The sequence below is a fragment of the Scyliorhinus canicula genome, chromosome 16 (assembly GCF_902713615.1).
Source record: "Scyliorhinus canicula chromosome 16, sScyCan1.1, whole genome shotgun sequence".
NCBI classification, from domain to species: domain Eukaryota; kingdom Metazoa; phylum Chordata; class Chondrichthyes; order Carcharhiniformes; family Scyliorhinidae; genus Scyliorhinus; species Scyliorhinus canicula.
In genome coordinates this window covers 108,841,597-108,902,544 of record NC_052161.1, presented here as the reverse complement: position 1 = coordinate 108,902,544, position 60,948 = coordinate 108,841,597, and the positions used below count along the sequence as shown (strand labels likewise).

General features: G+C 47.2%; 1 protein-coding gene across 2 annotated transcripts; it reads right to left on the bottom strand.

The window, feature by feature from the left end:
- Positions 1 to 2,905: 2,905 nt before the first annotated feature.
- LOC119979595 (CTD nuclear envelope phosphatase 1-like) lies at positions 2,906 to 43,046 on the bottom strand. 2 transcript variants are annotated; one of them, XM_038822055.1, is made up of 9 exons: positions 42,721 to 43,046; positions 26,245 to 26,311; positions 21,117 to 21,235; positions 15,628 to 15,699; positions 14,452 to 14,568; positions 12,443 to 12,554; positions 9,872 to 9,956; positions 9,151 to 9,207; positions 2,906 to 3,608 (listed from the first exon to the last, which is right to left on the bottom strand). In XM_038822055.1, the coding sequence occupies exons 1-9, from the start codon at positions 42,820 to 42,822 to the stop codon at positions 3,569 to 3,571; spliced, it is 771 nt and encodes a 256-aa protein (XP_038677983.1). In that variant the 5' UTR covers positions 42,823 to 43,046; the 3' UTR covers positions 2,906 to 3,568. The 2 variants fall into 2 exon arrangements, with proteins under 2 accessions (XP_038677983.1, XP_038677984.1); XM_038822056.1 differs by lacking the exon at positions 2,906 to 3,608 and having other exon boundaries at positions 3,763 to 9,207; positions 42,721 to 43,038.
- Between the last annotated feature and the right edge of the window lie 17,902 nt (positions 43,047 to 60,948).

Genomic DNA, 60,948 nt, shown 5'->3' with positions numbered 1-60,948 from the left:
CCAGGTAGATTCATGACACTTCCTTTGCCCAGGGGCATTCAGGGAAGAGTGGTGCTGTTGTGCAGGTTAACTCGGCACAATCCAGGAACATACCTAGATCACAGAGATATACAGCAGAGGTGGCCATTTGGCCCATAATGCCTATTCTGGCTCCTTAAGAGAACAGTCATGCTTACCCCTGCTCTCTCAGTCCTGTTTTGTGTCCAAAATCCTTTAAGTTCTTGAAATTGACAACTCATTGTGAATTAGTTCCCCTACACACGTTTTAAAAAAGAATCATTGATGGGAAGTGGACTGGGAGGATTAATATGGAAAGACAGTACACTATAAATGGTATGATTTTGAAAGCATTCAATGAGCAGGGAGACCTTAGTTTGCATATACACAATACCTTAAAAGGTGGAATAGGAAGTTGACCAGATGCATAAGAAAGATATTGGGTTATTGGTTCATAAATACAAGCATAGCATGTAAAAGCACAGATATAATGTTAGAACTTAATAAATCTCGGTGGACAATTCTGGGCACTGCATTTTAAAGGAATAAAGGCATTGAAAAAAAGATAGAGATGGTTTACCAGGACTGGGGCTACAAAGGATTGTTCTCCTTGGAGGGGTGACCATTAGAGGTTTTGATGAAGTAGATAGAAACAAGAATCATTTACTCCATTAGGAGGGCCAATGACTAGAAGGTCATAGATTTAAAATCACTTGGAAAATATCTAGAGGGAGATGAGGAGAAACCTTTCTCGACTCAGAATTTGGAATAAATCTGTGAACTCTGTCTGGTTCAAGCTTCAAAGTCCATACAATTGCAGATTATATTACAAAGATGAAGAATAATGTATAGCTTCACAACTTGGCTGCGCATTAATTGGTTTAAATTAATTCATGGGATGTGGCTTGTCGTGGCTGGGTCAGCATTTATTGCTCTGAACGTAGGCCATTTCAGAGGGAATTTAAGAGTGAACCACATTGCTGTGCATCTGGAGTCACATGTAGACCACTAAGGATGGAAGATCTGTTTAGTGAACCAGATGGTTCTAAAAAAAAAAATTTCATGGTCATCATTAAACTTATTAATTCCCAGACTTTTATTGAATTCAAAATTTTGGGATTTGAACCCATGTCCCCAGAGCATTATCCAGGGTCTCAGGATTACTAGCCCAGTGACAATACCACTATACCACCACCTCCCCTCAATAATTACTCAAACCACACTGCAGTACAATCAAAGACAGGAAAAAGTTGTCATTTTTTTTTCCAAGTTTATTCTTCTCCAGAAGGTCCAAATATGTTTGGGTTTTGACATTTATAAATAAATTTCAAAATACATCATTTTAAAAAATACACACTGCCTCACCCTTTCATCAAGTTATAACAAGGGCATTAATATCCTGCCAATGACCTTTGATAACTACCAGCATGATTAGGTCATTTTTAAACATACAAAAATATTTCACTCTGATCTCTGCATGTAAAGTGATACAAAATCTTCTCCAACTTCAAGTCTATCGTAATATAAACAGTGTGTGAACTACAGGAGAACTTTCCCCTCCTTCAGACCACAATGGAGGCTTTTGCAAGTGTGGATTTATCCAATAGGATTGAACACATTAGTACTGATATCATACAGGAAAGAAAAGTGCACGTTAGCTGATACACCCATTACTGTTAAATCACCAGTGACAGACTTGCACCTTGTTGCTCTGGTCTATCAGCAAGATTGTCAAATTTGAACAAGTTGATCTGTGAGATGCTGTCCAGTCGAATTATAACTGGACTGAATTCCCAACTCATTTCACCCTGTATGGTTTTCAATCTGCTGGGGCGTGCCAATTCTGCTACACACAGATTAAACCTCCCCAGAAACAAAACCATTGCAGTATCATTTACAACTTGCACTTTTGTAGCAGCATTCAACATAAAACATACTGGAAAATCTTCGGGGAGACTGGATATGAAACAGAGTGGAGGGGAAAAGAGGTAGGCTGCCAGGAAGCCAGAGAGGTGTCAACGCAGAGAGCATCAGGTAGAACATTGCAAAGTAGGGCAGAGCCAGCTGAAGCATCCGTTGGTGAGGGTGGAAAGGACGGAGAGGGTGATGCAAAGGGGGCCTGCCTCTCAGAAGAAAATGTAGCATTATCGAGTTGAAGTGGCAGGAAGCAATACAGCCATTTTGAAATTACACCGAGAGAACGGGGAAGCAACGAAGATGTGAAGGAGGGTTTGGAGTTAGAGTATGAGGGTGGTAGAACTTTGAACAAGTTGTGACGGGCCAAACTGGTACATGAACTACTGATTCCTTCCAGCTTTTTCAAAGGAAACAGGTTCATTGTGACTCACTAGAGAGAGACACACAAAAAGGAAACAATAGGAAATCTGTAGTAAAAGGAGCAAAAAGCTTTGGACCTTCACAGCAGCTCAAACAGCTGTCAATCTCAATCAGCACTGTGAACGAGACCCTTCAGCTGAACCCAGCATTTTTGATTAAGGGTCCCACCTAAAGACTCAACCCACTTTCATTTTCAAAGACCAACCTACTACCCACTTCCAGTATTCTCAGCTTTTGCTTCCTTGACATGGTGGATCAACCAGCAAATCGAATCTGGAGGCAATAAGCGAGTGTGACAGCATGGAGTACAGCTATTCACAGCCACGTGGCAAACAAACACTCAATGAGGAGGTTCTTACTAAAAAACAGGATCTTCCTGACACCCTGGTTTGCGGCACGGTAGCACAGCAGTTAGCACTGTTGCTTCACAGCGCCAGAATCCCAGGCTTGATTCCCGGCTATGGTCACTGTCTGTGCGGAGCCTGCACGTTCTCCCAGTGTCTGCGTGGCTTTCCTCCGGGTGCTCCGGTTTCCTCCCACAAGTCCTGAAAGACGTGCTTGTTAGGTGAATTGGATATTCTGTATTCTCACTCAGTGTACCCGAACAGGCACCGGAGTGTGGTGACTAGGGGCCATTCACAGTAACCTCATTGCAGTGTTAATGTCATAAGTAGGCTTACAATAATAAAGATCATAATGCTAGTAATTCTATCACTTTTCCGCATTTCTTTTGTTGCTTCTTCTCCATTGGCCAACAGGGTACAAACTTCAGCTACACTAATGCAGAGGAAGAGAGCGCAGGGTTCCTTGGGTTGAGACAATAGAATAAAAGATAGAATCCCTACAGTGCAGGAGGCGGCCAGTCGGCCCATCGAGTCTGCACCAACCCTCCAAAAGGGCACCTTACCTAGAACATAGAAAACAGAAGTAGGAGGAGGGCATTTGGCCCTTTGAGCCTGCTCTGCCATTCATCATGCTCATGGCTGATCATCAAGTTCAATACCCTGATCCCGCCTTCCCCCCAACGACTTCATATGAAGGCAGGAGAAAACAACTAGTGCACCAACATGCAAGTTAGGAAGAACCTCTTTACTCAAAAGGGCAAATATTTGGGCTTGCTCTCCAGTCAGGGATAATCAAGTACACGCATCAGCTGGACACTTACGATGGGAGGACGACGAGGAGGATACAAGAAGGATGTGTCAATGGGTTTGTTCTTTGTTTTTCTTATAGATTAAAAAGTATATATGTCACTGAAATATGTCCAAGTCAGCCTGTGAAAATAGAAACAGTTTAATCACATTTACAACATTATCCCCAAAGCATCTATTAAAAAAAAACTATAAACCCAATAAAAACATAAATTGACTGTCAATAAAAACTGCAGTTTTTAAAACTCAAATTATGTTACTAAATTGGATTTTTTTAAAAAACAGATGTACTCCTTCCACGAATCTACCCATTCCCCCCCCAAAAAACAATGAACCAGCAATTTTAATGATAGCCTATTTTGGATTGACTAGCCGGCACCAAGAGCCAAGTGTTTGAGCAGCATTAGGGCCAAGCTGCAATCCTATTCTCACACAACATCCACACATGTGCAATTTCCAGGAATGCTTGCTGGATAACAATCAGGATCCAGATTTTGATTTATCTCCCTGCTCACTACCAGCGTTGTTGAGGCGAATCTCCGTAGTCCTGGCAGAGATCGGCTAACCAGAAGCAGACTAAGGATTGAAACAGTCGTCTCGCTAGTCTGCATAAACGCTACTATGAGCGATGCAACATCTACTAAATCACACAAAAGAATATCATCAGGAAGAACAAGAACCGCGGTCACACGCAAATGAGTTTCAACTTGCAACTAAAATTGTTCACGCAACATTATCAGTGGTTCGCACTAAAGTAGGCCCACTCTACAAAGCAACAGACTGACTAGCTACAGTAATCCAATTACAAAAGGACCAAGAATTAAGTGATGCCTCCCATATTGGTGAATTACAGGGATGGCAGTCAAAACTTTGATTTGGGCAAATTCTTCCAACGATCACCAGATTAGGAGATGGCAATCCCACAAAGTTCCTCTTGGCTGTCTTCTGACATAGCTTTGGACTACTAGTCCACACTATTATTTAGCGGTTAAGCAGTGCTCAGTAAGTAAACCCAAACAGCTGTCGGCTAAACTGTGCAAAAAAACATTCTTTGATGCTTGAATATACAGTTTTGCGTTACTTCTATACTCTTCTAAATGATAAATGCTCAAATACAGGGGACAAGAATTTTCAGCCACCCCAAGTAATTTATATGTCTGTATTGCTCAAGCTGTGCAGTGAAGAAGAACCAACACCCCCCAGCACTAGTTAAGAGTTAACACCCACCAGCACTAGTTAAGAGTTAACACCCACCAGCATTAGAAACTGCTGAGCTTAAAAAGACCACATGGACTGGTTCACATTATTCATTAATGGCTGAGTAACGCAACAAAGCTTTCATCAGTCAGCTGTCAAAAATAGCAATTAGTGCCATTCGGTTTTTCCAGAATCCAGCACAAAAATTATCAGTATATCCAATTAAAAAAACAAACTTAACAACTGGGCTCTGGTAAGTGGTCTTTCAGCGCTAACTCTCATAAAATGTTCAAGCAGGTGACTTCCAAATGCAGGCTCCTCTTTTTAAAAAAAAATATATAGCACCCTGATAAAACAATTAGCTTTGCCTTTCTTGTAAATATAAGACACAGGGCTCTCTGTTAACTCATGGGCAGAAACACAGTATCGCAGGCCCATCCCCAGGAGCCCTTAGAGGCAGGTTCAGTGGATTTTAAATGACCAGGCCTCGTTAATGTTATTATTACTGATCAAAGCAGCTACAAAGTAACCTGGCCATTAAAAGTGTGAGGTTGCTGCCAGAGTCAATTTTAACTGCACCCCTCACCCCTTCATCCGAAGTGTGGTTTTTCCCTAGGCTTTGGAGGGTTTCAGGTTCAAAATTGAGGCTCCAAAGTGTAGACAATAATATAGCGAAAGAATAAGTAAAGTCACCATAGTTCCCAGATGACTATAGGCTGCTTTCCCCTTTGAAGGGGAAACTGACTGGTGGTGATTTAACCTGAGGATCACTAAACCTCAGGCGAGGGGAGAGGTTGAGAAGGCAGGGTCTTCATGAATAACCTCAGCCGGTATGGAAATTGAACCTGCGCTGCTGGCCTGGCTCTGCATCGTGAACCAGCTATCCTGCCAACCGAGCTAAAGTTCACAATGTACTTTTATGTACAAGCGCGGCAGAAAATCTACTCCCTTTACACAGATTTCCCTAAAAATAGTTTCAATCTACATGTAAATATCCTAATTAATATACCAAACCTCTATTCAAAGACTTCATATACAAAAAAAAATTGAGTAATAAATGTTATTGATAATGCCTTTCTTGGGTAGGCGGAGATGTGCAAAGGTACAAATTTCCCCCCCATTCTCAGACCGAGAAAAGAAACCAGGTCAGTTATGAAGGAATCAGGATGTCATTTTTAAATGGCGACCCGACTCCCGGGTGCCCCCAACACGCCTCCTCTCATCTGCTGGGGGGCGGGGGGGAGGACCTCGGGGCCCCTGCACCCCATCACATACGGGCAAGGCACACCCTGGGCCTGATCCTTAGCGTAAACAAAATGCCAGCTTGGCACCCTGTCAGTGCTCCTACCAGCCGGTCTGGGCCACCTGGCAGTGGCAGACTGGCACCCAGGTGGCATTGCCAGGTTGCCAGCCTGGCCGGTGGCCTCCAATCACCTGGGAGACCCCCTCCACCCCGCCACCGTTCCCCCTAGTCCCCATTTGTGGGGACCAGTACTGAATGGTGCCCAGCAAGGTCTCCTAGGCGAGGCCGGTAGATGCAGGTTGGCATTTGATGCGATAAAGGCAGAGGTAAGAAACCTTAGATCAAGAACAACCTCAGTATTCAAAGGAACTCGGCTTCATTTTTGGGCCTCCGTGAAGAATGCCCCGCCGGGGCAACACTTAGTCCCATTTCCTGCACTGGCGAGTGGAGAACCCATGTGGCATTGCCAGGGTGCCCAGCTGGCAAAAACTACCACAGCAGAACATACTGAATTGCTTGGCACAGAGACAACCTTTTTGGCTGCTGCCATCAAAATGGAGTGCATAATCAGCACAGAAATTTTAAATTCCACGGGTGGGATTCTCCCAAACCCGCGCTGGTCTGGAGAATCCCCGCAACCGCGCCACGCCGCCGGCACACGATTCTGCTCGGAGCGGAGATTCGCCACCATTGGCACCGGTCGCTCTACCCAAGCCGGATGGGCCGGGCGGCCTCTCTAACATGGCAGAGTCCCACCGGCACCGTCCACACCTGGTCGCACCTCCAATGGGGCCTAGCCTGCGATCAGGGCCTGCAATCAGAGCGGGCCGACCTCGCTCCCCGGGCCTATTTTCTTACATGCCGGCCCCTGACCTCCCGCGCCATGTTGCGTCGGGGCCGGCATGTTGAGGGAGGCCACCGCGCATGCGCGGGTTGGCGCGGTGCACAGTTCATGCTGGAATGAGAGGTTGGAGTGGCGTGAACCGCTCCAGCGCCGTGCTGACCCCCTGTAGGAGCCAGAATCGGTATTCCCAGTGGCGAATGGGAGAATCCCGCCCCATGCATCTGTAAAATATGCCAATTTATAAATGGCCAGATTGCAAAGCCAATGCTACCCATTTTAGTCTCCAGCTGCTCATGTCCACTAATTGACTCATCCTCACAACATATATCCATTCCCATTTTTCCTGGTGTTAAATATAGTAACATGTTCGGACCCAACAGTGTGAAGTTCTCCAAAATCCTGGCACAGTTTAAGTCAAATATATGGAAGCAAATACTTGCATTTACATTCCGTTCTCTCACATCTATCCAAATATCCCAAACTGCTTCCCATCCAACAAATTTATTGGAAGCACAGTTACTGTTAGGTAGGAGAATGTGGGAGCCATTTTGCACATTATAAAGTCCCACAAACAGCAATGAGGTGAATTGCTAGTTTGACCTGTTTTAGCACTACTCGTTGGGGTAGGATGTGAACCAGGACACCAAGAGAATGTGCTGTTCCACTAATAGCATCACTGGCTCAAGCCCTAGGGCCGAACATGATCCTACAGTCTTGCTGGTTGAGAGAGGGCGCACTGCCAGCCATACCATTACATTTATGCAGCAAAACGGCGCAAAATGGGATTGCAGCAGTGCAATGCCAGTTACATGAATGTTAACAGAGCAATTCTCTCAGGAAATGTTTATTTAAATTAATAGACACCCACCCCCGGTCGTATTTTATGGCTGGGATTTTCCGGCCCTGCTGTGGAGAATGAGGCAGGCCAGCCAAAAGTCTATTGACTGTCGGCGGGACTGGAAGATCAGATGATAGGCAGGGCTAGAAAACTCTGGTCTATGTGTGAGCAGAGGCACGGGGGCGGGGGGGATTTCCCAGCACTCCTGCAGCGTGTTGCTCGGCGGCGGCGGTGACTCATCATTGGCTGCCAGTGGCATCGTCTGGTCCCTCCAGTGTTTTATGACGTCTTGCATAGCTTGCCCCTCCCGCCACGGGGTTGTGGGAGGGGAGGGGGGATTACCTTCAGCAGACCAGAAGATCCTGCTGGCGGGTAGGACGGGTAATTCTTGCGCATGGACCTTTCAGCTGTGGATAATTAACACATCCCTGCTTTCACTTGTTAACTCTATCTTTCACCCTATCTTATATAACACACAATTTTCAGCAGCAGAGTAAAGAGCAGAAATGATGCTCATTTTGCCCCACCTTAGACCAGAGGGGCCTGTCTAATTCTGGTACTGCCATAAACCTTCTCATCTGCAAGGTCCAATACCGTGGCACATAGATCATTTTACCTTTACCTATCGAGTCCACAAGACATGTCGAGAAAGAGAAGAGAAAGCAGGTTGAAGAGAGTTATGGTCAAATAAAATGCAAGATAATAGTGGAAATCCTGGTGGAGATGAACAGGATTTCAACTGAAATAACCAGTCACTGATGAGGAAAATCAGATTTTAGGCAAGGCTGATGGTTACAATGATAGTTAAACTGCACCGCTTCAGGCCATAAATGAAGTCATGATACAGATCACCCATTATTGTACTAGAAATCAGATTTTATTCTTCATTTGATATGCAATTATTAATACTGTTTGATAAAAGCTGAATTGACAGAACTATTCACACCTGGGAGGCGCTTTATAAAAAATTTAGGCCCAAACAAAGCCTTGTTCTGGATTTGTGGTTTAGCACCATTGACAGGCTCAGACTTGGGATCGCTTCTCCTGGTCAAACAGCTGGGTGAAAACTTGGCATTGTTTGGAAGGACGGAGCAGATAAAAAAAGCTTGCCTCCCTTTCAATGGGAAGCAGCCTGGTCACCTGGTGACCGTTAGACCGATAAGTTAATTCTCATGAAACTGTCTTTTGTTTTTTTACATAATTCAAACATTAAAAAGGCAGAAAGAACACTTCAAAAAGAAAACCTCCAACTCAGACAACTGAGCGAAGTTCAGCTCCAAAAATACCACTTTATAAACAAAAAGATATATTAAAATGCATTGGACGATGCACAATTTCAGCACTGATTTGAACGTGTGTAACATTCACATATCTATCTGTCCACGCAGAAGTAAACAGGTCTTGACTATCCACTGAGCTTATGTAACTTCATGCATACTCAGAATCCCTCCCTGGAGTGCAGGTTTCACAATGTTCAAAGCGCAGGAGGGGATAGCATGAGCTGGCAACAAGGGTACACCAGAAAAACCTAATGTAATGTCACCATAGTCGATGTTGGTGAAGATTCCGACTGAGGACGGACCGAACATCCGACGTAAATCTGAAGGGAGCAGACAAAAAAAAAATCAATTTAGAGCACAACTGACATTTTCCCACCCCCCCCCCCCCCCTTCACACCCCTGCCCAACTCCCCCCACCCATTATTTTCTCCTCTCCATCAGATGAGGCAAACTCCTGCTGGGACGCCGGTTCCACAGATGTCAGCAGTCCTTGCCACTTCTCTCTTATTAAATGAGAAAGCCCGAGCAATGGGTTCCTCCGCGAGGTCATTTGACCACAGTGGGAGGAGGCAACAGCATGGGTTACTGGTTAGTATTCGGCAGCAAGAATTCTTAAAAGGCATGCAGATAGAGGTGGATGGAGTCCAGCGCAAACGCTGACATGGAATTAAAAAGCAAAATACCGCCAGTGCTGGAAATCTGAAATAAACAGCAACATTTCTCGAAAATACTCAGCAGGTTAGGGATCATCTGTGGAGAGAACAATAGAGTTAATGTGAACTGTTATCAGATAATGTATACGCTCACTAAACCATTTGAGCGAGATACACATTCTGTAATTGGGCAGGGCAAGAATTCTTCGGACCTGTTCTTGACGAGCCTTATGAATATATCCCTAATTGTTAAAGTTAAAATCTACCATGTTTCGCCAGCACGAGAAATTCACAAAGCATGCCATATGTAGTAATTCATAAGTCAACTTACCTTAATGCATCAAGCATAGGTAACAGGTTTAATAAAGCTGTATCTCCAGGATCACTGAACCAAGACTTTATCGGAATCGCATTATCTGTGTGGGGAGGGGAAAGCAAACACACAAGATTAACACAACTTTCCAAGGAAACTACACAAGAAAAAGAACATCCGATTTCCCCTCCATCCCTCCTGGCAGATTATTCCATATAACCAGCTGCTATCGGATCTAAATATGCTTCTCCCTTTTATATTTATGATCTCCAGTCCTACAAACTCAAGTTATTTTAAAATAAGCAGCCATCATTAAGTCGTACATTGAGCTGTTAATCATGAAAGAGATATAATTCGATCCATACATTTCTGCTGTGTGTTCTCTGTTCAATATGGCTCATCACAAGGGAGCAAAACCGAATTGGTACAAACAGGGCTGAGGTAAATTAGAGGTTAACCGTGATTAGTGAGGCAGGATTACTGTAAGTAAGTGGCTTGTATGGTTTTGGCCATATCTAAAAAAAAAATGCAGCATGAAAGGTTTGAGTTAACCAGTTTAATTGTGGACTGGTCGTAAAGATGATTCATATTCCAAGATTTACTTCCGCTGAGCAACTTAATATGTTACACACTTCAATAATAAGCACAAATTTCCTCGACTTCCTTCTCTATAGGCTACAGAGATTGAGATGGTTAAAATCTGGCCCTGCAGCTTGCACCTTGAAATGATTCCATTTGAGGGTTGGAAAAGAACACCCTGCCAGAAAAAATAGTTTACATTGGATAAAACAAAAACTGAAGCTGGTGTGCAGTAAAGATTCAATTAATGAGGCAGTCAAATTACAACTATGTCATGACAGACACCAGTGGCCAGTTTGCTTCATAAATAATTAACATTAGGACTGTTGATGTAAACTCACAATCTCCATCCTCTTGATTCTTCCAATAACGGAAACTGTTTTTCCTCTATTTAACCCATCAAAATCCTTTCAACAGCCCCATTATGTCCTTTTAATATACCCATTATATCGTCCCTCAATCTCCTATACTCAAGAGATTACAAGTCCAAACAGCAAATAGGGTGGCATGGTGTCGCAGATTTCAAACATTAACTCGGCTTCTCTCTCTACAGATGCTGCTAGACCTACTGAGCTTTTCCAGCATTTGTTATTTCAATTTCCGATTTCCAGCATCAGAGGTATCTTGCTTTTAATTTAGATTTATGCAACCAGTTCTTCAGGTATCATTCTGGTGTTGAACCAGGAAATAATCACAGAATGTAGGCACTTTGGTAGAGAGTCAAACATGCTTCAGTACAAGCAGAATGCACAGACTTTAAGCAGTATATATTGTTTTGGAGGAGGGGGGGGGGGGGGGGGGGGGGGGGGGGGGGGGAATGACCAATTTTATATAATGAATGTATTCTCCGTACTCTCAGTATTGCAGGAAAAGCACATTAAAACATATATTAAATATTCAGCAAGACTTCTCCAGCGTTACATGTCCTCTTTCAACTGAAGCTTCTGGTATACAGATTCTAATTTACTGCTGGACGATTTTCAAAGTTTAGACATAATACAAAAAAAAAAAATCACTTGACAACAATGCACCGTAGCAAACTTGGGAGTGTACATTTCCCATTGAAATGCATCATTGCATTGAACTGAAATGCTGCTAGCGGAAAGGATGCAAGGTTTCTCAAAGGGGTACAGAGGAGATTGACCAGCACGGTTCCAAGGATGAGGGATCCGAGCGACAAGGACAGGGAGGGAAAGCTGGGATGTTCTCCTCGGAACAAAGGAGATTGGGGGGGGGGGGGGGGGGGGGGGGGGGTGGTGATGTAATAAGCGGACGAGGAAGGCAGAATAAAGATGTTCTCATTAACTGATCATACAAGGTATAGACACCGATTTAAGGTTTTAGGGAAGAGATAGAGAGGGTGGATGCAAGGAAACACTGCATTTAATGCAGCAAATGATAATAATCTGGAACTTTAGCACAGGAGGATGGTGGAGCGGAGTCAATCAGCATTTCAAAGGAAATTGGACGGCATTTGAGGGAAATAAACGTGCAGGGATATGGGGATATAGAGATCGAATAGAACTGACTAGGTTGCTCTACAGAAATCTGGCATAGATTCAATGGGTCAATTGGCCTCCTTCTGTGCCATGATGGTCACAAAAGGAAAAAAGCAACGATGAGCAGGAGTGAGAAAACAAATCATCTATCATTGAGTTTATTCAAATTGAAGTAAAGAGATTTTTTGATCTCAGGGAGTTAAGGGATTATGGGGAGTGAGTGGGAAAGTAAGTTGAGACAGGAACCCTCAACAACATTCAAAAAAATGTTTAATGAGAAGCGCCATGGCATAGAAGTGCTGGAAAATGGGATTAGAATAGATGGGTGCTTGATGGTCAGCACGGATACGATGGACTGACGTGTCTCTTGCTGTATTGTAAAACTATGACTCTTATGAGGATGTCAGCCATGATCATATTTTTAAAGTTGAGACAGGCGGTCAGCCATGAATGTGAATCATGCATGAAGAGCCATATGGTCTATTCCTGCTACTATTTTGTATGTTCTTACCTGGGTGCCCCCTGTATGCACTGGGCGAATTATCTAATATTACAATACTGGAGAGGTCATTGTGAATGGCTGCAAGATCTTTTACATAGCTGCCCAATTCAAGAGTACAGTGCTGAGGAAAAAAAAAATAACAGTAAACCACAAAACTGCATTCAGTGTAAATTAGTAGAATAAGAATTCACACCATGAAGACGGACTATTCTTTTTCACCCCCCGCTTTTCCACCTATTCCCTCTGCGCCATTCATGAAAACATTGAGGGCCTTGCTGAGGAATCACTGGCACCAGTTTGAACCCCACCCAAGTGAGCACCATTCAGACCAGCATGTTGAAAGGCAGCTGACTATTCTACCAATGAGGCATCACAAAACGTTGAACCTTGTGTTCGAGTTACCAATGTCTAATATAAAAACGTGAGCAATACGTTTTCTTATTTTTAAAATAAATTTAAAGTATCTTACGTAGATTACATAGAACATACAGTGCATTTGGCCCATCAAGTCTTCATCGACGCACTTAAGCCCTTACTTCCACCGTATCCCCCTAATCCAATAACCCCTCCTAACCTTTTTGGGCACTAAGGGCAATTTAGGATGGCCAATCCACCTAACCTGCATGTCTTTGGACTGTGGGAGGAAACCAGAGCACCCGGAGGAAACCCACAGACACGGGGAGAATGTGCAGACTCTGCACAGACAGTGATCCAGCCTGGTGCTGTGAAGCCACAGTGCTAACCACTATCTAATTCATTTTTTCCAATTAAGGAGCAATTTGGCGTGGCCAATCCACCTACCCGTCACATTTTTGGGTTGTGGGGTGAAACCCACGCAAACATGGGGAGAATGCGCAAACTCCACACAGATAGTGACCCGGGCCGGGATCAAACCTGGAACCTCGAAGCCTTGAGGCAGCAGTGCTAACCACTGCATCACCGTGCTGCCCCCAACAGGTTTTCTTACAACAGAAAGCTGATTTACTTTAAAAAAAATTATCACAGGTTGTGGCAGTCGCTGACTAAACCAGCACTAATTGTCCATCCCTAATTGCCCTCCAGAAGGTGTTGGTAAGCAGTATACTTGAACCACTGCAGACTAATGGGTGTAGGTACACCCACCGTGATGTCAGGAAGTGAGTTCCAGAAATTTGACCCAGGGACAGTGAAGGAATGGCGATATTGTTCCAAGTCAGGATAGTGTGTGGCTCGGAGAGGAACATGATCGTGGTGTTGTTCCCATGCATCTGTTGTCCTTTTGTCTTTCAAGGCTGGACAGGTCCTGGGTTTGGAAGGTGTTGGCGAAGAATGAAGGAGTCTTGGTGACCTGCTGCAGTGCACCTTTGGTACACACTGCTGCCATTGTGCATTAGTGGATTGGGGGTTGAATGTTTGAAGAAGTGGTGTAGAGATGCCAATCAAATGGGCTGCTTTGTCCTGGATGGTGTCAAGCTCTTGGAGTGTTGTTAGAGCTGTACTCATCCAGGCTAGTGGAGAATATTCTATCACGCTTCTGACTTGAGCCTTGTAGATGGTGGACAGGCGTTCGGGAGTAACGTGGCAAGTTACCCACTACAAATTTCTCAGCCTCTGACCTGCTCTTGTAGCCACAGTATCAAAACATTTATACACGTATGTATTACTGTTGTAATTTTAGCACAGCATAATCAAAATCGCAACATTTACTTCAATATATTTTATCTCTCAATGGATGTATCAACATAAAAGCTACAATAAATTAAAATTATGCAGAAAAACAATAGATAGGTGAACCGCAGTTTGTGCAAAAGCAGAATATCCAGGGCTTGTGTAAAGAAAGAGGAAGCAAACACACACAAGAGGAAAGCAACAGCACAAACAGGAGGAGTGGGCGAATGAGAGAGCGAGAGAAAACACACAAGAGCAGAGAGAACAAGAGCAGAAAGAAGAGAAATTATATCAAACTTCACTCACGAGACATTGTTTCAGACATCTCATTACACTCTTGCGCTGGTTATGGAGCATCTGCTGTTCCGTACCTGTCTGTAGTATCGTCGATTTAATACTCTCTTGTTGTTGTCTAGTTTGTCAGCTACAGCTGCACCATAGATCTCCATACTAGCGGTGAAAATCACTAACTCGTACCACTGGCTGGCCTGGCAAAAGTACATAGCCACAGCTTCTTATTAATGCACAATTTATTTAAAGTTTAACTAAAAACCCTCATTTATTTGTTTAATGGTAGAAGAGAAAACACATTTTGGTGTAGATTTACGGCCCTCAACGTACATTGGCATTGCTCCCACTGCAGCAAGCAGCCAGCTATTCCCCCCAAAAAATCTCCAGAAACCCGCCATGTCGAACAGCTAACATGCAAAGATGCAGAAGTGGAACTGCAGGGACTATGGGAAAAGCATTGTGATGCACAGGAAAGTAGCCGTGCATTGCACACCAGGGGCACGTGTCTCCCAAAAGGTACTGTGTGCCGTGTTTGGCAGGGGGATATCACACACGCACGCACAACCCCCCCCCCCCCCCCTCCCAACCTTATAGACTTCCAGGACCTCACCCGTCAACCCCCCCCAAGAGGCCCCTACTTATCTTCCCTGCACCCTCCCACCACCACCACCGCCACCACAAAGGCCCTAAATTCAATCCAGAGTTTGGGCTGAGTTGATTTCATTCAGGGAAACAGTGGGGTTACTGCAACCATTAAGGTTGGAACAGGAGACATACTCAAATCATTCAGAGCTCCTGCTCACAATTGCTATCCGAGGATCCCCTACAGAAACAGTGCAGCATGAAGACTCGGGTAGGATCAAGCCCGACTTTGATGTCCCTGCTGGCGCCCTTGATGAATGGCCACATGGGTGAAGCACCAGAAGCACTGCACCTGAAGCTTCAAGTCACTTTGCAGGTCCCTTGGAACTAAAGCCCTGTATGCGCCTGTATCGTGGACCAGTGCCCCAGTATTGCTCAACATGTCATAATGCCAACAGAATCATTTCCCAGCATGCCAGTTGCGTGGAGGAGAGAAAAAAAATTGGAGGGTATGGTGTGGGGAAAAAAAAAGGAACACCATTCATCCCTCTTCCCTTTGTCAGAAACAGCAATTTGTCGTCTGTGCATGTTATGGACATTAGTGCATTTTTGCTCTAAAGTGGGTTAGTACTGGACTTTAAAATTCATTGCATATGTATTTCTAGCTGACTTACCACTTCTAGAAAGAAGTCCACATGAGGCCTTTTATGTACAAAAAATCTGATTGGATGTCTGTCGACAAGTACCTGAAAAGAGAGAATGTGCTTCCTTAAATAATACTCCAATCATAAACATGCAGCACCTAACCATCACTCACCATTAAAGAGCTCCCTGCCCAAGTTTAAAACTAAAAAACAATTCAGCTCTATCTTGCAGCGCTTAAGTTAACTCAGTTCATCACGAAGCTCATTAAATAATAAGTACACACCACCTCACACTTTGTCAAAGAAGCTTCGCCTCACCCCAATTGTTCCCACCACTTAGGGCAGCCCTGTTAATCAGCAGTACGCCAACTATTGTGCAGAAGCGGAAGAATTTATATATAATCTGACCTTATACTTAATCTCTCGGGACATCTAGAGTGCTTCCTAATCAATTGATTACTTCTGTAATGCGTCCCCACTATTATCCAGCTTTGTGGAGCAGCCCATACGTGGTTGAACCTTTACCGATTAAACCATGCTGAAATCATCACTAGCACTGGCCTCTTTGCCCATTCCCACATCACCTCAGGAATTCATCACCAAGATACATTCCTGATTCCCTCCTCTTCTTCCTCATACATGGTTACTCTTGGCAACATCAACCAAAACAGGCTGTTATTCATATGAGCAGCAATGAAATCTACCTCAACTTGATGCCATTGTTTACTGTTTCTATGTCAGCAGGCCGCATGACAGCATGCCATTGTGGACTAGTGGTAAATATTAAGACCAAAGTCTTGTCTTTCATCCCCACTAAACATTCCCCAACCCTTGTCACCAACTTCCATCCTCCTTAATCTGCAGCTCATCCAAAGTGCTGCTGCCCTATCCTACCAATCCCATGTCAAGTCACACTCAGTCTCCTTGATCCAAAGAGACATGTTCCCCAACATATCAAATTTTGAATTCTCATGGTTGCATTTAAATCCCAACATTTTGGGTGCAACCTCATCATTACATGCATTACAGCCCCTCGAAAACTGTTCCCGAGTTTCTAGACTCTGGTACACTTTCAGCCACCATTAGACTTTCAGTAACCTGCACTCTGGAATTCCCTCCTTGAACCTTTCTGCGTCTCCAACTCCCCAAGATTCTGCGTAAAACCCACCTCTGACTCAGCCTCTGATCACCCCCCCCCCCCCCCCCCCCCAATGATCTCTCCACTGGCTCATTTCCTGCACACTCTTGAAGCTCCACAGAAGGCTTTTCTACATTAAAGATGGCCAGGTAAATATGAATTGCTGCTCCAAAGTTCAGCCAGTTATCAGTTGGAGAAACTTTGAGGTTCAAAATGTTTTCCTTCGGCAATGCAAATTTTAAAGCACAAAATCTAAATTCTACCACTTGGGCATTGTTCACGTTGGGTGAAAAGAAATCACGTGTCCACCATAACCCATCATTCAAATCCAAGGGATAACTAACTCCCTCCGGAACTACTTCATTTGAGCCCATTGCTCTTTACTTTCCACAGGGATGAAGAGAAACATACATTGTTGGTGTTTTAACACTTAAATCCATCCAAATGCCTTGTTGAGCATCTACTTTCTGTCCTCCATTAAATAATTGATCTCCTGAGTGGCCCACAGGGGTTGACAAGCAAAAATCATTACATGTGCTTTATAACTTGACTGTTTTCTTGTTGGGTTGAGAGTTGATTTATCTGCATTAATTGCCTTCTTTTTAAAAATAAAATTAGAGTACCCAATTCTTTTATTTCCAATTAAGGGACAATTTAGCATGGTCAATTCATCTACCCTGCACAGCTTTTTGGGTTGTGGGGGTGCGACCCACGCAGACACGGGGAGAATGTGCAAACTCCACACAGACACGGGGAGAATGTGCAAACTCCACACAGTGACCTGGGGCCAGGATTGAATCCGGGACCTCGGCGCCATGAGACAGCAGTGCTAACCAATACGCCACCCCATTAAATGGCCTCTTGACGTTTTCGTTTGTTTGCGCAGTTTGAAATTAAAATGGCAGACAGCAATAACTTGAGGTCTAGAGGTGGCCACTTGCTGCTGGTACTCGCCTCCAAGAGTCTGTTGAAAATCCATATTGCGAGATGGATTGTGGTCAAGGTGGTGGGGCAACGTGGAAACTGTACTATCCCATTATAAAGCTGGGTTTGCAAATAGGTTTGTAATAAAGAGCCTAAAGGCTTTCATAGCAACTTTCCTAAGAACACTTGCCATTCTCAGCTGCGTAAAGGGTTGTTAGCTATAGATAAAATACATTTTCTACTTGTTTAATGAAGATATCAAATTGTTTAGACCACAGTTTTTTTTAAAAAAACTCAAAAAAAAAACAATCTCTGGGTTGGAGTCGATTTATCAAACCATGATTATTAATGCCGGTTTTCATATTTAAATCTATTACATTTCTATATCACTTTAGTTATGAAGAGAGGTTTGTGACCTCAATCATAGAAGGAGGCCATTTAGTCTGTCATACCGGTCAGCTCTCCGTAGGAGCAATTTACCTGGTGCCATTCCCCCGCCTTCTCCCCATAGAACTAAACATTCTTCCCTTTTCAGATAATAATCCAACTCTCTCAATTGAATCTGCTTTCACCCTCTCAGGCAACGCGTTCCAGATGCTAACCAGTGCCCGTGCAGAAAAGCAGTTCTCCCTCATCTCCACTGCTTCTTCTTACAATTACCTCAAATGTGTGCCCTGAGGTCCTTGGATCTTCCACCAATGGGAACAGTTTCCCCCCCATCTACTGACCTCTCATGATTTTGAACAGCTCTATCACCTCTCCTCTCAACCTTCCTTTTCTCCGCAGAAAACACTCCCAACTTCTCCAATTGATCTACGTAACTAAAGTTTCTCACTCTGGAGAGATAATTTTCGTTAATCTTTTCTGCACTCTCTCGAATGCCTTTGCACCTTTCCGGAGGTGTGGTGCCCAGGACTTGGCAAAATACTCCAGTTGAGGCTGAAATTGTGATCTATACATGTTTAAAATAACTCCCTTGCTTTTGCACTCCCCAGAGTACTGTATGCTTTGCTAACCTTGCTCTCAATCTGCCCCACCATCTTCAATGATTTATTCACATGTACACCCAGACTCACGCATTCATGCATCCTCTTTAGAAGTGAGCTGTTTATTTTATAGGATCTCTATGTGTTCTTCCTATCAAAGAGGATCACTTCACACTTCTGTGTTAAATGTAATCCCCCATTTGTCCACCCATTCCACCAATCTGTCCATGTCTTTTTGAAATTCTACACTATCCTCCTTACAGTTCACAATGTTTCGAAGTTTCATGCCATGCACAAATTTTGAAATTGCATCTTGTACACCAAGGACTAGGTTACTAACATATATCAAAGTGCAAGGCACCGGACATCCCTGGGATCTCCAAAACAAAATCTTCCTCCAGTCTGATAAACAACCATAACGACAACTCTGTTTCTTGTCAATCAGTATATTCCAGATCCATGTTGCTACTGTTTTTTAATTCATGAGCTCACAAATCTGTTGTGTGGCACTGTATCAAATGCCTTCTAGCAGTCCATGTACACTACATCAACAGCATTACCCTCAGCAACCCTCTGTTACCTCATCAGAAAACTCTAGCAATTTAGTTAAACGCAATTTGTTCTTAACAGATCCACCCTGGCTTTCCCTACTTAACCTGCATTTCACCAAGTGGCTATTAATTCAGCCCCAAATTATCGGGCGGGGTTCTCCAATCCCGCGGCAAAGTGTCCACGCCGTCAAAAACACAAGTCGCGTTTTACAATGGCGTGAACAGGCCGCTTCCACAACTCCAGAGGGCCAGCACGGCGCAGGAGCAGTTCGTGCCGCTCCAGCTGCAGATCCCGGCGCGAACTGTGCGCCGCGGGATCTGCACATGCACAGTGGTACCGGCGCCAATGTGCGCATTCGCAGTGGCCTCCTTCAACGCGCCGGTCCCGACGCAACATGGCGCAGGACTACAGGGGCCGTCGCGTAGGAAAGGAGGCCCCCATCCACAGAGGCCGGCACGCTGGCCAGGCCACATCGGAGGCCCCCCCCAGGATCGGACCCCCCCCCCCCCTCCCAACCCCCCACAGGCCGGCACCCGGCCCTTACACACCGAGGTCCCGCCGGCCCAGAGAAGGTTAGAACGGCGCCGCTAGGACTTGGCTCTTTTCTTACAGCCGGACAATCGGTGAGCTGGCCGTGTAGAGGGGTCTGCGACTGGCGCCGCGCCAATGGCGCCGAATCGCGTGCAGGCATCGGGGCGGCGTGGCGCGATTCGTCGGCGATTCTCCGACCCGCCACATTTCCAGCTTCACCACCACAGACCTTAAACAGGCTGGCCTTGTAGTTGCCGGAGTAACCTTCCTTTTACGCACTTTTTTTGAATCGTCCTTTGGCACCATCCCAGAGACCTGAAAGGCTAATTCTATTTCTCGCTCCAGCATTTCCTGTTTGTATTTCAGAATTCCAGCACCAGCAGTATTTTGCATTTGTTTGGTGTCGTAGGCCACTTTTCAATGTAGTATTTGTACAGTGTAACGGGCCTGTTAGTCATATTTCAAGGCAGCCCGAACAGGCCACCAGTACAGTTTTTAAGCGTGGTTTATTGCACAACTCAATTTAAAGTTACAGCCACAACCTTTGAATGTCTGTTTAATCCTGCATATACGGTGTTTGTCACTGTTGATGCTCTGAATCCACCTTGCATTACATTAACTGTTCCAACCTATATGCAGCCTCATTGTTGCAGAAGGTAGTCCTGCAACATTTAAGAAGGCGAGAATTGCACTAAGCATTCTACAATGGAGTTCCCGGAGTGAAGGTAATAACAACCATTTTATCTTGCAGCTAAGCCTATTGCAGAACCAAAATTTCTGCCTCATGTGCCTGCCTCGCTCTGCGTGCACGTGGCTGTGGGATACCTGCATGCCTTCACCACTCCACATCCCCACTGAGAGGTCTGGACTGCAAACCTCTCAGCTTACCATCTGGGGGAGGTGACACCCTGCTTGGTTCACAGCTCATGAAAATCCCAACCAATCTTAAACAGTCACCTGATCTGGCTGTCAGGAGCCAGGGGTCAGGGGGTGCTGTGTGTCAAATGACACCACAAAGGCGGGGAAAGAGGAACTAACCTTGGACTTTTAAAAAGGTTAACGGGCAGTCTTCTCGGCACAGGGAGTTCATTTGAAATATCATGCGGTCACATAATTAAATCATCCATTGTAACACAATATTGAATTACGCTACATCTATAACAGCCGCAACAAGTGGCTTGATGATTACCATGCTCTATTGAAAATCCCCCGACCTAGAAATAGGTGGGGCACTAAACGTCCATTTAAAAACAGGGATACACAGACATGAATATTAGAATAGCAGAATTCTGGCAGGGGATTATTCACAAACAATTGCTGCATCTTTTTCAAATCAGAACTCAAACACAGGCCAATGTAATTTTGCCCAAGTTCAGTCACTGCCTCACCTTAAGCATGAAGTCCGGTGGTGTGCCTGGCCTCACTGTTGGTTTTAACACGCCATCGTGATGCGAGTGGATTAATGTTTCATCTAAATCTAAAACTAGGATTTTCCTTTTCATGTGATCTGAAATGATAGAGGGATGGAAAAAATGGTTTCAACAATAGAAGTTTATTAACGCTTGGGCAGCATCATGGTGTTCCTTTTACCAATAAAATCGCATATCCAAGAGTAATGACATGTCCGAGCTTCAGACAGATCAGAGTCAACCCATCCTTTAACAAATCTGATTCAGCAACATCGGAACAATGTATAACCAAGAGCGTGCTTGGAATTCTGTGGAATATATATGGCCTTTAACACTGGATTTTGCACCATCCTCCACATACTGCTAAAATGTAATCTTTTCCCTTCCTCAACTAATTACAGCCAAACTGTACAGCAGCCTGGAATATTTTCCCCCAGTTGGAGGCAGCACACTTATGCGCAGCCCTATACCATAGGGTCTGACCCAAACCAAGTCACAAAGTACATCATGAGGAATTAAGGGGGAGTAAATTTTGCATCTGTCATTCACTCTGCTCCTCCTTCAATGCATCATATCGCTTTTGAACTATTAATATTTAGTACCCTAGCACGCAGAGGTACTCCTATTTACAGTCCTCAAACTTCAACCTATCAGCGAAGGCCATTGCAAAGCTCTATAGCTAGTTATCTAAGCCCCTAAACTCACTGATCAATACACCAGGCAACATATTTCATCTCTTAGCATGTCACAGCCTAGTTCACCAGGCGTACTCTTTCCTTAGGGTCAAGGTTTTCTGAAGAGAGAGATATGTAGCTGAAGCTTTACTTGCCCTCAACAAGACAAATGCAAGAATGTCAAATTTCATATACCACTGGAGAAAAGGGGTATTGATTGATTGACAAGTCGACTCTGATTGGCCCAGATTTGCTGTGGAGAAAGCAACCAGCCCATACTTGCAAAACCCAAAACAAAATGTCTACTGTTAGATGCGATTCCTGAATTGGGCAGCACTTGCTGAACAATCTGGAGTGTGCCAACAGCTACACTAACAACCAATTTAAGATGGGCAGTCGAGGTGCAACGTTGTCCATTTACACTAGCTGGGGCTCGAGTGCATGTGTCACAAAAAAGTTAGTATGCAGGTGCAGCATGTAATCAAGGTGGCTGATAGAATGCTATCCTTTATTACAAAGGGAATTGAACATAAAATTAAGGATGTTATACGTCGGTTATTCAGGGCATTGGCGAGACTGCATCTCAAATATTGTATTCAGATTTGGTCTCCGTATTTAAGGAAGGGTGTAAATGTATTGGGGCCGTTCAGTGAAGGTTTACTAGATCAGGGTTATTTAAACTGCAGGTCGCGACTCACGGATGGGGCGGGGTCAGACGTCAGGAGGGTTGCGGAGCAATCGGTCTCCTCAATAGAGAGAAAGCCGGCCGCGACCGGCTCAATAGAGAGAAAGCCGGCCGCGACCGGCTCCTCAATAGAGAGAAAGCCGGCCTCGACCGGCTCCTCAATAGAGAGAAAGCCGGCCTCGACCGGCTCCTCAATAGAGAGAAAGCCGGCCGGGACCGGCTCCTCAATAGAGAGAAAGCCGGCCGCGACCGGCTCCTCAATAGAGAATGCCAGCCGCGACCAGCTTTTTAATAGAACGATGCAGTCTTCCGGCCAGAAGTGGCGACAGAGAGGTCACATGGCCGGCATGTACACTATCACACGCTCTGTACTTCCGTGCTTTTGGCGCGAAATCACTAGGCGAGATTCCTCTATTTTCTAGCTGCAAGCAAGCAAGGCATCAGGACTGAAGATGGATTGTTTTAAACAAAGAAACAAATGAAATCAGGAGCAAAGCAGTGCAAAGATGATTTCTTGAGGTATGTCTTTGTTAATTGTGCCCATGCAAATCAGGATGCAAAGCCCATGTGTGTTATACGAGGTCAGAATTGAACCTGGGTCCCTTGTGCTGCGAGACAGCAGTGCTAACCACTATGAAATCATGCCACCCAGAGGACAAACCTCTTGATTTACCGGTCGCATTAAAGGAAAGCGGGCATAGGTGACAAAGATTGGCCAGTTGGTAAAAGTGGGTTATGGGAAAGAAAGTTGAAGAACACAACTAGATTGATACCTGGAATTAGTAGAGTGTGTTAGGAGGATAGGTTGGACAGGCTGAGCTTGTTTCCATTCAAGTTTAGAAGAGCGAGAAGCGACTTGGTGGAAATATATAAGATCCTGAAGACTATCGACAAGGTGAACATTGAAAAGGTTTTCCCCTTCTGGTGAGTCAAGAAGTAGGAGGACACTAAAATTAGGGGTTTCTCTTATCGGACAGAGATAAAGAGAACATTTTCTCTCAGAGAGTTGTGTGAATTTGGAACTCACTGCCTCAAGGCAGTGGAAGCAGGGGTCACTGAATATTTTTAAGGTGGAGGTAGATTGAGTCCCATGCCTAACAAGAATCTAAGATTTTTTTATTTTTTTATTTGTCCATGGGATGTGGCCAGCATTTATTGCCCAACCCGAAGGGCATTTATGAGTCAACCACAGTGCTGTGGGTCTAGAGTCACATATAGGCAGGAGATTTCCTTCCCAAAAAGGACATTAGTGAACCAGATGGGTTTTTACAATTAAAAATGGTTCATGGTCGTCATTAGACTTTTAATTCCAGATTTTTAATGAATTCAAATTCCACCATCTGCCCTGGCAGGATTCGAACCCAGGTCCCCAGAGCATTACCTTGGGTCTCTGGATTACTAGTCCAGTGGCAATACCACTATGCCACTGCTTCCCCTAACGGGGTAAATGGGAAATGTGGAACTCAGCAGATCAGCCAGGTGGAACAGGCTTGAGCAGTCGAATGGCCGACTTCTACGCCTGTTTCACCTGTTCACATGCAGAAACAACATACGCAGAGACCCATTCTCTGCAAACAAAAGGAATATGTTCAGGCATGGAGGCATGGGGTGCGTATTGTCCTCCCCCATTGCTTTTTCCATAGCGACACTCAACCTGCCAACCAATCATCACCCCTTTCTCTTGTTGTGATTATTTGAAATTTGGCATTCTTGCGTTTGTCCTGATATGAAAAGCACTGCCAACATTTTATTGCTTTTGCAGAAATATTCAAGTCCTGTACTATTAAGCAACTAATATTTTCCTTTATTGACTGCCACTTATTTAGGTTATAATGCAAAAATATTGGATTTCAACTGCAGCAATCATAGCCAATTCAAAGCGATAAGCATGATCCGAAGTCTAGGTTGCCGATTGATCCATAAAAAAGAAAGTACCATTCTCCATCTCCAAAATTGGAGCCGTGGAGAAGCAACCACAAAAGTTTATACCTTAATTTATTTAAGACAAAAATAAAGTTTGAGAAAAGGTTAAATGAAGTGGAGCACAGAGGAATTAAAAAAGATGTGAGAAAAGGACGAGAGGAGAGGGGCCAGCCGGTCAGATTGAAAAGTTCATTTTTTTAAATTTTATTTTTATAGTTGACTTATAATAGTAATAAATCTATTCCAAACTCTGGCATTAGCATATGTTCAGTGTGATTCATAAAAATTGGTCAGCCCAAGGAAACCATAATTTCTGCCAACTGCAGCAGAGAGGATTAGCAAAATCAAAAACACATTTTGCAGTAGCCTACTTTGAAAAAAAAACGTAATTCACTTTCAGCTGAAACCTCCTACCACACTCACAGGACTCGAGAGGAAAATGGACTGTAATTGACAACCAAGATGGAAAGTTAAGACAAAACCCAACATATTCATCACATTCCTCGCTAAATGAGTCAATACGCTAATGCATTTTTTACATTTGCCGATCACTGGGGGAATATAGTAATATTTTTCAATCACTCGTACTCAAAACATTGCGCATTTTGACAATTTTAAAAAGGCGGTTCCCAGCACCCAGAGATACCCCATCTGCTGTGATATGTACACGGCCCCGAGGCTTCAAGTTAAATGATCCTATCCTCATTGGCAAGGGCAATATAGACGCATTATTGAGAGAGCTGAAGCAATGCAAAGAAAAGATGTATATAAGTTAACAAATGCTGCGTCGAGCTAGTGCTTCATCAGATGTGCGTCAGATTTCAGCAATTAATCATCTAATGTTGAATTCTTTTGACCTGAAGTCTGATACGTACAAGGGTATTTCAGACTGCACAGTTCTTCTGCCAAACTGTTAAAGTGCAGCACGGTAGTAGTGGTTGGGTGGCATGCTAGCAGTGGTTAGCACTGTTGCTTCACAGCTCCAGGGTCCCAGGTTTGATTCACGGCTCGTGTCACTATCTGTGCGAAGTCTGCACATTCTCTCAGTGTCTGTGGGTTTCCTCTGGGTGCTTCAGTTTCCCCCCCCATAGTCCAAAGATGTGCAGGTTAGGTGGATTGGCCATGCTAAATTGCCATTAGTGTCCAGAAAGTTTGGGGGGTTACGGGGATAGGGTGGAGGTGTGGGCTTAGGTAGGGTGCTCTTTCCAAGTGCCGGTGCAGACTCGATGGGCAGAATGGCCTCCTTCTGCACTGTAAATTCTATGATCAAGGGATGCAGGTTACTTCTGAAGGCCTACTGGCAAGCTACTGAATTGAGGGCTGTCACAGAAGTTCCTGATACAAGGCTATTTGACTAGCGATCATGAAATGGAGAGTCCAATTGCCAGTCAGTCAGCATTCTCTTTCCATGCAGTATAAATTGTTGTTCCCTTTACATTTGCAAAATGTCCTGATGAGTGCAAGATGAAAATCTTCAACAAAAAATGTCTCTTATTTTCAGCAATACTCAAGTTCTGTACTACTAAATACAATACGCTCGAGTACAGTTTTCCTCTCCAGGCTGTCAACAGATAAGCAATATAAAAGTCCCCATTTCCAGCTGACAGCAGAATCATCACTCTCTCTTTTGCTTACAATTGAATTGACAAACCCGTGATCTACAAAGATCTTGTGATACTCCTGCCAAAATGCAGGAACCTCAAGTTGCACTGAAAATGCAGAGAATTAAAAAGTTTGTTACTGTACAGCACAATTTTGCGGGCACTGAAAAGGAAGAAATTGTCTTGTACAAAAGGCAACATTAGGTTACAGGATGTGTACTTACTTATTCTGATGTGGGAAAGAGGAGATAGAGGCAGAATGTCATAGCGAACTGTCTGGTATTGGATTATCTACAAAACAACAAATAATAAATAAAATGTTAGGCAAGATTCCCCCCTGAACAAAGAGTAATAGTAGTAGGTGTGGACGCTGGATATCCCTATGCTCTTACTCACTCACTCATAGAATCCTACTGCGCAGTAGGAGGCAGTTCAGCCCATCTAAATCGACACCAACCCTCTGATAGAGCACTCCACCTAGGCCTACACCCCCACTCTATCGTAGTAACCCCACCTAACCTTTTGGACACTGAGGAGCAATTTAGCTCCTGCTCACTCCTGCTGGCTCTAATTTTGCCAGAACAAGCACACCCACTCTAATGTTCAAAATTGCTAAAGCCACAAGGAAAGCACAGCTGGAAGGTTTGTTAAAAGGCCTCAATGCAAGAACATTACCAACAGGAAGAAAAAGTACCCATTTCAGCTTGAAAGGAGATGGACTGAGATCCACGGAGGCCTCAGTAGGGTCAATGCCCTGAACACATGGTTGGATTCTAACTTTGCAGACATCCTGCAGTTATTTCGAGAGTGGTTGTGGATCACACCCTCATTTCCCAATATCTTATCATAGAATTTACAGTGCAGAAGGAGGCCCATCAAGTCTGCACCGGCACTTAGAAAGAGCACCCTACTTAATCCCACACCTCCACCCTACTCCCGTAACCCTGCAACCCCATCTAACCCAAGGGCAATTTAGCATGGCAAATCCACCTAAGCTGCACATTTTTGGACTGAGGGGGGAAACCGGAGCACCCAGAGGAAACCCACAGGGAGAACGTGCAGACTCCAAAATACAGTGACCTAAGCAGGAATCAAACCGGTGTCCATGGCGCTGTGAAGCCATAGTGCTAACCACTATGCTACCGTGCTGCCCACGCTTTGCCATGCTTCGGTTGGGATGCTATTAAGATTGGGAACCATTGCACTCAAACCCTTCTTCAAACAAAGGTTACCAAATAGTGATCATAATGGGAACTTCACCATCTCTTCCCCCCTTCCAAAAAAGTTGGTTCTGACACCACTGGTCTCGGTGACTCAGCATCAAACTTGCAGCTCACTTCTCAATGCCATCACACAAGTTCATAAAAGTCCAAGTGCAGCTTACAATCAATGCTGATAACCCTCATCTCAGAACACCACAGCGAAAATGGCTGGTTGCTGCTTTGCAGCTGCTGCCCTGTGCATTACTACAACCGTTTTAATTTTAGATTCTTTTTTTGTTGTCACATTCTTGACTACTGCCCCAGTTACGAATCACTTTCCAAACCAGAACAGCTCCACGATCATTCAGAATCCACTTCCAGATATGCGGTTGAACATGAACGGAGATGGGCCAGGACAACACCAAGGTGTCCTGATTCCCAACTGCAGTGCAAGTGCAGAATTTTGCAGCCAGTACCCCAGATCATTCTGTCGATCAACAGGGAATAAAGTTGTAAATGTGCTGCGGAATCAGGGCAGGTCAGGGAGACAATGTGAAATTTATCGCAAATTGTTATAGTACCGCATCTTGCATAGCTTTTAGAAGATACAATGAAATTCCACAGGATCGTCTGACTGTACTGAATCAGACATTGAACACACAGCCGGTTCTAACAAGACGAAAAGGGAATGTTTACTTCTTTGGGTGAGGCTCTCGAGGAGCCTCCGAAGAGAAGCAAAGCAGAATGTGGGATTATTTTTAAACATTAGCCATAGTTGGATTTCTTGATTAAAAGTCAAATTTTTCTATCCCACTTGTTTTTCCCACATTCTAATATTGTCAGCCTTTGGAAGGTGCTGTCGCCCACTGGGATGTATACTCAAGAGCTGGAGGCCACCTTCTAGTACTTCATCGGAGCTGTTGCTCGCCCTGTAATACGCTGCCCCCTCCCAATATCTGGCTGTTTGAATCTGGGCGTCACCACAGTTTATCTCTACCTGGTCCTTAGAGGCACCTTTCAAGGGGCAGTCAGGAACGTAACGCAAGAAACTGGAGCAGTAGACCCATCGACTCCATTCAATATCCCATAATTCTCTGAGAAAACAAAATTCTGTCTGTCTTGGCCTTACAATATATCCAACAATGAAGCATCCACTACTCTCTGGGATAGGAAATTCCAAGATTCATAACCCTCTAAGCCAATGAATTTCTCCTGATGTCAAGTCATAAATGATCGGCCCCTTATTCAGATACAGTGTCACGTTGTTCTAGATTCTTGAGCCATCGCAGTGTCAAGCCCCTTCAGAATATTGCATGTTTCAATTAGCTCACCTCCCATTCTTCTAAACGCCAGAGAATATGGCCCCAATTCACTCGGTTTGGCATCATTGGACAACCCGCTCATTCCACACACCAACCTAGTGAACTTCCACAGTGCTGTTTCCAATGCAAGTATATCTTTCCTTCAATGTGGAGAGCAAAACTACTCCAGGTGTGGTCCCAACAAAGTCCCATATAATTGCAGCATCTTCTATTTCCTCTACTCCAATCCCCCTTGCAATAAAGGCCAACATGCCATTTGCCTTTCCTTTTGCTTGCTGTATCTGCATGTGTACTTTGTGTTCCCCGTATGATAACATCCCGTGTGCCATACAAGAATACCCAAGTCCCTCGGAACATCAACAAGGATGGGGCAGCCCAATTTTCCATTCGGAGTGCACTCCAGAGTATTTTTTTTCTTTTTTAAATAAATTTAGAGTACTCAATGAATGTTTCCAATTAAAGGGGCAATTTAGTGTGGTCAATCCACCTACCTTGCACATCTTTGGGTTGTGGGGGCGAAACCCACGCAAACTCGGGGAGAATGTGCAAACTCCACACAGACAGTGACCCAGAGCCGGGATCGAACCTGGGGCCTCAGTGCCGTGAGGCTGCAGCGCTACCACTGCACCACTGTGCTGCCCGGGTGCACTCCAGAGTTAGTGAGTGAGGCACAGACTGTGTCAGCATCGAAGCACAGGTTACCTAGATGGTTGATGAAGTAGGATATGGAAACTGGATAGCCACACAGGATTAGGACTGCCCATGGGGAGGATCAACAACATTGGCTGCTTGGAGTGAGAAACCAATTTCTGTGCTGCAGCTTCCATAGGATTTAATTACAAACCCTCTTTTACCTGACCTGGGTATCTCAAATGGAAAGCATTCAATTAAACATCTCACGGTACTTCACAGGAGTATTATCAAACATAAGGCAACATAGACTTCAAAGTAGATCTAGGCTGACTGAAAGAGAACTCAGGAAAGTCTTTATGAATGTTGTGAGAATATAGTGCCCCAGAAGGGTGGCATGGGGGCACAGTGGTTAGCACTGCCAGGGAGCTGGGTTTGAATTCGACTGTGGGTGATTGTGTGGAGTTTGTACGTTCTTCCCGTCTCTGCGTGGGTTTCCTCCGGGTGCTCTGGTTTCCTCCCACAGTTCAAACATGTGCAGGGTTAGGTGGATTGGCCATGCTAAATTACCCCTTAGGTGTCCAAAAGGTTAGGTGGGATTATGGGGATAGGTTGCTTTTTCGGAGGGTCAGTATAGACTTGATTGGCCGAATGGTCTCCTTCTGCACTGGTAGGGATTCTATGATTCTACTTTCCCATCTAACACCCCTCATCTTGGGAGCCACCTGCATGAAAAGGCAGCTCTGGGAAATGAGTGCCGTGCAGCATTTTAAAGGCATGACAGTAGTGGAAGCTAAATTTAGCTCAAAACACAGCAATTAGAGTGAGTGGCTGTTGCAGCAGTTGGCTCAGGAACCATTCCACAATGAGCTAAGCTTCCATTCCCCTTTAGTTCCCTCGAAAACAATAAATGGGGGAAATCACAGGGGCAATCGTAGCCTTTAGAAACTATCAGTTTTTGACAATTTACTGCACCCTTAATTGTTAGTGTTGCTTGATCCAAGTAACAAATATATTATCTGGTTCAGTCAATTTTTTAAAATCCAGCAATTCAAAAAGCAAACAAAAAAAAGAATAATTCAAATGAACCATCTGTGATCGAATATATTTTACATTAATGCTAAAAGCAGAGAGGGTGGACAAAGATTTTTTTAAATCCAGTTATTATATAGCCCAGTTATAGATTGGTGAATTATACTGGAGCTCACATCCAAAACATTCTCATCTTTCAGTTACTGACTGATTTGCTGGAAATACTCCTATTAAGTTTTGATTTGCCCCTTTAAAAAAAAGGTCAGTTATATGCCATTAGCGAGTGCCGTCGCCTCCTCATCGCCCCACACTCGTTAGTCAGCTTGTTATGCAACATGTTTTAAAATTGCTCACAGCTTAAAATGTTAACTCTGCTCGTCCAATTTCCCCTACTCTTTCAGCTACTGACTCACAGTCCCATCTAATGCCACCCCCCCCCCCCCACCCGCTAGCTCAATACAGTCAGGAAATCGGAGCTCTTTCTGATCCATGTGGCCACAGCTCACTCCAGTGACCAAACGATCCAGCGAGACCTCCTCTCCCAATTTTTTTTTTTTTTTTTGCAAACTCCCCCCCCCCCCCACACCCCCCCAAGCATAATTGAAGACTTTGGGATCTGAAGGCATCTCCAAAACTAGACTTTTAATTCCTCATATTATTCCCCTCAAGTCTTCGTTGAGTGACTCAGGCTCGAGGGGCTAAATTACCCAAGTTCCTAAGTGATGTCATCGGGGCACCCTCTGTGGGCAATCAGCAATTGCACTCAGCTATTTAGATTTTAGTTTAGACGGGCAGCATGATCGGCACAGGCTTGGAGGGCCGAAGGGCCTGTTCCTGTCCTGTACTTTGTTCTTTATCTCAGTGAGTGCAACATTCAATATAGCCAATTTAATCCCAGACTCAAAAGCTTCCAGCTTCCCACCCCACCATATGTAAATATTCACATACATAGCCACACTATATCATCCATATGTGTGGATAGCACAATGGCTTCACAGCTCCAGGGTCCCAGGTTCGATTCCAGCTTGGGTCACTGTCTGTGCGGAGTCTGCACATCCTCCCAGTGTGTGCGGGGGTTTCCTCCGGGTGCTCCGGTTTCCTCCCACAGTCCAAAAATGTGCAGGTCAGGTGGATTGGCCATGATAAATTGCCCTTAGTGTCCAAAATTGCCCTTAGGTGTCCAAAATTGCCGTCAGTGTTGGGTGGGGTCACTGGGTTGTGGGGATAGGGTGGAGGTGTTGACCTTGGGTAGGATGCTCTTTCCAAGAGCCGGTGCAGACTCGATGGGCCGAATGTAAATTCTACGAAAATAACGCTATCCTCTGCAAGTCTGTTTTCCACTGGGGTGTTGACACTATCGGAAAAACCACACTGAATAAAAATGCTTCAATATGGATGAGAGACACTCACGTTTGTTGCCTCAAATAACTCCCACTGTCCTCAAGTGAAAAAATTCCAATCTCAATTTGGAAGATAAAATGTCTAATCACATTGCTGGCTGCTCTCAGATCAAAGAGACATGAACGTATCACACTTTGGACATCACCGATATTTTCTCATATTTTACTCCACCCTCTTTTTACTTGGTTACGGGTCGGTTAGTCTCATTTCAAACCCATATGAAATAATAAAAATCAGGTGGAAACTTGGACAGTTATCGGAATAGCTGTTTGCACAGCTTCACAATGAAAGCTTCTGTCTGAGTGACCTCCTTGAGGAAGCTACATCTCAAGTGATAATAGATACAATATAGTGTACCTAGAAGCCCTTGGACAAAATTCCACATGCACGGCAATTCGTAAAGCTCCAAAATCTGGGAATTTGGGGTAAATCTTGGGTATGCATAAAAATATTGGCCACAGAGTAGAAAGTGGGTATTGATTTTTTTTAAAAAACACAATAGGCGGGATTCTCCCGGATCAGCGAGGTGGCCTGATGGCGGTGTAAAAAACGGCGCAAACCACTCCGGCATCGGGCCGACCAGAAGTTGAGGAATTCTCCGCACTTCCAGGGGCTAGGCCGGCGCAGGAGGGGATGGCGCCGCTCCAGCTGGCGCCGAAGGGACTGTGCGAGTTAACGCATGCGCAGAACCGCCGGCGTGGTTCGGCACATGCGCAGACCGGGCGCCGTATTTTGCCTGGCACATGCACAGGGGGGTATCATCTCCGTTCCGGCCAAGGCGGAGCCCGGTAGGGGCCGGCGCAAAAGGAAGGAGTGCCCCCACGGCACAGGCCCGCCCGCAGATCAGTGGGCCCCGATCGCGGGCCAGGCCAATGTGGGGGCCCCCCCGGGGCTGGGGCTGGGGCTGGGTCCCCCCCCCCCCCCCCCCGAGGGCCGCACCAGCCAGCCTACCAGCCAGGTCCCGCTGTGTGGGACCATGTGCAATTCGCGCCGGCAGGACTGGCCAGAAACCAAGGGCCGCTCGGCCCATCAGAGCCCGGAGAATTGCTGGGGGGAGGGGGGGGCACTGGCGTGATACCCACCCCCGTCCGAAAACCAGCACCGGAGAATACGGCAGCCGGCATCAGAGCGGCAGGGCAGGATTTGTGCCGCCCCCGGGGATTCTCCGACCCGGCGGGGGGGGGGGGGGGGGGGGGGGGGGGGGGGGGGGAAATCCCGCCCAATAAGTATACAGTCCTGGTCACCTTATTTGTAAAAGGATATTTGAGTCACTGGAACGGTACAAAAATAAAAATTTGCAAAGCTAATAGAAGACGTGCAAGGAAAGGATAAACAGACTGGATGTTTTTCTCTTAAGAGAAAGCGAAGGATTGACTCAATAGAAATCCTGAAATTCATGAAAGACGGTGTGCGGAAGACACAGAGAGAATATTTATATTCATGCAGAAGAGCAAAAATAGAGACCATCACTTCAAGATGCTCACCACGAAACCAGACTAGAAATCCAGAAGGAATATCATACCCCAGAGAGTGGTGAGGCTGTGGAACTCGCTACAACAGGCCGAAGCGAATAGCATATGTCAGGGGAAGATATGAGTGAAAAAGCAAAAGAGGGTTATTTGATAGATGAGCAAGGATGGGAGCGGATGAATGCCGACATGGACTCTTTGGGACCAAAAGTGTGATTGGAGATTTGTTTTAATTCTATGAAGGGTAGGAAAATTGCGAGTGGCATATCCCGGGAGTTAGTGTTGATAAATTACATTTAATCCAATGCAAACAGGTCAAATTTGCGGACAATACCAAACTAAGACGGCTAGTGGAATCAGAGAAGGCCCATCAGAAGTTACAGAATGAGTTGCCCAAACATCTAAGTGGACTGAATAAGATATTTAATGCAGGCAAATATAAAGCAATACATACTAGTTAGACAAATTGGGAACATCTATACTCCCTCAACAAGTAGTATGAAAATGATCAACAGTTACATAAAAGACCTAGGAGTTTCAGTAGAACCAATCAATGCCAAAGTACTGCGGGACTATATTGCTAACACATTATAAATTAAAGGAATACATAATGTACAGTGCCCCACCCAAACTACACTACAAGCACCATGACTGGTTCTGGTCACAAGATCATTCTAACGCTGGGGACAGTATTAGGAATCACGGAAACCTGACAGAAGGAGGCCACTCAGCCCATCGAGCTACCACCGACCCTCCGAAAGAGCACCCCACCTAGGTCCAATCCCCTGCTCCAGTCCCATAACCCTACCCAGCCTTTGGACACTGAGGGACAATTCAGCATGACCAATCTACCTAACCTACACATCTTTGGATCTTGAACTACAAGGTTACCCCCAATCTTAGAGGTTCGAATTATGAAGCAAGACTAGACAAATATGAGCTCTTCAGCCTTGATAGGAGACATTCAGGAAGTGGTCGTATAAGCATTTGAAACAGACAAATATGGAAAATTTACGACTGATATCAGGAAATTCTCCTCCAAGAGAGGCCAACAGAATGAATGGGCTCTGTGAGAGTAATGGAAGTCCCTCCAATAATTCAAGAAGTAAGATATTAAATGAAAAGACATCAGAGACATTCTGGATGGATAAGGCAAGGTGGGCCGAGTTAACTATCTCCTCTAAAATGATTTTGTGAATTACCTCAAGTTATACTGACCATAATCAGTGGTAGACTCATCTCCCCACTGTTACTCAAACCAGTGCCCCATATTTTAAACTAATTGGATTCTAGAAAACAGTTCCGGAAGTCTCAATCTCACCCCCCCTCACTCGCCACACCCACTCCACCTCCTTTCCCGCACGGCCCCTTCACTCTTTTCCCTTTCACGCTCCCTCCCCCTCTGGCTCCACACTGCCTCCCACTCCTCCCATCTCCCTTTCCCTCACCCTCCCCTATCACCCACATCCCCCAATCCCTTTCTCCCCCTCACCACCCTGTCTCCCCCTCGCACTGTTGCTCCCTTGCTCGCTCTCGCCTGAATCATGCGCTCTCACCCGTGTCTCGCACTTGTGTCCTCGCGCCTGACCCCCAGCTATGTGCCCCCTCTCTTGCCTGAAACTCCGCACGCCCGCTCTCGCACCTTACCCTTCGCGTCCGAGGCCCACACACCCACTCTCGTGCCTGACCCCCGCGCGCCTCTCTCTCGCCCCTGACCCCTGTGCACCCCCTCTCACGCCTGACCCCCGCACACCCCCTCTCGCACCTGACCCCCACACACCCCCTCTCGCACTCTCCCTCTCGCGCCTGACCAAAGCGCTCTCGCTCTCTCTCTCTCTCTCTCTGCTTCCCATTCCCACCTGCTTCATGAAGACTACCATCATATTGGTACCAAAGAAGAACCAGGCAACGTGCCTCAAAGACTTCTGACCGGTGGCCCTGATATCTATGATTATGAAGTGTTTCGAGAAGTTGGCCATGAGACGCAACAGCTCCAAACTCCCAGAATGCCTTGAACCACTGCAATGCATCCAAAGCCACAACCGGTCCACAGCAGACCTGGCCCTACACTCATCCCTGGAGCATCTCAACAACAAGGATTCCTAGGTTGGACTCATATTCATTGACTACAGCTCTGCCTTCAGCAACATAATCGCAACCAACCTCATATCCAAACTCCAAAACCTAGGATTTGGCTCCTTCCTCTGCAACTGGATTCTCGACTTCCTGACCCACAGACCACAATCCCAGTAAGGATAAACAATGACAACTCCTCCATGATAGTCCTCAATACCAGGGCTTTGCAAGGCTGTGTGCTTAGCTCTTTACTATACGCCGTTTGCGCGCACGCACACACACACACACACGCACGCACGCACACAAAATTCAGCTCCAACTCAAAGCTTACTGATGACAGGACCGGTAGGTTAGATCTCAAGCAATGATGAGTCAGTCAGAGTAAAGGAGGAAGATAGGGAACCAAGTGCCATGGTGCAATGACAACAATGTCTCCCTTAATGTCAACAAAATTAAGGAGCTAGTCATCAACTTCAGGAAGCGTAGTGTCATACCCACCCGTCTGCATCAATGGTGCCGAGGTGGAGATGGCTGACAGCTTCAAATTGTTAGGTGTGAACATCACCAACAATCTGTCCTGGTCCACCCAAATCGACGTTACGACCAAGGAAGTACAAAAGTGCCTATACTTCCTCAGGAAATTAAGGAAATTCGGCATGTCCACATTGACTCTTAATAATTTTGAGATGCACAATAGAAAGCATCCTATCTGGTAACTGCTCAGACCAAGACGTAAGAAACTACAGAGAGTTGTGAACACAGCCCAGTCCATCACGCAAACCCGCCACCCATCTATTGTCTCAGTCTACACCTTGGGAAAGTGGGCAGAATAATCAAAGACCCCTCCCACCCAGGTTATTCTCTCTTACAACCTCTTCCATCAGGCAGAAGATACAAAAGTCTGAGAACACGCACTAACAGATTAAAAATAGCTTCTTCCCCGCTGTTTGCAGACTCCTGAATGATCCTCATATAGACTGAGCAGATCTCTCTACACATCTTCTCTACTGAGCAGCACTATATTCTCGACACTTCACCCAACGTCTATGTATACACATTGTGTATTTATCATATGACAATGTTTCTCATGTGTGGAACGATCTGATTGGACTGCACACGTGAAAATCAATTTCAATTTATTGTCACATGAAAAGTAAATCATGACCCTTGGGCTCTCGCTCTCTCCCCCTCTCTCCTTTCCCCCCTCTCTCTCCTTTCCCACTCTCTCGCTCTCTCCTTTCCCCCACTCTCCATCTCTCCTTCTCCCCCCTTTCCCACTCGCTCGCCCTCTCTCCATTCCCCCTCTCTCCTCTTTCCCACTCTCTCGCCCTCTCTCCATCTCCCCGCTTTCCCACTCTCTCGCCTGGACCGCACACGTGAAAATCAATTTCAATTTGTCACATGAAAAGTAAGTCATGTTCCTTGTGCTCTCGCTCTCCCTCCTTTCCCATTCTCCTCTCTCTCCCACTCTCTCCCCACTCTCTCCCACTCTCTCCCACTCTCTCCCACTCTCTCCCACTCTCTCCCACTCTCTCCCACTCTCTCCCACTCTCTCCCACTCCTCTCCTTTCCCACTCTCTTTCTCTCTCTCTCTCCCCTTTCCCACTCTCTCTCTCTCCTTTCCCACTCTCTCTCCTTTCCCACTCTCTCTCCTTTCCCACTCTCACTCTCTCTCCCCTTTCCCACTCACACACTCTCCCCTTTCCCACTCACACACTCTCTCCTTTCCCACTCTCACTCTCTCCTTTCCCACTCTCACTCTCTCCTTTCCCACTCTCACTCTCTCCTTTCCCACTCTCACTCTCTCCTTTCCCACTCTCACTCTCTCCTTTCCCACTCTCACTCTCTCCTTTCCCACTCTCACTCTCTCCTTTCCCACTCTCTCACTCTCTCCTTTCCCACTCTCTCACTCTCTCTCTCCGTTCCCACTCTCACACTCTCTCCTTTCCCACTCTCTCTCTCCTTTCCTACTCTCCTTTCCCACTCACTCTCTCTCTCCTTTCCCACTCTCACTCTCTCCTTTCCCACTCTCTCACTCTCTCTCTCTCTCTCCTTTCCCACTCTCTCACACTCTCTCTCCTTTCCCACTCTCTCACTCTCTCTCTCCTTTCCCACTCTCACTCTCTCGCTCCTTTCCCACTCTCTCACACTCTCTCTCCTTTCCCACTCTTTCTCTCTCTCCTTTCCCACTCTCACTCTCTCTCCTTTCCCACTCTCTCACTCTCTCTCTCCTTTCCCACTCTCTCACTCTCTCTCTCCTTCCCACTCTCACTCTCTCCATCCTTTCCCCACTCTCACTCTCTCTCTCCTTTCCCACTCTCTCACTCCTTTCCCACTCTCTCACTCTCTCTCTCCTTTCCCACTCTCTCACTCTCTCTCCTTTCCCACTCTCTCACTCTCTCTCTCCTTTCCCACTCTCTCACACTCTCTCTCCTTTCCCACTCTTTCTCTCTCTCCTTTCCCACTCTCTCACTCTCTCTCCTTTCCCACTCTCACTCTCTCTCTCTCCTTTCCCACTCTCTCTCTCCTTTCCTACTCTCCTTTCCCACTCACTCTCTCTCTCCTTTCCCACTCTCTCACTCTCTCTCTCCTCCTTTCCCACTCTCTCACCTTTCCCACTCACACTCTCTCTCCTTTCCCACTCACACTCTCTCTCTCCTTTCCCACTCTCACTCTCTCTCTCCTTTCCCACTCTCACTCTCTCTCTCCTTTCCCACTCTCACTCTCTCTCTCCTTTCCCACTCTCACTCTCTCTCTCTCTCCTTTCCCACTCTCACTCTCTCTCTCCTTTCCCACTCTCACTCTCCTTCCCACTCTCTCTCTCCTTTCCCACTCTCACTCTCTCTCTCTCCTTTCCCACTCTCACTCTCTCTCTCTCTCCTTTCCCACTCTCACTCTCTCTCTCTCCTTTCCCACTCTCACTCTCTCTCTCTCCTTTCCCACTCTCACTCTCTCTCTCCTTTCCCACTCTCACTCTCTCTCTCTCTCCTTTCCACTCTCTCACTCTCTCTCTCTCCGTTCCCACTCTCACTCTCTCTCTCCTTTCCCACTCTCACTCTCTCTCTCCTCCTTTCCCACTCTCACTCTCTCTCTCCTTTCCCACTCTCACTCTCTCTCTCTCTCCTTTCCCACTCTCACTCTCTCTCTCCTTTCCCACTCTCTCTCTCCTTTCCCACTCTCACTCTCCTCTCTCCTCCTTTCCCACTCTCACTCTCTCTCTCCTTCCCACTCTCACTCTCTCTCCATTCCAACACTCACTCTCTCTCTCCATTCCCACGCTCACTCTCTCTCTCCTTTCCCACTCTCACTCTCTCCTTTCCCACTCTCACTCTCTCTCTCCTTTCCCACTCTCACTCTCTCCATTCCCACTCTCACTCTCTCCTCTTCCTTTCCCACTCTCCTCTCTCTCTCTCTCTCCTTTCCCATCTCCTCTCTCCTTCCTCTCTCGTCTCCTTCCCATTCTCACTCTCTCTCTCACTGCTCTCTCTCCCTTTCCCACTCTCACTCTCCTCTCTCCTTTCCCACTCTCTCTCTCCTTTCCCACTCTCACTGCTCCTTCCTTCCCACTCTCACTCTCTCCTTTCCCACTCCTCCTCTCGCCTTTCCCACCTCTCACTCCCTCCTCGTCCCACTCTCTCACTTCTTCTCCGGTCCCACTCTCCCTCTCCTTTCCCACTCTCTCTCTCCTTTCCTACTCTCCTTTCCCACTCCCTCTCTCTCTCCTCCTTTCCCACTCTCACTCTCTCCTTTCCCACTCTCACTCTCTCCTTTCCCACTCTCTCACTCTCTCTCTCTCTCTCCTTTCCCACTCTCTCTCCTTTCCCACTCTCACTCTCTCGCTCCTTTCCCACTCTCTCACACTCTCTCTCCTTTCCCACTCTCACTCTCTCTCCTTTCCCACTCTCTCACTCTCTCTCTCCTTTCCCACTCTCTCACTCTCTCTCTCCTTTCCCACTCTCACTCTCTCTCCTTTCCCACTCTCACTCTCTCTCTCCTTTCCCACTCTCACTCTCTCTCCTTTCCCACTCTCACTCTCTCTCTCCTTTCCCACTCTCTCACTCCTTTCCCACTCTCTCACTCTCTCTCTCTCCTTTCCCACTCTCTCACTCTCTCTCCTTTCTCCCACTCTCTCACTCTCTCTCCTTTCCCACTCTCTCACTCTCTCTCCTTTCCCACTCTCTCACTCTCTCTCTCCTTTCCCACTCTCTCACTCTCTCTCCTCCTTTCCCACTCTTTCTCTCACTCCTTTCCCACTCTCTCACTCTCTCTCCTTTCCCACTCTCACTCTCTCTCTCTCCTTTCCCACTCACACACTCTCTCCTTTCCCACTCTCTCTCTCCTTTCCTACTCTCCTTTCCCACTCACTCTCTCTCTCCTTTCCCACTCTCTCACTCTCTCTCTCTCCATTCCCACTCTCTCTCCATTCCCACTCACTCTCTCTCCATTCCCACACACTCTCTCTCTCCATTCCCACACTCACTCTCTCTCTCCATTCCCACACTCACTCTCTCTCTCCATTCCCACTCTCACTCTCTCTCTCCTTTCCCACTCTCACTCTCTCTCTCCTTTCCCACTCTCACTCTCTCCTCTCCTTCCCACTCTCACTCTCCTTTCCCACTCTCTCTCTCCTTTCCCACTCTCTCTCTCTCTCTCTCTCCTTTCCCACTCTCACTCTCTCTCTCTCTCCTTTCCCACTCTCACTCTCTCTCTCTCTCCTTTCCCACTCTCACTCTCTCTCTCTCCTTTCCCACTCTCACTCTCTCTCTCTCCTTTCCCACTCTCACTCTCTCTCTCCCCACTCTCACTCTCTCTCTCTCTCCTTTCCCACTCTCACTCTCTCTCTCTCCTTTCCCACTCTCACTCTCTCTCTCTCCTCCTTTCCCACTCTCACTCTCTCTCTCCTTTCCCACTCTCACTCTCTCTCTCCTTTCCCACTCTCACTCTCTCTCCTCCTTTCCCACTCTCACTCTCTCTCTCCTTTCCCACTCTCACTCTCTCTCTCCTTTCCCACTCTCACTCTCTCTCTCCTTTCCCACTCTCTCTCTCTCCTTTCCCACTCTCACTCTCTCTCTCTCCTTTCCCACTCTCACTCTCTCTCTCCTTTCCCACTCTCACTCTCTCTCTCCTTTCCCACTCTCACTCTCTCTCTCCTTTCCCACTCTCACTCTCTCTCTCCTTTCCCACTCTCACTCTCTCCTTTCCCACTCTCACTCTCTCTCTCCTTTCCCACTCTCACTCTCTCTCTCCTTTCCCACTCTCACTCTCTCTCTCTCCTTTCCCACTCTCACTCTCTCTCTCTCCTTTCCCACTCTCTCTCACTCTCTCTCTCTCTCCTTTCCCATTCTCACTCACTCTCTCTCTCTCTCTCTCTCTCTCTCTCTCTCTCCTTTCCCACTCTCACTCTCTCTCTCTCTCTCTCCTTTCCCACTCTCACTCTCTCTCTCCTTTCCCACTCTCACTCTCTCTCTCCTTTCCCACTCTCACTCTCTCTCTCTCCTTTCCCACTCTCACTCTCTCTCTCCTTTCCCACTCTCACTCTCTCTCTCCTTTCCCACTCTCACTCTCTCTCTCCTTTCCCACTCTCTCTCTCCTTTCCCACTCTCACTCTCTCTCTCCTTTCCCACTCTCACTCTCTCTCTCCTTTCCCACTCTCACTCTCTCTCTCCTTTCCCACTCTCACTCTCTCTCTCCTTTCCCACTCTCACTCTCTCTCTCCTTTCCCACTCTCACTCTCTCCTTTCCCACTCTCACTCTCTCTCTCCTTTCCCACTCTCACTCTCCTTTCCCACTCTCATTCTCTCTCTCCTTTCCCACTCTCACTCTCTCTCTCCTTTCCCACTCTCACTCTCTCTCTCCTTTCCCACTCTCACTCTCTCTCTCCTTTCCCACTCTCACTCTCTCTCCTTTCCCACTCTCACTCTCTCTCTCCTTTCCCACTCTCACTCTCTCTCTCCTTTCCCACTCTCACTCTCTCTCTCCTTTCCCACTCTCACTCTCTCTCTCCTTTCCCCACTCTCACTCTCTCTCTCCTTTCCCACTCTCACTCTCTCTCTCCTTTCCCACTCTCACTCTCTCTCTCCTTTCCCACTCTCACTCTCTCTCTCCTTTCCCACTCTCACTCTCTCTCTCCTTTCCCACTCTCACTCTCTCTCTCCTTTCCCACTCTCACTCTCTCTCTCCTTTCCCACTCTCTCTCTCTCTCTCTCTCTCCTTTCCCACTCTCTCTCCTTTCCCACTCTCTCTCCTTTCCCACTCTCACTCTCTCTCCCCTTTCCCACTCACACACTCTCTCCTTTCCCACTCTCACTCTCTCCTTTCCCACTCTCTCTCCTTTCCCACTCTCACTCCCCCCTTTCCCACTCTCCCCTTTCCCACTCTCTCTCTCTCTCTCTCTCCCCTTTCCCACTCTCACTCTCTCTCTCTCCTTTCCCACTCTCACTCTCTCTCTCCTTTCCCACTCTCACTCTCCTTTCCCACTCTCACTCTCTCTCTCCTTTCCCACTCTCACTCTCTCTCTCCTTTCCCACTCTCACTCTCTCTCTCCTTTCCCACTCTCACTCTCTCTCTCCTTTCCCACTCTCACTCTCTCTCTCCTTTCCCCACTCTCACTCTCTCTCTCCTTTCCCACTCTCACTCTCTCTCTCCTTTCCCACTCTCACTCTCTCTCCCCTTTCCCACTCTCACTCTCTCTCCTTTCCCACTCTCACTCTCTCTCTCCTTTCCCACTCTCACTCTCTCTCTCTCCTTTCCCACTCTCACTCTCTCTCTCCTTTCCCACTCTCACTCTCCTTTCCCACTCTCACTCTCTCTCTCCTTTCCCACTCTCACTCTCTCTCTCCTTTCCCACTCTCACTCTCTCTCTCCTTTCCCACTCTCACTCTCTCTCTCCTTTCCCACTCTCACTCTCTCTCTCCTTTCCCACTCTCACTCTCTCTCTCCTTTCCCACTCTCACTCTCTCTCTCCTTTCCCACTCTCACTCTCTCTCCCCTTTCCCACTCTCACTCTCTCTCCTTTCCCACTCTCACTCTCTCTCTCCTTTCCCACTCTCACTCTCCTTTCCCACTCTCACTCTCCTTTCCCACTCTCACTCTCCTTTCCCACTCTCACTCTCCTTTCCCACTCTCACTCTCCTTTCCCACTCTCACTCTCTCTCCCCTTTCCCACTCACACACTCTCTCCTTTCCCACTCTCACACTCTCTCCTTTCCCACTCTCTCACTCTCTCTCTCCTTTCCCACTCTCTCCTTTCCCACTCTTTCTCTCTCTCCTTTCCTACTCTCCTTTCCCACTCTCTCTCTCTCTCTCTCTCCCTTTCCCACTCTCTCTCCTTTCCCACTCTCACTCTCTCTCCCCTTTCCCACTCACACACTCTCTCCTTTCCCACTCTCACACTCTCTCCTTTCCCACTCTCACACTCTCTCTCCTTTCCCACTCTTTCTCTCTCTCCTTTCCTACTCTCCTTTCCCACTCTCTCTCTCTCTCTCTCCCCTTTCCCACTCTCTCTCCTTTCCCACTCTTTCTCTCTCTCCTTTCCCTCTCTCCCTCTCTCCCCCCGAGCCCGTACTCACCGACCGCACTTGTCTCCGGGCCGCCTCCACACACACACTCCACACCTTCACCGCCAGCCACACGAAGCTGCGGAGTCCCATCAGGAAGTATTTACTGAACATGCTGCCGAGCCCAGAGCCCGGCCGGGGTGCTGTCCTGGGCCTGGCCTAGGCCCGGAGCCGGCTGCAGGCTCCTCCGGCCGCTCTGGGCTCCGGGCCGCGCTCCCCCGCCGCCATCTTCACTTAAAGGGAAGGCGGCGGCCTCTTAAAGGCGACGCTTGCTTAATGTCGGCAGACTGCCTGCCAGAGTCTGAGAAAAAAAAATACATTCCAGCAGCTCCTCACTCCCTATTTAGTCACTCAGGATTGTTCAGTGTGAGGAGTGACATTCTCATCTGCCTCAATATGATCCTCTGCTCTGCTCCCCTGAAGAAGGAGCCGTGCTCCGAAAGCTCGTGTTTGAAACAAACCTGTTGGACTTTAACCTGGTGTTGTAAGACTTCTTACTGATTTAAAGATGCATTCACAATTCAGGTTTCGCACCAATGGGCGCAATGGTACCAAAAAAATGGCAAAGCGTCAGTTCCAGAAAAACGGTGCAAATCCCACTGTTTAGAAATCTCAAAAGAATATCGAGCCTCTTAAACAAAGGGCGGGATACTCCGGCCACACCCGCCCAATGACCGAAGAATCCCACCTGAGATCAATGGACCTCAAGGGACAGGTAGCATAGGGCAGCACGGTGGCACAGTAGTTAGCATTGCTGCCTGTGGCGCTGAGGACCCGGGTTCGAATCCCGGCCCTGGGTCACTGTCTGTGTGGAGTTTGCACGTTCTCCCCGTGTTTGCGTGGGTTTCACCCCCACAACCCAAAGGTTAGGTGGATTGGTCACACTAAATTGCCCCTTAATTGGAAAAAATAATTGGGTACTCTAAATTTATTTTTAAAAAGGGGCTAGTAGCATTGAGGAAGCTGGGAGAGTGGGCAATGAAGTGGCAAATGAAATACAATGTGGAAAAATGTGAGGTTATGCACTTTGGAAGGAGGAATTTAGGAATAGACTTTTTTCTAAATGGGGAAATGCTTAGGAAATCAGAAGCACAAAGGGACTTGGGAGTCCTTGTTCACGATTCTCTTAAGGTGCAGGTTCAGTCAGCAGTTAAGGCAAATGCAATGTTAGCATTCATGTCAAGAGCTAGAATGCAAGATCAGGGAGGTACTTCTGAAGCTGTATAAGGCTCTGGTCAAATCCCATTTGGATTGTTGTGAGCAGTTTTGGGCCCTGTATCTAAGGAAGGATGTGCTGGCCTTGGAAAGGGTCCAGAGGAGGTTCACAAGAATGATCCCTGGAATGAAGAACTTGTCGTATGAGGAACGGTTGAGGACTCTGTACTCGTTGGAGTTTAGAAGGATGAGGGGGATCTGATTGAAACTTACAGGATACTGCGAGGCCTGGATAGAGTGGACGTGGAGAGGATGTTTCCACTTGTAGGAAAAACTAGAACCAGAGGACACCATCTCAGACTACAGGGGATGATCCTTTAAAACTGAGATGAGGAGGAATTTCTTCAGCCAAAGGGTGGTGAATCTGTGGAACTGTTTACCGCAGAAGGCTGTGGTGGCCAAATCACTGAGTGTCTTTAAAACAGAGATAGATAGGTTCTTGATTAATAATGGGATCAGGGGTTATGGGGAGAAGGCAGGAGAATGGGGATGAGAAAAGTATCAGCCATGATTGAATGGCGGAGCAGACTCGATGGGACACGTGGCCTAATTCTGCTCCTATGTCTTATGGTCCTTTCCATTAATTTCATCAGAACAAAGAACAATACAACACAGGAACAGGCCAAGCCTGTACCGGTCATGATACCAACTCATGAGAGGTATAGACAGGGTAGATAGCAAGAAGCTTTTTCCCAGAGTGGAATTAACTCAATTACTAGGGGTCACGAGTTCAAGGTGAGAGGGGAAAAGTTTAAGGGAGATATGCGTGGAAAGCTCTTTACGCAGAGAAGGTGGGTACCTGGAACGCATTGCCGGCGGAGGTGGTAGAGGCAGGCACGATAGCGTCATTTAAGATGTATCTAGACAGATACATGAATGGGCAGGGAGCAGAGGGATACGGATCCTTAGAAAATAGGCGACAGTTTTAGATAGAGGATCTGGATCGGCGCAGGCTTGGAGGGCCGAAGGGCCTGTTCCTGTGCTGTAATTTTTCTTTGTTCTTTATTCTTTGCCAAAACCCTCAGCACTTCCTTGTACCGAATCCCTCTATACCCATCCTATCCATGTATTCGTCAAGATGCCTTTTGAACGCCGTTAATGTACCTGCTTCCACAACCTCCCCTGGCAAGGTGTTCCGGGCACTCACCCTCTGTGCATAAAACCTGCCTCACACATCTCTAAACTTTGCCCCACGGACTTTAAACCTATGCCCCCTAGTGACTGACCCCTCCACCCTGGGAAAGAGTGCCTGCCCATTCACTCCATCCATGCCACTCATAATCCTGTAGACCTCTATCAGGTCACCCCTCAACCTCCGTCTTTCTAATGAAAACAGTCCGAGTCTATTCAGCCTCTCCACATAGCTAACACCCTCCAGACCGGGTAACATCCTGGTAAACCTCCTCTGCACCCTCTCCAAAGCCTCCACATCCTTCTGGTAGTGTGGCGACCGGAATTGTGGCAATATTCCAAGTATGGATGTACCAAAGTTCTATACAACTGTAGCATGACTTGCCAGTTTTTATACTCGATGCCCTGTCCAATGAAGGCAAGCATTCCGTATCCTTTCTTGACTACCTTGTCCACTTGTGTTGCCACCTTCAAAGATCTGTGGACCTGCATGCCCAGATCTCTCTGACTCTCTATATTCCTAAAAGTTTTGCCATTTACGGTATATTTCTCCTCTATGTTAGACATACCAAAATGTATTATCTCACATTTGTCCGGATTAAACTCCATTTGCCATTTCTCTGCCCAAGTCTCCAACCTATCTATGTCCTGCATCTTCTGACAATTCTCAACACTATCTGCCACTCCACTAACCTTGGTGTCATCCGCAAACTTACTAATCGGTCTGGATACATTTTCCTCCAAATCGTTTATGTACACTACAAACAACAGAGGCCCAAGCACAGACCCTGTGGAACACCACAACTCACAACATTCCATTCAGAAAAACACCCTTCTACTGCTACGTTTTGCCTTCAGTGACTGAGCCAGTTTTGTATCCATCTTACCACCTCACCTCTGATCCCATGTGACTTCACCATTTGTACCAATCTGCCATGAGGCACCTTGTCAAAGACTTTACTGAAGTCCATGTAAACAATATCTACTGCCTTCCCCTCATCAATCCTGCAGCTGTACCTCTTTGAAGAGGTAACCAGTATGGTCAACAAGGGGGAGCCAGTCGATGTGGTATTTTTGGACTTTCGGAAGGCGTTTGACAAAGTCCCACATAAGATTATTGTGCAAAATTAAACCGCATGGGATTGGGGGAAAAGTGGATAGAAAACTGGTTGGCAGAGAGGAAATAACGAGTCGGGATTAATTGGTCATTTTCAAATTGGCAGGCAGTAACCAGTGGGGTATCACAGGGATCGGTGCTGGGATCCAGCTATTCACATTATATATTAATGATTTGGATGAGGGAACAAAATGTAACATCTCAAAGTTTGCAGATGATACCAAATTAAGTGGGAGGGTGAATTGTGAAGAGGATGTAGGGATCCTACACCAAGATCTGGACAGGTTGGGCAAGTGGGCAAACCAATGACAGATGCAGTATAATTTGGATAAGTGTGAGGTTATTCACTTTGGAAGCAAAGCATTTACTACCTGAATGGTTGTAAATTGGGAGAGGGGAGTGTGCAGTGTGACCTGGGTGTCCTCGTGCACCATTCGCTGAAGGTAAGCATGCAGGTGCAGCAGGCGGTAAAGAAGGCGATTGGTATGTTGGGCTTCATTGCAAGGTTTTGAGTATAGAAGCAGGGATGTGTTGCTGCAATTGTACAGTGCCTTGGTGAGGCCACACTTGGATTATTTTGTGCAGTTTTGGTCTCCTTTTCTGAGGAAGGATGTTCTTGCTCTCGAGGGAGTGCAGCGAAGGTTTACCAGACTGATTCCAGGGATGGCGGGACTGTCATATGAGGAGAGATTGGCTATGTTGGGATTGTTCTCGCTGGAGGTCAGAAGAATGAGGGGGAATCTCATAGAGACTTATAAAATTCTAACATGACTAGACAGGGTAGATGCAGGGAAGATATTACCAATGATAGGTGTGTCCAGAACCAGGGGTCACAGCCTGAGGATTTAGGGTAAACCATTTCGGACAGAGCTAAGGAGACACTTCTTCACACAAAGAGTGGTGAGCCTGTGGAATTCATTACCAGAGGAAGTAGTTGATGTTAAAACTTTGAATATATTCAAGAGGCGGCGGGATATAGCACTTGGGGAGAATGGGATCAAAGGCTATGCGGAGAAAGCAGGATTAGACTATTTAGTAGGATGATCAGCCATGATCGTGGTGAATGGCTTGAAGGACCAAAAGGCCTCCTCCTGCTCCTATCTTCTATGTATCTGTGTAATCACCTTTGTCACCTCCTCAAAAAACTCGATCAAGTTAGTTAGGCACGACCTCCCCTTCACAAAACCATGCTGTCTATCGCGTATGAGTCCACTTGTTTCCAAATGGGTGTAAATCCTGTCCTTGAGAATTCTCTCCAATAATTTACTGACTACTGACGTGAGGCTCACCAGCCCATTGTTTCCAGGATTATCCTTGCTATCTTTCTTAAACAGCGGTACCACATTAGCTGTTCTCCAGTCCTCTGGGATCTCACCTGTAGCCAATGAGGATACAAAGATGTCAGCCAAGTCCCCAGCAATTTCCTCCCTTGCTTCCCTCAGTATTCTGGGGCAAATCCCATCTGGCCCAGGAGACCTATCAACCTTAATATCTTTTAAAAGACCCATTACCTCCTCCTTTTCAATGTTAACATGATCCAGATTGTCCACACACCCTACCCAAGAATCATCTTCCACAAAGTCCCTTTCTTTGGTGAACACTAATGCAAAGTACTCATTAATCTGGGATAATGCGATAGTGTCAGGAATGGCTACCACAAAGCTCTGAGATTGTTTTAAAAACCCTACTGGTTGACTAATATCCTTTAGAGAAGGAAATCTGCCAACCTTACCTGGTCTGGCCAATATGTGTCTCCAGTTCACAATAATGGTTGACTAATAATTGTTTTCTGAAACGGTGTGGCAAGCTACTCAGTTATGTTAATAAGGTACAATACGCATTGGTAGAGAGGGCACTCAGTAGAGTGCACACATCCACAATGATGTGTTAACACAAAGTTATTACAAATACGTAGCTCTGCCCTGTGGTTTTCCCCTGTCTGACTACAAAGCTGAAAAAAGAAATCCTTTTATTAAGAACTCTCTCTCACTGAGGAGGCTACAAACCAATTCATGTCCGAACAACCTGCTCTAAAAACTCTGCTCCAATTTTGACAGCTGTGACCAATTCTATCACAGCAGCTGAGCCACTCGATTTGTACCACATTCAACACCTTAATTATTTATTTCCTTTATCCACCAGCAGTGGTTGTAATGTGTACTATATATAAGATGTCCCGCAACAATTTGCCAAGGTTTCTTCGACAGCATATTCCAAACCCACTACCTCTTCCACCTTGAAGGGCAAAGGCAGCAGATGCAGGGGGGCCCCACCGCCTGCAAGTTCCCATCCAAGGCACTCACCATCCTGACTTCGAATTATAATGTCGTCACTTTGTCACCGCTGGAGCAACTACCTAGCAGCACTGTGGCAGTACGTTCACGTCATCAACTGCAGTGGATCAAGAAGACTGCTTTCCACCACATTCTGAAGCACAATTAGGGACGGACAATAAATGGAAATGTTGCTAGGGGCAACCCACATCGTGGGAACGAATAAATTTTGAAAATTCCAACAGAGTATCGTCAACATCAGTGACAAGCATAATTCGTGTTTGATTTCTCCCTTGCTTGACAAAGGCCACTAAAATTCATTGGGACCTCACTACTGTTTGTAGAATGATAATATCTTCTAGCACAGGAGCCTATTAATCTGTTCTAACTCCTTGAAAGAGCTACCCAGCTGCTCCCACTCTCCTCTTTTTCTTTACGACAAAAATCTTTCCAAATATTCATCCAGTTTCCTCCAGAAAGTTCATTGGGTCTGCTTCCACCGCCGTTCCAAGTCATAACAACTCGTTGTACATAAAATAGTTCTCTTTCCCTCAACCCCTGTTTCTTTTCCCAATCATGCTAAATTTGTGTCCTCGGGTTCCAATCAACCCTTGTCAAATCCTTGTTGTCCCAGCTGAAACTAGCAAACTAATTCTGAAACCTCTCGCATTGCTCTGGTCCAGGCTTGTTCACCCATTGTGTGTGAGGGGCCAAATTTCAATTTTTTTTTATCATTCAAGCGGCTGATGAGCATATTTTGGTAAGATAAGATTTGGTGCAACATTAAACAGGAATACCAATAAAAATTTGATGAATGAAGAAAAGAAATAGCACACTGAACAAAAAAAACAATGTCAAAACAATAAATTGATCATTTTACACAATGAGTAATTAATAAAGATGACCATTTGAGCATTAAATTGTGCTTGTCCTGCTCATTTCCAGTCTCAGGGAACTTATTCATTCACCCTCACACACCCAATGTGTGAATTGGTGTGAGCGTATTGGTGCGTGGGGGGACAGTGAGTGTGATCCTGAGACTGAGAGTGACTCAGACACACACTCACACTCTCAACACACACTCACTTCCCCACACATGCACACATACATAAACTCACACACACTCTTGATCTCTCTCACACACACCCGTGCTCTCTCTGACACACACTCAAGCTCTCTCACGCACACTCTCTCACACACACTCATGTTCTCACACTCGCACTCTCTCACACACCCACGCTCTCTCGCACAATTGTGCTCTCTCACACACGTGTTCTCTCTCACTCGCTCTCACATTCGCTCTCTCTCACACTTGCTCTCTCACACTCGCTCTCTCACGTTCTCTCACACATTCTCTCACACTCACTCCCTCTCATACTCGTTTCGCAGACTCTCCCTCCCTCACACATACACACACTCATTTGTACACTTTCATTCACACTCTCATTCACATGTGCTCTCTCGCACACTCGCTCTCTCAAACATGCTCTCACACACACTCACTCTCATACAGACTCACTCTCTGTCAAAGACTCACTTTGTCACACACATGCACTCACTCGCACACATTTACTCTCTCTCACACTCACTCTCACACTCACTCCCTCGCTCTCTCACATGCACACTCACTCTCACATGCACACTTACTCTCACATGCACACATACACTCATTCTCACACACTTGCTCTCACTCACTCTCACACACACTTGCTCTCTCACACACTCACTCTCACGTGCATGCACACTCGCTCTCACGCACATATTCTCATACACACTTAGTCCCTCACACATACATACACACCCCACTCACACATACACACACACACTTTCACACATACTCTCACGCTCTCTTTCACTCACTCACACTTGCTCTCTCACACTCGCTCTCTCACACTCACTCTCACACACTTGCTCTCACACTCACACACACTTTCTTTCTCACACTCACTCACTCACACTTGCTCTCTCATATTCGCTCTCACACACTCACTCTCATACTCATTCTTACACACTCACTCTCACATTCACTCTCACACATGCAATTTGACAGACTAGCCCTCTCTCACATACACACTCTCTCACACCCTCACGTACCCCACCAACAGTCACTCTCCCCCACCCCACCACTTGCCTCTTCCCCACCAGCAGCCACTCCTCACCACCCAACCAGCAGTCCCTCTCTCCCACTACATGGTGGTCACCATTCCCAGCTCAGTCGTCACCTTTTCCCCAGACTCAGCAGTTTCCCTCTCTCAACTTGGTCGTCACTTTCCCCACACTGGGAAACCACTCTCTCCGAGCTCGATAGTCACTCTCTTTTCCCACTCAGTAGTTGTTCTCTCCCCATTTCCTGAGTAGCTCCCTCCCTCCCAACAGGCTCAACACTGCCATTGCACCACTTTTTTCAGGCCTCACACTGAAGGAAGCAGCTCCTCCAATCAGAGACTGGTTCTCTCCCACCTTTTACTGATGAAAGGCTCACTACTGATCCAATCAACAGCAGACAGAGGAAAGAAATGGGCAGCACGGTGGCACAGTGATTAGCGCAGTTACTTCACAGCTCCAGGGTCCCAGGTTCGATTCCCGGTTTGGGTCACTGTCTGTGCGGAGTCTGCACGTTCTCCCTGTGGCTGCGTGGGTTTCCTCCGGGTGCTCCGGTTTCCTCCCACAGTCCAAAGCTGTGCGGATTAGGTGGATTGGCCATGCTAAATTACCCTTAGTATCCAAAAAGGTTAAGTGGGGGTTACTGGGTTACGGGGATAGGGTAGATATGAGGGCTTGAGTTGGGTGCTGTTTGTAAGGGCCGGTGCAGACTCGATGGGCCAAATGGCCTCCTTCGGCACTGTAAATTCTATGATTCCAAGTGGCCTGTGATTGGAGAGCTGAAACCCGCAGAAACATCAAATCAACTCACTGGTATTTTAAAGGTAGGCTGTGCGGGCCGGATACAAAGGCCTGATGGGCTTCAAAGCGCCTTGTGGGCCACAAGTTGGACAAACCTGGTCTGGTCTGTTGCACTCAATACAATGTATTGGCCTTCGGAGGGACATCAGCAGTCATTATCGTGGTGCTTTCGGGCAAGGAGAATTTAAAAGTGTAACACAGGGATTATTTGACTCAATCACTGCAAATCTAAGTGCTCCATGCAACATAGAAAAGCGTTAGTATCTAAGTGGATGATCACACTTTGACAGTAATAACAGTTACTCAGCCTTGAGTGCATGACTGCAGTGTGTAATTATTGTGCCATTTGACGCTCCATTCACAAAAGTAAAACTAAGTGACAGGGTAGAGAAAGATGCTGGCATTTTGCATTTGCTCCAGCTTGTAAATATCTGACGGTTTCTACCTTGCTCAAGAGCTGCTTTGTCTCTCGATTAGCTGGTCACAGGTCTTCTTTGGTATTCAGCTTCAGAATGTGTAAAAGAAAATATACATTTTCAATGTCAACACTGAGTTGTCAGGGAACAAGGGAAGGATAGCCTTCCTCTGCCAATGGTTTGGTATAATTGACCCATTGAACCTACACCAGTTCTCCCACCCACCAACATGGAAGTAAAATGTAGGTCTAAGAGATGGCTATAGACTATCACAAAGTCTATACAAGTTCCCAATGATCCTCTTCATCTAATCCCATCATCATATTGTCTATTCTTTTCTCCCACACACGCTATGGCGACACAGTAGCACAGTGGTTAGCATTGTTGCTTCACAGCGCCAGGGCCCCAGGTTCGATTCCCGGCTTGGGTCACTGTCTGTGCCGAGTCTGCACGTTCTCTCCGTGACTGCATGGGTTTCCTCCGGGTGCTCCGGTTTCCTCCCACAGGTCCTGAAAGACCTGCTTCTTAGGTGAATTGGACATTCTGAATTCTCCCTCTGCGTACCTGAACAGGCACCGGAATGTGGCGACTAGGGGCTTTTCACAGTAACTTCATTGCAGTGTTAATGTAAGCCCACTTGCGACAATAAAGATTATTATATCTATCTTCCACTTGAATGTATCTATGCTATTCACATTCCCTGTGGCAGTGAGTTCCACATTCTAACCAGTCTTGGCACAAAAGTTTCTCTTGAACTATCTGCTTGATTTATTGCCGTTCATCTTCTATTTCGGCCCCGAGTTCTGGTCTCGTCCACAAGTAGAAACATCTTTGTAACATCTTCCTATCAAATCCATTTATAGTCTTGAAGCCTCTTCATTCTGCAAAAGTAAATCTTATTTGCACCTTCTCCAATGATTCCTTATCCATCAAGTTGTTAAAAGAATTCTTCTATCCTATTTCCTTCGGTCTCTCCTGACGGTATTTGCTGAGATACAGATCCATGGACACCAGCAGTCCTCCAGTATTTCCTCATGTGTAGCTCATGGACAGTGGGGTATTACCAGGTTATTCAACTGTGTTCAACATTACAAGCAAGCCGGATCCAGTACTTACCGGACACCGGCAAAGGGTTTACAACATAATGGGAGCCCTGCCTGATTACCCCACTCCCATCCCAGTTGTAGAACTTCTGCCTCAGTTAAAATCAATAAACTCACCATGATGTGATCTCAGGAACTCCTGTTTATATGGCAGTTCATTTGCCAATGAATCTCTCAGATGACGGGGTGGGGGAGGGGGGGGGGGGGAAGGTTGTTGCAACATGGCAGGGGGTGAGAGATGACATGGTCAGGGGTGGAGAAGAGGGGCATTTGGGATGGGCTAAGTATAGGGTGGAATTAAAAGGGTACGAGTTAAGTGGGGAAGATGATGAACGATATAGGGGATTGGAGGCGACCAGTACGGTTGGTAACATGGAAAGTCCAGGGACTGAATGGGCTGGTTAAAAGGTCGCGGGTGTTCACGCACCTCAGGAGCTTGAAAGTGGGGGTGGTCTTTCTGCAGGAGACGCACCTCCGTGTGAAGGACCAGGTTAGGTTAAGAAAGAGGTGGATTATGCAGGTTTTTCACTCGGGGTTTGATTCAAAATCAAGGGGAGTGGCGATTTTAATGAGCAAAAAATTGGATTTGGCGAAGGAGGTGAGGGATCCGGGTGGGAGATATGTGATTGTGAGCGGGGTATTGGAAGGGGAGCGGATGGTGTTGATAAATGTGTATGCCCCAAATTGGGATGATGTGGGTTTTATGAGGCGTTGATAAATGTGTATCGGATTTGGCCACGCGCCAGTTGATCATGGGAGGGGATTTCAATTGTGTCCAATAGCCGAGGGTGGATAGGTCGTGCTCCAGGTTGACAGAGCTGTGGGGGTTTATGGAGCGGATGGGTATGGCACTATCAAAACTCAGGGGGAAGGGAGTATTCTTATTTTCACACGTCTATAAGGTGTATTCGAGGATTGACTACTTTGTAGTGAGTCGGGAGATTTTGATTGGGGTTGGGGGGGGGGGAGCAGAGTATGCAGGGATAGTAATCTCAGACCATGCACCCTACTGGCTGGAGAATCAGTTTAGATCAGGACGAGAGCAGAGGCCGGGGTGAAGGTTTGATTCGGGGTTGTTGACGGATGCATGTTTTTGTGATAAGGTGCGGGCGGCGATCAAGGAGTATGTGGAACTGAATCAGAATGGGGAGGTGTCGGCGGCCATTTTTTGGGAAGCACTGAAGGCAATGATCCGGGAGAAAATTATTTTGTTTAATGCTCGTGCGGATAGGGAAAGGAGGGATTGGCGAGGAAGAAAAAGTTGCAGGGGCAGTTTGACAGGCTGACAATGGGGATGGCGTAGGGTAAGAGGGGTGCAATATGAGTATGGGGAGAAGGCGAGCAGCATGCTGGCACGCCAGCTGCGGAGGCAGGCTGCATCCAGGGAAATATTGCAGCTATGGACCGAGTCTGGAGATGTGGGATATATAATGAATGTAGGGAAAAGCAAGGTTTTCCCGGTGAATGAGCTGGGATGGCGGACAAATTTAGGAGGATGCCATTTAAGGTAGCGAGGGATAGGTTTAGGTATTTGGGGATTCAGGTAGCGAAGGAATGGACGGGGCTCCATAACTGAAACTTTAAAAAGCTGGTGGAGGAAGCCAGGGAAGATCTTAAGAGGTGGGATAGGCTGCATTTGACATTGGTGTGGAAGATCCAAGTGGTGAAAATGAATATTCTGCTGAGGTTCTTGTTTATTTTTCAGGCTCTGCCGATCCAGGCTCGGATCCAGGACTGTGTTAAAGTCCCCGCCCATGATCAGTTTGTGTGAGTCCAAGTCGGGGATCTTCCCTAACAACCTCCTGATGAAATCCTCATCATCCCAATTAGGGGCGTACACACTGACCAAGACTACTCTCACCCCTTCGAGCTTTCCCCTAACCATAACAAATCTGCCGCCCCCATCTACAGCTGTACCCTCCGCCTCAAATTGAACCCTTTTATTAATCAGGATCGCAACCCCTCAAGTCTTAGTGTCGAGCCCTGAATGAAAGACCTGACTAACCCAGCCCTTCCTTATCCTAACCTGGTCTGCCACTTTCAGATGCGTCTCCTACAGCATGACTACGTCCGCCTTCAGAACCCGCAAATGCGCGAACACACTTGCCCTCTTCACTGGCCAGTTTAGCCCTCCAACATTCCAGGTTATCAGCCTGGTTGGGGGGCACTTCGCCCCTCCCCCCTTTGCCGATCTGCCATCCCCTTTCCTTGGCCAGCCCCCCAGCCATGTGTCGCGCTTCCTCTGGCCGGCTCCACCCATGACCTCCTCACTGTTGCCATGTCCAGTTTCCATCCTCGTCAGAAGATTAACTTCCCCCCTCCCCCCCAGTAACACCACCCTACCACCTAACCCCTGCTCTAGTCTAACTGTCTGAACACCCCCCCAACCTGGCTTCTGTTGACTAGTCCACCCAGCTAGTCTGGTGGCTCCCCGCTTCGGCGCCAGCACGTCTCTCTCCCATTGTTCCCTGGCTCTCCTTCCCCTGGCCCATCCATACCACTTCCCCAAACCAGCCCTGCTTAAACACATACTCGATACAAGTCAAAGACCTCCCAACAATAGTGCAATTTAGATCAAACAGATAGAGATAAGAAGTACCAGGCACTCTCAGCCCTTCCCCTCCACACACAGAAAAAGATTGCAAAAAATTCCCCCTAAACCCCCATCATCCCCACACCTTTTTAACTATTTTCTTTTTTTATTTTTCCCCTATCAAACCTCCAACCAAGCAAGAAACCCAAAAAGGAAACATTCAGGGAAACCATGAAAAAGAACAAGAAAAACACATCACAACCAAAATACATCAACCTAAAAAGGTCGCAAAAAACAAAAAGAACGGACCCACGTATACAGGCATCTCTCAAAGCGATAGAGAAACAAAATAGACTTAAACGTTCTACCATGCGTCCGAGAGTCCTCAGCTCAGAGCCAGCCCTTGCTTCTTAATAAAGTCCATCACCTCCTCGGGTTCCTCGGAATAGTGGTGCTGGCTCTCATACCTAACCCACAGTCGCGCCGGAAAAAAGCAGCCCGAATTTCACCTTGTTCTTGTACAAAATCTCCTTCACCTGCCTGTAGCCTCCCCTCCTCTTGGCCACCTCAGTGCTCAGGTCTTGGTAACCGGACCACCATCGCTCCTGCGGGACCACCTCGTCGCGGCTGCCTCACCTGCACTCTGTGTGCCAAGTCCACCATCGCTCCTGCGGGACCACCTCGTCGTGGCTGCCTCACCTGCACTCTGTGTGCCAAGTCCATCACCGCCGGGCGGGACCCCCTCGTCGTGGCTGCCTCACCTGCACTCCGTGTGCCCTGTCCACCACCGGCGGGCGAGGGAACACCTCGTTCCCCAACAGCTTCTGAAACATACCCTCCACATACGCGGTGGCATCCAGCCCCTCAGCCCCCTCCGGGAGGCCCACGATGGAAATATGAGTTTTGTTTCAAGGACAAGCCGTTTTCCTTCATGCACAATGGAAGAGATTGATGTTGACTTGAAAATATGATAGGGGATCAACATTGAAACTGTAATAATCCGCATACTCTTGATCATATATATCTATTGCTGATCTTTGCTTCAAGTAAGACTCCATGCCCTCATCCAATGGGCTTTGGGAGGGAAAAGATCTCCCCCGCCTGCCAGCCCCCCCCCCCCCCCCCCACCCCCACCACCACCACCCTACCTCTAACCCACCACCCTCTTCAGGAATGTAACAACTGTATCTCAAACAAGGGAAACTCATCCTGCTATGGAAACTATAGAGGTATTTCCAACTTGCCCGGAACAGGGGAAATCCTAATATGAATTGTACTACTTCCTGTGCCTGTGGAATACCTTAAAGAAATGGGTGTTTATTACTGCAGTGATGTCAGAGAGTGGGTGGAGCTGGGCTGTCAGCTTTTTACTTTTGTTTTAGGCTGTTTGCTGCAGGGTGTGTTTTAGTTTTGTTTTCAGAGCTGGATAGCTGCAGTCACAGCCAGAAGGTGTATTAGAGTCTCTCTCTGTAATCTAAAGACTGTAAATCGATCCTGGTGATTTAAAACTAATAACAGTAGTGACTTTACCCTGATGTGCTTCTGGTAAGAGGTGTTTTAAGTCTTATGGATGTTAAAAGCAAAGCTCAAAGGATTACTTAGTGTTGTATTCTTTGGGGGTTGTATTTGAATTTATGGTTGCTAAGATGTTCTCTGTTTGTTTTAAAATATGGAGTTTGAAAGGCTCAAACAGAGTAATTTTGATAGGTGGATAGGGGCTTTGAAAATAGACAAAACGTGTGGTGATCCACCACTGTATATATATGAGTGTGCTTGTATTAGGGGATGTACAACAGTACCTGCTATTACAGGTTTGTCGGTAGCCCCTGCCGGTTAGCCCGGCCCAGTGGGAGCAGTATAAATATTCATGAGCTCTCCTGAGCTGCTATTCTACAGCTGCAGTCGAGGGAATAACATCTCATGGTAATAAAGCCTCTCTTGTACTGATTCGTGTCTTTGTGTGCAATTGTTAGCGCAATTGTTTATGATTGATTTCCCACATCATGGACATCAGAATTAAACCCGACCACCTGCAGCTGGATCCGCAAAAGCCAGGAAAGACTTTAGCCACTGGCTGGTTGTCTTCGAGACCTACATTACCTCAGCGGACCCTACACCATCGGAAGCTCACAAAGTTCAACTACTCTACTCAAGGTTGAGCTCCAGCGTGTTCCCGCTGATACAGGACGCGCCGAACTACGCACGTGCTATGGAACTGCTCAAAGAAAATTACATCCAGTCAACGAACATTCTGTTTGAGAGGCATGTACTCTCCACTCGCATCCAGCAACCGGGTAAGTTGATTGAGGACTTCTGGCGGGCCCTTATCCCTCTAGTATGGGACTGCGAGTGCCAGGCCATCACGGCCATGGAACATTCCAACCTCCTCATGCGAGATGCCTTTGTGACGGGTATTGCATGGGACCCCATCCGGCAACGTCTGCTGGAAGGGGCCGCGCTCGATCTAGCGGCGACAAAGACTTTAGCGCTCTCTATGACTGTCGAGTCCGTAACGTGCAATCCTACCCCGCCGGCCGCACGGCCCACCCATCCTACCCCTTGTGGACACCGCAACCGACCCCCCCGACTTGGGCCGCTCCCACGCAGTATGCCTGCACTGCTCGCCACACCGTGCATCCTGGGGGTCCCCACTGCTACTTCTGCGGCCAGCAGAAGCACCCCCGCCAGCACTGCCTGGCCCGTGCCGTGACCTGCAAATCCTGTGGCAAGAAAGGCCACTTTGCAGCGGTGTGTCAGGCCCGCACAGTTGCCGCTATCGTGCCCGACCTCTCCCCCTCTCCCCAGCCGGTCGCGCAATGGGCCCCGCCGTCCGCTGCTCCTGGGGCCACGTGCGATCAGTCGGCGCCGCCACCTTCTTCCCCCAGGCCCAAGTGCGATCAGTGAGCGCCGCCATCTTTCACCGCCCCCGCAATTTGCGCACCATGGGCGCTGCCATCTTTTTCCCCGCAGGTACTTCGGACGCCGCCATTTTGTCCTCCCCTCGGGACTGGACCACGGGACCCGGGTCGCTGCCGCTACTCATCGGATTCTTTGGACGTTCGCCCGCTACTCGCCTCCATGACGCTCGACCAATCCCATCCTCGCAACCTGGCTACCGCTTCAACGACGGTGCTGTTCAACGGCAACGCGACCTACTGCCTACTCGACTCCGGGAGCACCGATAGCTTCATTCATCCGGACACGGTAAGGCGCTGCTCCCTCGCGGTCCATCCCGCCAACCGGCAGATCTCCCTGGCCTCCGTATCCCACTCTGTCCCGATCCGGGGCTTCTGTCTGGTCAAACTCACCGTACATGGCGTGGAATTCAGCCGTTTCCGCCTGTACGTTCTTCCCAACCTCTGTGCGACACTTTTACTGGGCCTGGACTTCCAACGTAACCTCCAGAGCCTCACCCTCAAATTCGGCAGACCCCTACCCCCACTTACCATTTGCGGCCTCACGACCCTCAAGGTTGACCCTCCCTCCCTCTTTGCCAATCTGACTGCAGATTGCAAGCCCGTCGCCACCAGGAGCAGATGGTACAGCGCCCAGGACAAGACCTTCCTCAGGTCCGAAGTCCAGCGGCTGCTTCGGGAGGATATTATCGAGGCCAGCAACAGTCCCTGGAGAGCCCAAATGGTGGTGTTTAAAACTGGGGAGAAACACAGGATGGTCGTGGACTACAGCCAGACCATCAACCGGTACACGCAGCTCGACGCGTACCCCCTCCCTCGCATATCTGATATGGTCAATCAGATTGCACAGTGCCGGGTCTTCTCAACAATTGACCTGAAATCCGCCTACCACCAGCTCCCCATCCGTAAATCGGACCATATCTACACTGCCTTCGAGGCGGACGGTCGCCTCTATCAATTCCTTAGGGTTCCCTTCAGCGTCACTAATGGGGTCTCGGTATTTCAACGAGAAATGGACCGAATGGTTGACCAGTACGGACTGCGGGCCACGTTTTCGTACTTAGATAATGTCACCATCTTCGGCCACGACCAGCAGGTCCATGACGCCAACCTTGCCAAATTTCCCCACACCGCATCTCTCCTCAACCTCACTTATAACAAGGAGAAGTGTGTATTCAGCTCAGACCACTTAGCCATCCTAGGCTACGTAGTCTAAAACTAACTGCTGGGCCCTGACCCCGACCGCATGCGCCCCCTCATGGAGCTTCCCCTCCCTCACTGCCCCAAGGCTCTCAAACGATGCCTGGGGTTCTTTTCTTACTACGCCCAGCGGGTCCCACAATACGCGGACAAGGCCCGCCCACTGATCCAGTCCACGCAATTTACCCTCACGGCCGAGGCATAACAGGCCTTCGCCCACATTCGCTCAGACATAGCCATGGCCGGGATGCATGCAGTAGACAAGACACTGCCCTTCCAAGTAGAGAGCGACGCTTCAGATGTCACCCTTGCCGCCACTCTAAACCAGGCAGGCAGACCCATGGCATTCTTTTCCCGTACCCTCCATGCCTCCGAAATTCGACATTCATCTGTTGAAAAGGAGGCCCAGGCTATCGTTGAGGCGGTGCGGCACTGGAGGCATTACCTGGCCGGCAAGAGGTTCACCCTCCTCACTGACCAACGGTCGGTTGCCTTCATGTTTAACAACACGCAGCGGGGCAAGATCAAAAACGATAAAATCTTGCGGTGGAGAATCGAGCTCTCCACCTATAATTACGAGATCTTGTATCGTCCCGGCAAGCTCAACGGGCCTCCAGATGCCCTCTCCCGAGGTACATGTGCCAGCGCACAAGTGGACCAGCTCCGTGCCCTGCACGACAGCCTTTGCCGTCCGGGGGTCACTCGGTTGTACCACCTAGTCAAAGCCCGCAATCTGCCCTACTCCGCCGAGGAAATACAGACAGTCACCAGAGACTGCCAGGTCTGTGCGGAGTGCAAGCCGCACTTCTACCGGCCAGACCGCGCGCGCCTGGTGAAAGCGTGCCGCCCCTTTGAACGCCTCAGCGTGGATTTCAAAGGGCCCCTCCCCTCCACCGACCGCAACACCTACATTCTTAGTGTGGTCGATTAATTCTCTACGTTCCCCTTCGCCATCCCATGCCCGGATATGACGTCTGCCACCGTCATCAAGGCCCTCGATTCCATATTCGCTCTGTTCGGTTTCCCTGACTACATCCACAGTGACAGGGGATCCTCATTCATGAGCGATGACCTGCGTCAGTTCCTGCTCAGCAGGGGTATTGCCTCCAGCAGGACGACCAGCTACAACCCCCCAAGGAAACGGGCAGGTAGAGAAGGAGAACGGGGCGGTATAGAGGGCCGTCCAGCTGGCCCTACGGTCCAGGAACCTCCCAGCCGCTCACAGGTCCTCCCTGATGCACTCCACTCCAATCGGTCGCTGCTGTCCACCACGACTAACGACACACCCCATGAACGTGTTTTTACCTTCCCTAGGAAGTCCACATACGGGGTGTTGCTCCGGACGTGGCTCGCAGCTCCAGGGCTGGTCCTACTTCGTAGGCATGTCAGACTCCACAAGGCAGACCCTCTGGTGGACAGGGTACGCCTGCTGC

Bases quoted from the DNA above. Each gene is read 5' to 3' on its own strand.
- LOC119979595 (XM_038822055.1), bottom strand. From the start codon at position 42,822: ATGTTCAGTAAATACTTCCTGATGGGACTCCGCAGCTTCGTGTGGCTG. The intron at 21,236-26,244 runs GTAAGTACACAT...CTATCATTTCAG, and splicing joins TCTTTCCCACATCAGAATAA to ATCACATGAAAAGGAAAATC. The intron at 15,700-21,116 runs GTGAGGCAGTGA...CTCTCTTTTCAG, and splicing joins CACCGGACTTCATGCTTAAG to GTACTTGTCGACAGACATCC.